The sequence below is a fragment of the Musa acuminata genome, chromosome BXJ3-3 (assembly GCF_036884655.1).
Source record: "Musa acuminata AAA Group cultivar baxijiao chromosome BXJ3-3, Cavendish_Baxijiao_AAA, whole genome shotgun sequence".
Lineage (NCBI taxonomy): Eukaryota > Viridiplantae > Streptophyta > Magnoliopsida > Zingiberales > Musaceae > Musa > Musa acuminata.
In genome coordinates this window covers 23446955-23517575 of record NC_088351.1, presented here as the reverse complement: position 1 = coordinate 23517575, position 70621 = coordinate 23446955, and the positions used below count along the sequence as shown (strand labels likewise).

Genomic DNA, 70621 nt, shown 5'->3' with positions numbered 1-70621 from the left:
ATACCAAACATTCATCATTTAGAGTATTCATGACATTAAATCAACATTTATAATACATCATTTTAGTAACAACTTATAGCATTTTAAATCATGATTTACATCATATGCAATACATCACATCATAATTAAAACGCTCAAGTATTGCATCCATCATTGCAAATTATATCCTACCATGCATGATCATAACTTTTCATTTGAATACATCAAAATAAATTAATGAATATTTCATGTATTCATATCATTACATAAGGAATATCAAGAAGAATTGGTAATGAGATTTACGAATCATATAGACAAATTATGAATATTAAGAGACATATTATGATTCTTTTTAGATAACTCAAATAGCAAAAAGAAAGAATCATAGTAAGTTATTTTGATTTATAAAAATAATTCTCAAGTTATAATTCCAAGAAATCACGATTCATTTCAATAAATTTCAATAAGAACACAAAGTAGGTGATCTTGATTTATAAATGATTTCAAGTTATAAATCATGAGAAATTAAGATCATGATTTCAATAAAACCCATTAAATTCAAATCATCAAAATCTCAACATTACTTTCAAGAAATTCAAAATGACATAGATAATTTTATTAATCTCTTAGTGAAAAAAATAAATTTTCAAGAAACATACTTTTCTCTTTTTAGTTGTTTTAATTCATATGATTTTATTTCATCTATGACAAACATGTAGCATGTTTTAAAATCGAAAGTGCAAGTTTTATTATGACAAAGATCAATAAGGCACTTTCATTACCGTGAAAATCAAAAATCGCAAGATTCATCATCCATAATTATAAAACCAATAAACACGATTTTTAAAATCTCATGCATAGAATAAAATCATGGTATCAAAACATCATTATATCATCAAGCATGATTTCATATTTTCAATCAAAATAATTTTGTTTGTTTATCATAAAATATGTATTTTTCATGATTATTTTCAGAACTACTAGCATGATCATAAATTTTGTATTTTCATCATATATATATATTTTTTAATAATGTAATTTTCAAGAAAATTAATTCTATACTAAAAAAGAAAATGCATTATGAAGAGCATCATGTAATTTCGAAATAAATTAAGGGGGTTTTGATTACCTCATCGTTGAATGTCGTTAAGGCGTAGTTTGCCACCTCGCCTTTCGTGATTTTCTCCTCGTCTTCGGAGGAGCTCGATTCATCCCACTTTATGTTCTTCTTCTTTGGCCTCTTCCTTCGTTCAAGTTTATTGTTTATTTTAGATTATTATTTAATAAACTTATTAAGATTTAGTGTTCGAAGTTCAAGTTCATCATTGTCCTCATCACTTGAGTCATCGCTCAAGTGGTATTCATTTGTCCGGAGTTCCAAATCCTTCCTGTTCTTTGGAAGGTGATTTTGTTCATCATGTTCATCATGTGCATTGTGCACCATTTCATATGTCATCAACGAACCAATTAGTTCTTCAAGTGGTAAGTTGTTTAGGTTTTTAGCTTCTTGTATTGCAGTTACTTCTGAATCCCACTTATTGGAAAGAGAACGCAAAATCTTGTTTACGAGTTCAAAATCCGAAAAACATTTTCCAAGAGCTCTTAAACTATTGACGACATCCGTGAAATGGGTGTACATGTCGCCTATAGTCTCGCTTGGTTGCATTCGAAAAAGCTCAAAATCATGCAATAAAATGTTAACTTTCGAGTCTTTGACTCTACTAGTTCCCTCGTGCGTGATTTCAAGTGTTCGCCAAATGTCAAAAGCTGTTTCGCACGTAGAAATCCGATTGAACTCATTTTTGTCCAAAGCGCAAAATAAGGCATTCATAGCCTTTGCGTTTAAAGAAAAATACTTCTTCTCCAAATCCGACCATTCGTTCATCGGTTTAGAGGGAAGTTGAAAACCGTTTTCAACGATATTCCATAAATCCAAATTCATAGAGATCAAGAAAACTCTCATTCAAGTTTTCCAATAAGTGTAGTCCGTCCCATTGAACATGGGTGGACGTGTAATAGAATGACCCTCTTGGTTTCCGACGTATGCCATCTCTCATGGGTTTTAATCTGTTTGAGAGTTAACCCCGCTCTGATACCAATTGTTAGGATCAAGAGCACTAAGAGGGGGGGGGGGGTGAATTAGTGCAGTGGAAATCTTTCAACGATAAAACACGTTCGAACGATAAAAACGATTTTGGTGTGAAAGCCGATTCTAAGATTACTTTAACTTAAGATCAAGCGAGATGACGTTAAAGTCAATCTATGAAGGCAGTTTGCAGTTATGATGAAAACCAGAATATAAGTGCATACTGAAATACGACGTTCGTACGAAGAAGCTGATTTACGTCTAAATGCTGATTCGTAAATCACTTGATTAGGCGAGATGCAGTTTAAGCAAGGATATAAAGGCAGTTTGCAGTTATGATTGAAATCAAAACGTAAGCGCAAACTGAAATATGATGATCGTACGAAAATCAGATTTACGTCTAAACGCTGATTCGGAAAGTGCAAAGCTTGAAACTCGATCGTATATGCGCAGAAAGCAGTAAACTTTAGAGGAGGTTTGCAGTAAAGATAATATGCTTAAAGTAAATGCAAACTGAGATTTAGAGTGATTCGGTCAATCTTGACCTACTCCACTTTTGGCTTCCTCCACCGACGAGATCACCGACGTCAACTAGAGGCCTTCCTTTAATAGGCGAAGGCCAACCACCCTTTTATAGTTTCACTCCTTTTGATGGGCTTAGGAGACAATCCTTACAGAATTTTCTCTCCTCTCTTTACAACTCAGAACTTGGAAGAAAGGAGGAAGAAGAACTTTTGGCCTTTACAACAATTTTGAACTCTAAAAATCACAGAACAAGATCAAGATTTCGGTGTGGGTTCTGTGCTCTTTCAGTGCTAAATGGGTGGGGTATTTATAGGCCCCAACCTAATTCAAATTTGGAGCTTAAAACTGTCAATTCCCGAAATTTCGGGATCAAGCGGTTGCACCGCCTGGCAGAGCTCGAAGACTGAGCCTCTGGGCGGTGCCACCTCTGTCAGGGGCGGTTGCACCTCCTGCCAGAGCTCGAAGACCAAGCACAGGCGGTGCCACCGCCTGACTGAGGTGGTTGCACCTCCTGCCAGAGCTCGAAGACCGAGCTCAAGCGGTGCCACCTCCTGTCAGGGGAGGTTGCACCGCCCAGTCTCGCTCGGAGACTGAGCCCAAGCGGTGCCACCCCCTGGCTGGGGCGGTTGCACCGCCCAGTCTCGCTCGGAGACTTAGCCCAAGCGGTGCCACCTCCTGGCTAGGGCGGTTGCACCTCCCTGTAGAAATCAGGGTCCGAATGGGTTGATCCATTCGGCCCAATTTGGGTTTTTCAGGGGCCCAATTGCCCTAAGATTAAGTTAATGGGATCACCTCCCATTTCCAACTTAATCATTGTGCTAACTACGATATTCCCTAAGACATTTACTACAACTTGCTCCGGTGCGTCAATCGCTTCTTCCGGCGAGCTTCCGGCGAACTTCCGTCGATCATTCGATGAACCCTCGGTGATGCTCCTGCGGACTTCCGGCAAACTCCTGGACTTGCGATGATCCACTTGGCGAGTTCCGACGAGCTTCTTTGGCAAGCTCATGGACTTCTCGGATTTGTTCCCGTAGAACCTCCGACGACTGTCAGAACTTCCGTTGAACTCTCGAACTCCCAACGTGATCATTGTCTTGACTCCGGCGCAACTCCTGCTGCATATCTTACTTTCATCGTAGTTAATCCTGCACACACAAAACTTCGATCGAGACAATTAATCCTAAGCAATAAACCAAGTTGTCCGGCATGTCATTGGTCCCTCGACGCTTCTTCTGATTCTTCGGCGCATCGTCCTTTCCTGCAGCCTATTACCCAATCGGTCAGTTGACTCCGCAACTCCGATATCCTTGGCACAATACCCGCTCTTCTTGGCCCGATGCCCGAGTCCACGGCCCGAAGCCTTCTGTCGATACGTCGACCGATCCACCGACCCGACGTCCAATCTTCTGACATGTTCCTCCGGCACAACATGATTTTCCTGCTTTAATTGTCTCATCCTGATCGAAGCATCCTACGTCACTCAAAATGCAGATTAAAACATAAACATATATCAAGTAGTTTCATCATCAAAATACGAGATTCGACAGGATCCAGCTGAAGTTCAACTCTATCGCGCACCCCCAAACCAATGGCCAAACCGAGGTAATGAACCGGATGATTTTCGAAGGCCTCAAGAGGAGGATCTCGAGCGCGCACAGAGCTTGGGTGGAGGAGCTTCCCAACGTCTTATGGGCAATGCAGACAACTCCCAAAACCGCCTCGAGGGAGTCTCCGTTCAGCCTCGCATTTGGGACCGAAGTGGTCCTTCCGCCCGAGATGGTGTTCCCGACCCTGCGCACCTCCAGTTACGAACAAAGGGCTTCCGAGGAGGGCCTCCGAGCAAAATTGGACCTCCTCGAAGAAAGGAGAGCCAAGGCACATCTGCGTACCTTGGCATACAAGAAGGCAACAGCCCAGGTATACAACCGCAAAGTCCGCCCGCGACCGATCAAATTGATGGACCTCGTCCTCCGAAGGGCAGAGGTAAGCGACCCCACCGGAGCAAGCTGATAGCTTGCGCATAATTGGGAAGGCCCATATCGGGTCTATGACGTGGTCCGAGAGGGGACCTACTGACTCGAAACCATGGAGGGAAGCCCCCTGCCAAGAACTTGGAATGCAGCAAACCTGAAGAAATTCTACTAGTGAGAAAAATAGGTCGGGGTGCGAAGAAGACATGTGAAGCACACGCACATGCGACCGGGAAAAAACCAAGGCAGAATTTCAAAATGAAAACACTTCTTGGAAAAAAAGGCATTACATGAGGAGGTCTGGTAGGACAGCCCCAAACCTGACCAGCAAAAAAAAAGAAATAAAAAAGAAAAAAGGGGGGATCCATCGTCTAAGGAGGGGAAGCACAGCCCCCCGGGGGGGGGGAGTCTTTGGCCCATCATCGAAGGGGATGCTCGCCGGCATGTCGACGTTCTGGTCCGTCGGATTGTCGGCAAAGGGATCCGACTCAAGCTCTAGGTCCGAGTACTTTGCCCGGAAGAGGGTGCAGGCCACCCGATACCCGTACTTGTACTGGCCCGTCCCGACCGCACCAGGCCACGTTCGAACCCGACGGACGCCTTATACTCGGCGATCGCCTCCTCAATCCTTTTGGGTAGCCCCAGTCGCTCCTCCTTCAGGACCTCCTCGACGCCCCAGGCAACGGACCTAACGGTCTCGACGTCATGGGAAAGGGTTAGTAGCACGTCATCCAATGATTGGATGTGTGACCGACTTTCTTCTAGCTCAGTCTTCAAACGAGCCACCTCCTCACCCAATGCCGAGGCACGCTCCTCGACCGCGGCAAGAGCCTCTAGCCCCCCCCGGGCCCTCAGTTCCTTGGCTATGGATGGGTGGAGCGCCCCCCGGAGGAACTCCTGGGCAGAAGTCCCGTCGCCCCAAATGCGACTGTCGGCCCTAAGGGTCAACCACCGGGTGGCATAGGGGGCTCCCGGCTCCCCGGCCAGAAGATCGGCCATACTTGGAGCCTAGTACTGCTCACCGTCGGCCCAGGAGTGGACGCAACACAGCTCCTCTTGGAAGGGTCGCCACCGGACGACCCGGCCGATCCCTTCCCCTTCATGCTCCCCGAGCCCTCACCCTAGGGGGCGGCCCCGAGCGATCCCAGGATAGTGCTCAAGCGAGTGGCGGGGCCCGCAGGTGTTTTCCGAGCCAAAGCCTTCGTCCTCTTCGGAGGGCGCCCCTCTGCTGGAGACGCCGACGCCCTCTTCAAAGTGCCCTCCTATGGGGGCTCCCTACCTCCGGAGCCCTCCCCTTCCCGAGACGGGGGCATGACAGCCTTGACACTGGCCGTCTTCTTCACCAAATGAAGATCCACCATCACTGCAAAAGAAGACTGGTCGGTCAGATAAGTCAGGACAAGTGAACAAGCCATCATAAGCGAATGGCCATACCCCCGGTGGCGGGGCTTATCTCTACTTCAACCATTCCCTCCTCGGTCATCTCCTTAATTGCCCGAGAGGAGGATAGGATAACCCTCAGTCGATCCACGATCGTAGTTTCCCCATCGGAGAGTGTCGGGGGGGCGTTATCGATGGTCCGAAAGGCCCACCCAGTGTTGAAGCCCCACTCTTCGCTGCAGCTAATAAAGAAGAAACGTCTCTTCCAACCCTTGTTGTTGGAAGGCACAGTACTGATCTTAAAACCGCTACGGGCGGTCAGGTAGTACCCGCCTGGCCCCTTGCCCAAGCAGAAGCAAGCTAGAAAGAGGGCCCGGGACGACTCGATCCTATCCCCCCGACACTCTCGGATGAAGGCCACTAGGTACCGCCACGAGTTCGGCGACACCTAGGACGAAGGATGGAAGCAGGAAGGATGACCAAGTTGCAAGAAGGGAGCCGAGGCGCGGGGCAGGGGATTGAAGGAAAATGTGATGATACCCACCCTGGGTAGGGTTTATGAAGGGCAGGTTATCCACAGTAGGGCGGCGGTTGGGGTTTCCCGAGGAGAGAAACAGTCCCCGCATTTAAGACCCGTCATGACCCCTCAGATCTGCCAGATTTGCCCGCCTCGGAGCCCGCACCATAAGCATCCCATGGCTCGAGGGTCGCCGCCGAAGGTCGTTCAAATAAAAAGTTTCCCGCCAGGCCGAAGTGACGCTTCGCTTGGCCCGCCACGTGGCACAACGGCATGAACCAACATCCAGGTAATAGTCGCTCAGCCCGCAGGTCAAGCTCTTGCCCGGGTCGCTCCAGATCGCTCTCGACAGGCGACCCGTCGGCACTAAGGCCCGAGCCCGAGTACAATCACTCGGCTCGCGATTCCAGCTCCTACCTGGGTCGCTCTAGATCGCTCTCGACAGGTGACCCGCCGGCACCGAAACCTGAGCATGAGAATAGTCGCTCGGCCCGCAGGTCAGGCTCTTGCCCGGGTCGCTCTAGATCGCTCTCGACAGGCGACCCACCGACACCGAAACCTGAGCACGAGCATAATCGCTCGGCCCGCAGGTCAGGCTCTTGCCCGGGTCGCTCTAATCGCTCTCGACAAGAGACCCATCGGCACCAAGGCCTGAGCCTGAGTACAATCACTCGGCTCGCGATTCCATCTCTTGCCTGGGTCGCTCAAGATCGCTCTCGACAGGCGACCCACCGACACCGAAACCTGAGCACAAGCATAGTCGCTCGGCTCGTAGGTTAGGCTCTTGCCCGGGTCGCTCCAGATCGCTCTCGATAGGCGACCCACCAGCACCAAGGCCCGAGCCTGAGTATAATCATTCGGCTCGCGATTCTAGCTCCTACCCGGGTTGCTCCAAATCGCTCTCGACAAACGACCCGCCAGCACCGAAACCTGAGCACGAGCATAATCACTCGGCCTGCAGGTCAGGCTCTTGCCCGGGTCGCTCCAGATTGCTCTCGACAAGCAACCCGCCAGCACCAAGGCCTGAGCTCGAGTACAATCACTCGGCTCGCGATTCCAGCTCTTGCCCGGGTCGCTCTAGATAGCTCTCGCCAAGCGACCCGCCGGCACCGAAACCTGAGCACGAGCATAGTCGCTCGACTCGCAGGTCAGGCTCTTGCCCGGGTAGCTCCAGATCGCTCTCAACAAGCGACCCGCCGGCACCGAAACCTGAGCACGAGCATAGTCGCTCGACCCGCAAGTCAGGCACTTGCCCGGGTCGCTCCAGATCGCTCTTGACAGGCGACCCGCCGGCACCGAAACCTGAGCACGAGCATAGTCGCTCAACCCGCAGGTCAGGCTCTTGCCCGGGTCGCTCCAGATCGATCTTGACAGGCGACCCGCCGGCACCGAAACCTGAGCACAAGGATAGTCGCTCGACCCGCAGGTCAGGCTCTTGCCCGGGTCGCTCCAGATCGCTCTCGACAGGCGACTCGCTGGCACCAAGGCCTGAGCCCGAGTATAATCACTCGACTCGCGATTCTAGGTCCTGCTCGGGTCACTGCAGATCACTCTCGACGGGCGACCCACCGGCACCAAAACCGGAGCACGAGCATAATCGCTCAGCCCACAGGTCTGGATTCATTGCCTCACAGCCGATCCGATGCCCGAGCCGTATCTCAAACAACCCAGCGCCCGAGTCACGCCTCGCGTTCAACCCGATGCCCCTCCCCGTCTGACGCACGAGTCGCTCCACGTTGACCCACGATTCGCAGCTCTAACCGGGTCACCTCGGTTCGCTCGTCGACTCGCAAAATCGGGGTCCATAACTCCGACCCGCGCCAAACCGATTATCCAACCGACCAGGATGACAGGCCCCGACTGCCCGGCCAGCAGAGTTAATCCTGCCCGAGGCACGGGGCGTTGCCCCCCTGATCGCCCCACGACGAGTCAATTCTGTTTTCCCCTCCTAAGAGATCAGCACCCCTCCAACTCAGGCATGCCTCCTGGCCCGTTAGGGACCCCACGGCACGCCTTGGCGAGAGGGGGGGCGGGGGGAGGAGAAGTGATACGGTATATTTTGGCAGCCTAAACACGTCACAGTCGACACAGCACGCCAAGTCAGAGCCCTACGCCACAAGTCCCGTCCCGAGAGCTCGTACCAAGAAGATATGCCACACGTCCCGTCCCGGGAGCTCGGGGCGATGCCGTCTGACACAGCTTTGCACGTCCCGTCCCGAGAGCTCGGGGTGGTACCGTCTGACACCGCTCTGCACGTCCCGAAATGATGATCAGTCAGAAGGGTCATCCCATCCCTCGGGGGTCGACGACGATGCCGAATCGACGCACCATCAACCCTCGCGCCATAGTATAAAACCCCTGGCCTGCCCCCAGCCAAGGGAGAGGCAGGAAACAAAAAGAGAAAAAGAAAAGCAATCCCTCTCGTTACTAACTTGCTCGTTGGATGGGCCACAATCGGGGACCACCCCGTGGAGACCTTTTTTACAAGAGGGCGATCACTTGTTGACAGTGAGGGACTTGGCACGGGAGCGCCAGCCGCCTGACAATGTGGAGTTGTTAATCGACCCCGATCTCGACCAACGCCAACAGCACTCCTTCCCGAGGGCCCGACCACCTCATCATCCAAATCACCCCGCAATAGACTCCTGACATCGACCCGCGGACCTAACCGTGCTGACTCACCCGCCACAAAATATTTGTTCGCTAACGCCACCAACCGACCATCCACGAGTTGACCTGTTGACCCTCTCGATGAGGGATTCGGAATGCGGCAAAGGGGACTTGGAGAGACGACACCAATTTGCTGCAGCAATAATCAGGCGATTATTTTAGTCCACAAGCACACACCACCCAGAAACAAAGTTGTCAAATCCGTCCCGTGCCTTCTGTAAAGGCATCCCTAACTAAGGAGGCAATTAAAAATAATAATAATAAATAAATAAATAAATAATAATAATAAATAAATATAATAAATATAATAAAATAAAAAAATAATAATAATTAAAAAGAGGAGCAATCGTGCCTTAAGAAACTGTAGAATCTGCCAAGTGATGTGTCAACCAGCTATTCTACATCATCGGAAACACGAAGCTTCCTTAGCCTCAGCCACGTGAACTCTCGGGTTAGGAGCCTAAAGTTAGTTAAACCGAGAGCTCAGCGACACAACTTACGGCTGTGGTACAGAACTTAGCCGTTCCCCAGGCAAACTTCGCTACTTCAGTACATCACATCACGTCCATGCAGGTCAGCAGAACCAATCCAAAAGCATCAACATAATAATAAATAATAAATAATAATAATAATAATAATAATAATAATAATAATAATAATAATAATAATAATAATAATAATAATAATAATCCCTAGGTGGATGGTCAAAACAGTTCGAGTCAACAATCCAAGGGAGTCGTCACTAATCAATTCAACGCAAGGGTCCTATCCGGCCCTCCCTAGCATGAAATCAGTGATCCTGACGGATCCTTCAGCTCCGAGACCTGCATTTCCAATGCCCATATTTGTGTGTTCAGCATCTCACATCCTAGTAATAATAAAAGTCATCAACTTAATAGCTTTCACGCCACCACTTTAATTACATCAACAAACAACAGAGAAGCCTCTAAAATGTGTGCCACGACTCTTGAATGGAGGAGGATCACTGAAGCAGCAGCTAAACAAGTGCTTGGAAGGAAGGATACTACTGCAGCCATCTGAAGAATCAACCTCTCTTATTGAATTCAATGAAGGTTGTCTTGATCAGTCATTTGTCGTTCTAGATTCCAAGCCTACAACAATAGCAAGAAGCCAACTGTATCGATTCTGTCCCACTATTGAGATTTGTTTAGGGAAATATCAATAGCCAAGCTAAGAGCGTGCGATCTACTCTTGCACAAAGGATCTTTGACACACATAGATATTGATCATCAGTAGTAGAAACATTACTAGCAGGGACCACACATTTCCTTACCTTTCCTTCATGGCTTGTTCCATATTGTTTCAAGCTCAGATCTTCACACAAATACCAAATATTGATGAATGTATAAAAAATCAATTAATCAAATAGATGCTGACTAAAAAAGCGAATGCAGCTCAAGCACTCGTACAATCACGTGAGTCAATGCATTGCACTCTTTCTAGAGCACAAATCCTGTACACTTCCACTTCAGGACTGCTAGCCTTTTAAAGCCAGCCTAGCCTGCATTGTTTCATGACGGACGGAACCCAAAACCAAAATTTATAAACAGTTTATTGTATAAATTAATTACTATTATTCAGATTGATAGAGTCTGCCCGAACATATTAAAGCTTTACATCAATTGATATATGTAGTTCAAAATTGTTTAAAAAGTCTCTCTCTCTCTCTCTCTCTCTCTCTCTCTCTCTTAATGCTGCTAACAGCAATACTAAAATTAAGTCCAGCAATTATACAACCTTGATGAGAGTAATATATTCCAATAGGTAACGCCTAGCTGGCCCACTAACAAGAAAGTAGAAAAATTTATGTACGGGTAACTTATTTTATTCTCTTGTTATACGAAGACCCGAGTCCGTCCATGTTTCAACCTAGAGAGAGGACATCGTAGTATCCTAAATCGGCGCTTGGGATAGTACATTATAGATCATCCATCCATCAGTTTATCGCATAAAAACACAGCTCCGCCGGCATTGCAGTAGATTAATAGTTGCCAGTAATTCTAGGAGCCGGACAAATCACACATGAAGAAACCCTAGGATCCACTAAAATGAATAGAAAAAAAAAAAGCTGCTTTTTGAATAACAAAGAATAAAAGAGTCTTACGTAAAAATAATGCTACTAAACAAAAACAAATGATAAAAAAAAAACAGCCAAGTTTGATTGAAAAGCGTTTCCAACTACCTTTGTTTTTGCCTGATGTTAAGTTTGGCGAGTGTTATAAGATTTGCATTTAAGGCATTTTTGTCCAACGACATGGAATTGAACCTCTGAGATCGCTCCACAGTCATTGCATAAGATGCGAACCTGCACAAGGATCAGTCGAGCAAAATTGTATCCCTAAAATAGTACAACACTTTTTAACAGTCAGAAATCCTCAGTATAACATCAAAGATTATATTACCATACTTCACCAGCGTAACAAAATTTTCCTGTAGCCATCTTATTACTAATTAACAAACCAAATTAAAAGTCGCTATTTGATGACAATAATGAGCACAAATGTATGATTTCAATGGCTGAAAAAGTATATTCACAGCCTATTGAAGTAAATTTTTCTACCATATGAAGGCCATTTCTGTCGGAAATGTCAGATTTGTAAAATCATCCCCCCTAAACTCATGTCAATAACAAATAAAAGTATAAATATTATGATATTTGGTAATAATAATAAATAGAGCTTACCTTTTTATTGTGGTACGATCCAGGCATTGGTGTGGCTGCTATCTCCATGTCCAAAATTTCCCACACTTCTGACATGTCACATACAGACTTGGAGCAAAGCGGGCAAGCAAACCTGTGAAAGTTTCTGGTTTTAGCCACCCTGGATTGGAATAAAAAAAACCCAAACACAGGAAATAAAGATGAAGCAGACGGTCAGCAGAGCTTACTGCAAGTGCTGTTGCATTTCCTTCAAGCAATTTACATGAATGGTGTGGCCACATGGCAGCACACTTATATCATTTGTGGATTCAAACAGATACTGTACAAGATAAATATTTTAACAGGGAACAATGCTAAATCTTGTGGAAGCTAAAAAAAGGTTTTTGCCCTGGCTAATCTAAACAAGGGAAAAATTAGACAGGAAACCAACCTCGAAACAAACAGGACAATCATGATGCATTGCTCCTTCCACACATGAATGGCTGTTCTTTAACACGATCGAGTAGCAGCAACCTTCAATTAAGAACACAAGAAAGCACATCATCAAGACAGGTGGAATCAATGAACAAAAAAGATCATAAATAAAGACCGACATCAGGTTAAAAAAAATAAACAATCATAACTGATAGGATATAGAACTGCAGGCAGAGTAAAAGAAAATTTCTAGACTCATTTCCTGAACTACACTAATTGGCATAATTGCATCAAGGGGTACCATAATGCCACATTATAGTGAAGAAATTGTCAGAAATGCAAATACCAGAAAGCTGAACTCTTGGAAGCTTCGAGGACTAGTGCCTCAAATGCTAAGATCAAAGTTGTGGATTGAAAACTTTTTAATGTGTAGGCAGAAAAATTAAAAAAAACCAAGAAATTACAACTAAAAACAACCTACAGAACACTCACAAGGAAAGGTTGGTGAAAGAAATTTTTTGTTAAAAAATATTGGAAAGACAATAAAAAAGAAGATACAGGAAAACAAAATGCCTAGAGTTAAGATCTGCCAGCTATACAATTGGCAACATGGACTAAACCGATAGTCAGGCAACACCAAGACAACACAACAACTACGACAGGATAGATAACTAAGGAGCAAAATGATCTGCATGGAATAGCTATCGAGTGGCATAGCTGAGATGAGCTGAACCAAACATCGAGTTGCTAGGCACAGCAGATCCCATAATGTAATAATAACTCAGCTCCTACCAGCGCCAGTTCCAAATTGTCAGACAGATAACAAACTGAGCTGTTCACTTCCATCGAATCTTGCTCATGTATTAACTGTTACTTGGGTTCTGCATCCTAACCTAGCCAAGACCAAGCTACTTGAGAATAGCACTAGTAGTCTGCAGCCAGATATCATGTGATTTCTCACAGAACCATAAGGTAAACAAGATTCAACAGTGTCTAATAGTCAGATCATAACATTACCACATGTGAAGCAATGAAAAAAGTTCTCTCGTCCACCAATTCTGCCAAATTAAGATATTCATCAGTCAAAGCCAAATAAATTATCTTTATTCAAAAAAAGGAAAAAAAAAGTCACGTATAAGGCTATAACAAACCTGCAGATTCCACATCCACTACAATGGTATTGTTGCTTTGAGACCTGAAAAAACAAATGAATAAGCAAAACTGGATACAAGAACAACAGGAAAAGTGATTCTAGCTTCATCAGAATGAAAATAACTCCAAACACAACAGGCTTACATACATCATCATCAAACAACTTGCAAGTCCCACAGAAGTATTTTCCCATACAAACACCACAATTTATGCAAATTTGCTGCACCTGTCATAAACAGAGAAAACCATGAAGAAAAGGTATTAGCACTGTCACAAACTGCAAGGGAAAATAGAGTACGGAACACCAGGATATAATGATGTTCGAACAGATTGCAAGTGAAAATGCAGTGTTTGGAAAATCAACATAGCAGCGATTAGCTAGCAAGCAAGCTCTGAAGATATTTCAAACAAACACAAGAGTACCATTATCCCAACACTCTGTCAACTAGTAACCAAAAAGAGATTTGTTGTTATATAAAATCATTGTCAACAATTGCAGGATAATGCCCATTAGTATAGAATTTCACATGCAGCACCCCGAAACTATGAACTTGCCTCTTGCTCAGTGCCACACAGCGAACATATGACCTGGAAAAGAAATTATAAGGAAAACAGAAAATCTTGTTCAGTATAAGAATAAGTTTACCAAATAATGTACAAATATAGGGAAAACTACCTGTTGAACTTCTTGACGTGGAAGTTCATGTCTATGCCTCCTCTCGACATCTATTGAGTTCTGCAAGAGCAAATTCATGATTAGAATCACTTTTAGCTTTAGCTGATGTGACTTAGACAGCATTATTTTCATAAATAAACAAGTAAAACCAATAAAATAATAATTATAAGTAAGATAACATTAAACCCTAACTTATAGATAACTGTCTAGCAGACACAATAATATACATGACAGACCATAAATAAAAAAATAAATTGTCATATCATATCGACCAGCCTACAGTATCTACAAGAAACTTCTTTCCATACATGAATAAACTTTTCTGAGAGAAACTTGTTTTTTATATGAAACATATTTTGCTGACAGCCTGATGATAACAAAAAAAGATTAAGCTGATTCTTACAAATCAAAAGCTTGTATTGGGAGATGCAGAAAAAGTTGTATAACATAAGAACACTTAGTCCAAAGCATTATCAAGCAAGATAAATTGCTACAAGAGAAATGAAAGAGTGTTCTCATTCAAGTCTGCATCCATCGCAGAACGGAAACATTAAAGACCAAAAAGCTCACATTTTGAAGCTAAAAAACACTAGCATACTGACCATGGCCTCATTGTGGCAATGCCGACAATAAAAAATCTTGCCACAGCATGGTGCCCTAATGTGACACCTTCGTCGATAATGTGGGCATCTGTAAAGGAGTCAAAGGGTGGTTGGTATAAGACAACACTGTGCAAACAATACCCAATTACCACAAGAACAGGCAACACTTTATCTAATGGCATGGCCAAACTAACAAGGTTAGCTAACATGTGACAGAAGAAAAGATCATACCCATACTGAAAAAGCCCTTTGGCCAGTCTTTCATCAGCAAGAAGGTCTGGAGTGTATGTCAAATCTTGTGGCTTACCACAGTTTCTATCAGACGATTCAGTGCAATTGATAGAATTCTCTGTTCCATCATCTTGGCTGATTTTTGGCTCCAAGATGGGAGATTCACAATGATCAGCCAAACCCTCCATCTAATAATGCTGATTTCTCGTTGCCAGTCAATTATGGCAAGCCAACTACAAGAGTTGATGCACCTGCAATCACAGTGATGTTTAGCGATGTTGTTCCTACCTACAACAAGCAGTTGGCAGCCCATCAAACCAGGAAAAGCGTGCAAGACTGTAGGTTTCTTCAACATAGCAGTGGACCAATTCATGTTATGAACAATAGAATCCAAGTATATGTTGAACAGCTTCTATCAGCATCACTTTAAAAATTGGAACAGTCAGAACAAGCAAGATTTAAAGCTCCATAAAGACATTGCTATGCTGCAATGAAGCTCTCTCGTATCTCCAGCACTGAAAAGTGACCCCTAATGATCGATCACTTTGCATTCGAAGCAGTTTGAAAACCAAATCGAACAAAAAGTACATCAGCAACAGATACACCCTCGGTGTCTGGTAAGAGCAATACAGGATAGCATCAAATGCAAAAGGAAGAGAAGCAAAAGATGATAATGGACATACAAAGGTTTAGAGATGCAGAATTTTGACTTCCCAACAATTGGGCAATGCCTGAGTAAGCCTTACCTTAGCTTGCTGCCAGCTTCATCTTCCACAGAAGATCTCTGATTCGCGAACATTAACATACATATAAATTTCACGTTTGTCCAACGATGGCTCACTCCTCCAGTTAGCAATTTTATTTACCACCAACATCAGGATGCAGTTCTTTCATGTCTTACCTGTGCTAGCTACCAATTTTGCCAAATCTGACCATGAAGATCTACCTAATCATTCCACCACCAGTTACAATGGATAAACCTGCATGCAACTTACTCATACTTGGTTCTTTCGACCAACCAAAAGAGATATACACGAGGTACACAACTAATCCATCGACATATGGCTGAAAGACGTGAACTCTACCAACAAAACAAAGAGATGAAAATATGGAAAATTTTACCAAAATGCTGGTGGTTAAGGATCAAGTCGAAATTGGCAACATCCAGTGTGAGATTACAAAATATTTTGTCTGTACACATAATAACCATGGTATTGGAACCTAATTTAAAGTCTCAAGCAAGCTCGACCCTATTTGCAGGTCTCTCCCTTCTACATCTATTGTCTTCACCGAGACATTTTTAAGTCGGCCAATAAGATTACATTTATAAGAAGTAAGTGTGCATAAGCACATTGTTCATCATCCCATTATTAAGCCGTAACATTAAAAATGAGTACAATAAAATATTTGAATTCATTGGATCACAACACAAGTAATCATGATTTTACAAAATCTAGTAAACCATCGGGCATGAGGAATCAGGTTATCCACACTTGCAGTATTCCCAAAGTCACACATTTAACAGCATCAATACGAAGACATCCTGAGAGACTAAACCTGATGTGTGAGTTTGACATGAAAGTTTTGTCAAAATAACAGTAATGATCTTGGCTCAATGGCAGACATTCTAAGTGTAATTTACATGACAACTGCATAGAAAGAAACATAAACACATTAAGAAATATGACATGTAAAATCAACTAGTTTGGGGCCTAAGACATATTCGATTTACTACCTTTCCTACCTATCCTAAAGAAACCATCCTGTCAAGGAAAGTCCCGTTAAATAAATTATTCATCTCACGTTCTCCACACTGCATAAGCTATGTTATACTGATAAAAGCATGCAAATCACCATTCAAAACGAGAAATCATGAACATCATCGTAAGTCCACTAAATTGTAGTTCTCCTAGGAACCTGCTGCCCCTTCTTCCCCTTTTCTCTTTTCCCCCTGTTGTTTTGACGAAAATAACCTGACACTTTAGACACAAGAGCTACCACCACACCTATAAATCTTAGACGATCTCAGCAAAATTCAAGGGATTAAGAACAGTCCGTGCGAAAAAGAAATTCAGCAAGCAAGAAGAGCATCACACTAGGAAGAAATGAAACCAAAGAGGTGCAGGAAAAACAATTTAACAACTATCCGATTTAAGAAAGGCTATGAATTATAACAAGCAGGGGAGAAATAACAGCTTCTTAATAGGACAAGCAAACGTATATCGAGATGAACATGAAGGAAACCCACAGGATATATCAACAGGTACTCGATCTCAGTTATGTACTACACGCAGCACGAACAGATCATTAACGCCTCAACAACGCTATTCTTGCAATTATAACAAAAACACAAGAGCAAAAAGAACAAATTAACACCGATGCATATCAAATCAACAACCAAGGATCACGAGTATCTCCGGATACGAACAACGCCAAAAACGGATGGCAGCAGATATTTACCTAAAGCTCCTAAACCAAAGGACCATTCAAAACGGAGGAAGCATAAGATCACCGAAGAGCAAGAAGACTCGAAAACAAAGAGAGGCAGTAAAACTGCAAGACCGGACGAACTTCTCTGACGATCGAAGGATTCGACTGGAGATAGCAAACGATCAAGATCAACTTTAGGTTTCCTTCCTCCGGGATTGCGAATGAAATCGTTGATGAATCGAAATTGACGGCGATTCGAGAGGCTTCGAGGGACGGAGATGTGAAAGGGCGGCACTCAATTCGCAGAGGGAGGGGAGGCATTCGGAAGAGAATCTACCGATGCTTAGTTACATAAATGCCCTCGATTACTTTTACAGGTTCCAACGAACTGTGAGGGTAATTCTGGGATTCAAGGCACCTATAAATCATTAAATGGGTCGGGCGATCAATGGAGCGTTGTATCTCTAGGTCGGTTTGATGCCGGCAACTTGACGGACGTGGAGGTCATCCGACAGATGGGAACGGGGGATATTTTTCTCGTGCCGGCCCCACGTGTGCCGGAGTACATTCACAAGTCGAGAATCGGTTAAGAATTGTCACGAGGTAAATTTGACGATAGAAATATACGGCATGAAACCTTGTAGCAATGTAAAAACAAAATCCAAAAGACCTTCTATGGAAAAAGCAATAGGCAATGCTCAAAGAACTTTTCACACGATGATGAGTGATTAATATGAAAAGAATCTAACTACGTTTGAGGGTGTTAATATAAATTTTGATAGGATTTGGATCCAATCAAAGTTGAGTTTTCAAGTTTATCGTAAATTTTGTGTCAAGAGCATATTTGATAAATATCCTTTATATTGTTTTAAGTTATTTAAATAATTGAAGAGTTTACGAAAGAAAAAAAAAATTATATACTCAAAATTGTTTGATATAATAATAATAATAATAATAATAATAATAATAATAATAATAATAATAATAAAATCTATTGCCAATTTTCAATTGGATTGGTTGTTAATGGGTAGTCAAGCCCTAATTTAACAATGTGCATCATGATCGAATATAGTTTCATCAATTTTAATCGATGCTTCAATTTTAATTACATCTATGCGTCCATCTTGAAGTATTTTGAGTCCTAACAATGACAAGTCTTAATCTTTAAATCATCATGTACTTTTTTTTTATATTAAACTATGCACAACTTAATTATTTTTAATTTAACTAGACATATTATTTTCCACTTAAGAATGGAAGACCTAGAGGACATTGAAAAAAAAAAAAAAACTATGTTGATGTGCTTTGACTTATGTTAATTTGGATAGGGTTTGTTAGGATTGAGTCGGCACTAAAGGGAGTTAAAATAGTATAACAGAAAAATTATGTCGATTTGAAAATCTTCATACAATTTGTAACGAAGTAAAGTTGAATGTAATAAAGAGATTAAGCAGTAAGGAATGAACACATCGGAATTTATAGTGGTTCAATCATTGTGACCTACATCCACTTCCGATTCCTCCTTCGTTGAGGTCACCGACATCCATTAATGATCTTCCTTCAATAGACGAAAACCAATCACCTCTTTACAATACTTTTTTCTTTTCACAGGTTTAGGAGATAACCCTTACAAGCCTCACACATCTTCTTGGATGATTACAAGCTAAAGAGAGAGAGGAGAAGGACTCTTCTCACTTTTACAACACTTTTAACACTTGAACACTTAGAGTTTTTTTTCACACTTTGATTGCACTTTGTTACCCTTTTATGCAGAAAAGAATGAGGTATTTATAGGCTCCAATGACTTTAAAATTGGAGTAAAAAGTCTCATTCCAGATTTTCAGGGTACTGGCGGTACCACTGCCTAACACTCTGACGCTAGATGGTATTACCACCCAGTCTGACGATACCACCACCTGACAAAGTCTCGGATACTGAGCTCTAGCAATACCACCGCCTGACAAGACGATACTATCGCTTGATAAATAATAACTACCAGTGGTACCACCGCCCAGACCACTTAGGAGACCGTTCCCTGGGAGGTTCCATTGCCCCAATCTAGCGGTGCCATCGCCAAACAAGGTCCAACAACTTGGTTGGGCCTTAAATTCGACTCAAACTAGTCCAATTGCAGGCCCAATTGGTCTCTAAGAGAGTTAGTGAGATTACCTCCCAAATCTAATCCTAATTACATGCTAACTACGATTCTTAAGGCATATACTAAGCAAATCAAGTCCGGTTAGTTTAGGTTTCTTCTGACGAGCTTCTAGCGATCTTTCGGCGAACTTCCGACGATCTCTCGACAATGTTCCAACGGACTTCCAGCAAGCTTCTAGACTTCACGACGATCTTCTTAGTGAGTTCTGACGAGCTTATTTGGTAATTAAATCTCGATCTCGATCTCGACGCTTCATTTTGCTTTATGCCTTGATAACAATCATAGTTAATCCTACACACTTTTCTCAATATATAGATTTGATCAAATAATTTATCAATTGATTTCATAATTAAAATCCGAGATTCAATAATCTCCCTCTTTTTGATGATAACAATCAATTGATGACGAAGTTAACCTTAACTCCCCCTATCTATATGTTATACTTGAGAAAAAACACTCTTAAATCCAAGGCCTTTGAATTCAAGCATCAAACCGATAAGTTATATTCATTTAAACTTATCAACATGCACATCATGATATTTATCATGATTTATCAATTCAACATACGATACCACGTATTTATCAATAAAAATATTGTCAATGCATGATATTCATTTTTAAGTCTAATGATGATAAACAATCATCATTTTCGAATATGAAATTTAGCAAGATGACAATTCATCATTCTGAGGTATGATATCAATTGTAAATAGTATGATAAATTTGATACCTCATCAGAATCATAGACATTTATCATAAAATCAAGCATGATTTTAAGAATAAACAATTTCAAGTATCCATGCCTCAGTACGATAGAAATCAATCATACATTTTGATATTTTTCATATATTTAACAAAACTAGTCATATTTCAAGCATTCGCAATATATTCAAGCATTTATAATATAATTCGTTTTTCACATTGCCATCAATTTGCCACATTTCTCCCTTTTTGTCATCAACAAAAAGGAAATCATTCAACAAGGCAAGCGTTAAAAAAAAAAAACTATTCAAGTAAGTTCAACACCAATTTATCCAAGTTAGCAAAAGTGAGAAGTCAAGCAAAAACTTTGTATGATAACTACTTTTGGATAAGCTAACATTTTTACTTTGGATGCACAAAAGCTTTTTGGTTCTACTTGAGATGTGCTAGTTTCTTTCTTCCTTTGTCATAAAAATAAGAAGAAGAGGAAGAAGGGTAAAGAAGGAATTTATCAAGAACCAAATTCATGAAAGGATTTGAACCAAGTCAAATGAAAATAAATGAGTTTCATTGAATCAAGCTTCTAGTTCAACAAGGAGAAGAGATTCATGAAAAGGATCAAGATATCCATACGAAATCAAATCCCCTTTCTTGTAAGTGATCATCACATACTAAAAATTCATAAAAAAATATTCTTTCATGAGAAGAGCAAGGAAGAATTCATGGGAAAGAAATCCACGAATAAAATTCATGAGAGATGTATTTGTCAATGAAATTCATGAGTGAAGGGACTAAGTGTATCAAAAATCATTAAGTGATAGAGCAAAGGTATGAAATAAATTTGATACCAAACAAATTGATATTTCAAATTTCATGAAAGCTTTATTTACGAAATGAAATAATTTCATGAAAGCTTTATGTACAAAAAAAATCAAGGAAGTTTGGAAAAGATATGCAACAAATTCATGCATTCAAACAATTTAACATCCCAAACTTTACAAATAATCATCACATGAGAAATAAGACATCAAGTTGTAAATACCAAAAGTGGAATCTTTTGTAAATATCATGAGAAAAGAAAAGGTGATCTCGATTTAAAAAGAAAACTCAAATTACGAAAAACCGATAAGTTCGAAAAATGTATCAAGAATTTATGTATTTAAAAGATTTATCAGGCCTAATTCTTAGAGTGTTGCATACATTATACCATCATCAAGAAGTGCATCATTAAAAAACACATTACGTTGAGAGGTACATCATTATCATGAGTATTATATACATAATCAAAGTGCATCATATCATGATTCAAATCATCATCATACCTTTCTTCCCCTTTGTCATCAACAAAAAAGGAGAAAAGTATAATTAGTATATTTTTGAAACATGCAATTTCTGCTTCACTTTAGAACATGCAAACTTAGCAAGTTCTAGAGATATGAAAATTAGTAAAAATATTATTATTATTATTATTTTTTGAGATGTACAAGATAACATGTTTTTTCATCTTCTTGAATTGTATAAGTTAGCAAACTTTCCTTCTCTTGATATTTTCAAGATAACACTTCTTACTTCTCTTTTGAGTTGAGTAAGCTAGCAAGTTTTGCTCCCCATTTGTCATTATAAAAAAAAAAGGATGGTTACAATAGTGCAAAACTTTTCTCATTACATTATTTTTCAAATCATCACATGAAATATATCAAGAAAAATTAACTTGGTGATGATATATATAATTCATGAAAATAAATTTTAAGCTGTGAATATCAAAAGACAAATTATGATTTTTTAGATAGTGAAAAGAAGAATCATATTAGACATTCTTGATTCATAAGAGTCTCAACTTATTATTATCTAAGAATCAAGATCATGAAGTAGATAAAACATTTCTATCATAAATAGCAAAACGAGGGATAGGAGAACAAATAAAAGATCTCAATTTATGCATAAGAATTCTTAAGTCATCAAGATCATGATTTATAAAAATCTTAATAATTCAAAAATCATGATTCATAAAAAAAAATCTCCTCTTTAGTAAACAACAAGAAGAAAAGAGAAATTGGTTCATGTATAAGAAATATTGAGTTATGGAATCATGATTCATGTGATAAAAAAATTGTCGATTCATATATTTGAGTAAATAATTTTTTAAACTATCATTACTTTAACTCATTATACATAATTTTAAAATATAAAACCATAAGTATGATACAAATATTTATTTTCAAAACATTCATCATTATTTTCAACTCACTCAATTTGTCAAATTATCAAAATCACTTTCAAGGGATTCTAAATGACATAAATAGATTTATCAATTTCTTATTAAAAACTTGATAAGATTTTAGGGATAGAGATATTTTCAAGAATAATGCATTCTCCCTTATTTATGAGTTTTTATTTATGTGATATATTTTATACAAACATACCTTTTTCTTTTATGCCAAATAAAAACATGCATTTTAAAACCAAAACCAAGATTTTATAACCATCATCAAGATCAATTGTGTAACACATAATTTCAAAACATAAGATTTCAAATATAAAGCATCTTCATTTAAAATCATTTTATAACCAATAGTTCTAATTCTAATGATATTTCTTTTATTGTTTTGGCTAGAGAACTTTATGAGTTATTTTGGGTCTAGGTCATAAGCCTTGAGTATCCACTATCAAAATATTATTTTTTCTCTTAGCTTGTGATGGTAAATATTTCTACAAAAGAGAGTGATTTTTAGGTAACCACATGACCATAGGTGCTGTTGATTCTCGGATTTTAATGATGAAATCAATTGATGAGTTAATTGATCTAATCCATATTATTGAGTTAAGTGTGCAGGATTAACTACGATAGCTTGAAGACATAAAGCAAGTTTACCGGAGTCAAGTTTGATGGGTGTTCGAGAGTCCGTCGAGAGTCCAAAGATTCATCGGAAGTGCTGGCGGAACCAACCGAGAAGAAATCGAGGACTTGCCGAAGTTTTCGGAAGTCCGTCGGAGAGATCGTCGAAGGTTCGCGGAGATCACCGAGAAGGTTCGGCTACTTGCCAAAGACTCGCTAAACTCGCTACAAGACCGGGAGCCTGCTAGGAGTCCACCGAAAGAAATCCGATGGTATATCGGAAGTCTGCAGAAGTTAGTCGAAAAGCTCGCCGGAAGGAAACTCGACATTGCCGGTTAAAAACTTACTTAGGACTATATCTTAATTTCATAGTTTATATATAATTAGGGTTAGGATTAAGGGTTAATCCTATAACCCGATTAGGGGCCAATTGGGCCCAAGTTTGGACTAATTTGGGCCAAGTTTGGAACCCAACCAGTGAGTTGAAATAGTCTAGGCGGTGGCACCGCCAGCAAATTGCAGGATTGGGCGGTGGCACCGCCCAACACCCGAGAGGTCCGACGGTGGCACCGTCAGACTAGGCGGTGGCACCGCCAGTACACTGTCAGTGTCAGACACTAACAAGCGGTGGCACCGCCAGCACCGGGAAACCCAAAAGCAATTCAAATTTGGAGCCCAAATTTGAATCCTCTTGGGGCCTATAAATACCTCTCAATTCTTAGCAGAGAGAACAACTTTTGAGAAGCAAGAGATTGAGATAAAAGCCTTAGCAAAGTCTTTAGCAAGTTTTATTTTCAATAGCTTGAGTGTTTACCTCCCTTTTTCTCTTTGAAAATTTGTAAGAGTGTGAACCACTTATAAAAAGTTGTAAGAGGGGTATTTATCCTTCCACATCAAAGTGATTTGCTAGTGGAAGTTGGGAGCCTTATTGAAGAAATCTTCGCAAGTGGATGTAGGTCATTTTGACCGAACCACTTTAAATTGGTGTATTCCTTAAATGTGTGAGTATTTACTTTTCTGAAACCGTTATTTACATAGCAGTAAGCTTTTGGTTTTCATCTTCTCACTTTACTCGAGATACTTTCTCCAAGTCATTGATGAATTGAAATCTCTACACATTTACAAAATCATTTTCAAATTTACAAGTTTTAATCTGCTGCACTAACTCAATCCCCCACCCCACTCCCCCCACCCCGCCCCCTCTTAGTGCCGCTCCGATCCTAACAATTGGTATCAGAGCTAGGCTCACTCTTATATTTAGTTTAATACCCAAGAGAGATGGCTTACTCCGGCATACATGAGGGTCATTCCATTACACGTCCGCCTATGTTTAATGGGTCGGATTATACGTATTGGAAAACTCGAATGAGGATCTTTCTCATTTTCATGGATTTCGAGCTTTAGAATATTGTCGAAAATAGATTTCAAAAATCTTCTCTTTTGATGAGTGAATGGGATGAATCAGAGAAGAAGGTTTTTGTTTTAAACGCAAAGGGTACGAATGCCTTGTTTTGTGCACTTTGTTAGGATCAAGAGCACTAAGAGGGGGGGGAGGGGGGGGGGGGGGGTGAATTAGTGCAGCGGAAAACCTTCTACGATTAAAATCAAAAACTGCTTTCGTTCGATAGAAGTGATTTTGGTAAGAAAGCCAATTCATAAATCACTTCAACTTTTGACTAGGAGAGATGCAGCAAAGATATGAACGCAGTTTGCAGTTATGATGAAAATCAGAATATAAGCGCAAACTAAAATACGACGTTCGTACGATAAAAGCGATTTCGGTATAAAAGATGATTCGTAAACCACTTTAACTTGAGATAAGGCGAGATGCAGTTAAAGCAAAGATATAAAGGCAGTTTGCAGTTATAATGGAAATCAGAATGTAAGCGCAAACTGAAATACGATGTTCGTACGATAAAAATGATTTGCGTCTTAAACCCCGATTCGGAAAGCACTGAACTTTGAAACACATTCGTAAAAACACAGAAAGCAGTAAGCTATTGAGGAGGTTTGTAGTAAAGATAAGATGCTCAAAGTAAATGCAAACTGAGATTTAGAGTGGTTCGGTCAATCTTGACCTACTCCACTTTTGGCTTCCTCCACCGACGAGGTCACCGACGTCAACTAGAGGCATTCCTTCAATAGGCGAAGGCCAACTACCCTTTTACAGTTTCACTCCTTTTGACGGGCTTAGGAGACAACCATTACAGAATTTTCTCTCCTCTCTTTACAACTCAGAACTTGGAAGAACAGAGGGAGAAGAACATTTGGCCTTTACAACAATTTTGAGCTCTAAGAATCATAGAAAAAGATCAAGATTTCGGTGTAAGTTGATACCCTTTTAGTGCTGAATGGGTGGGGTATTTATAGGCTCTAACCCAGTTCAAATTTGGAGCTCAAAACTATCAATTCCCGGAATTCCGGGATCAAGCGGTTGCACCTCCTGACTGGAGCGGTTGCACCGCCTGGCAGAGCTCGAAGATTGAGCCTCTGGGCGGTGCTACCTCCTGTCAGGGGCGGTTGCACCTCCTAACAGAGCTCGAAGACTGAGCTCAGGCGGTTGCACCTCCTGACTGAGGTGGTTGCACCGCTCGGCAGAGCTCGAAGACCGAGCTCAAGCGGTGCCACCTCCTGTCAGGGGAGGTTGCACCGCCTAGTCTCGCTCGGAGACTGAGCCCCAAGCGATGCCACCGCCTGGCTGGAGCGGTTGCACCTCCTAGTCTCGCTCGGAGACTAAGCCCAGGCGGTGCAACCTCCTGCCTTAGGCGGTTCAACCGCCTGGCAGAAATCAGGGTCCGAATAGGTTGATCCATTCGGCCCAATTTGGGTTTTTCAGGGGTCCAATTGCCCCAAGATTAAGTTAATGGGATCACCTCCCATTTCCAACTTAATCAATGTGCTAACCATGATTTTTCCTAAGACATTTACTGCAACTTGCTCCGGTGCGTCAATCGCTTCTTTCGGCGAGCTTCCGGCGAACTTCCGTCGATCATCCGATGAACCCTCGGTGATGCTCCTGCGGACTTCCGGCAAACTCCTAGACTTGCGATGATTCACTTGGTGAGTTCCGATGAGCTTCTTTGGCAAGCTTATGGACTTCTCGGATTTGTTCCCGCAGAACTTCCGATGATTGTTCGAACTTCCGTCGAACTCTCGAACTCCCAAAGTGATCATTGTCTTGACTCCGGCGCAACTCCTGCTGCATGTCTTTCTTCCATCATAGTTAATCCTGCACACTTAAAATAAAACTTCGATCGAGACAATTAATCCTAAGCAATTAACCAAGTTGTCCGGCATGTCATTGGTCTCTCGATGCTTCGTCCGATTCTTCGGCGCATCGTCCTCTCCTGCAGCCTATTGCCCAATCAGTCAGTTGACTTCGTAACTTCGATATCCTTGGCACAATACCCGCTCTTTTTGGCCCGATGCCTGAGTCCATGGCCCGAAGCCTTCTGTCGATACGTCGACCGATCCACCGGCCCGACGTCCAATCTTTTGACATGTTCCTTCGGCACAACATGATTTTCCTGCTTTAATTGTCTCATCCTGATCGAAGCATCCTACGTCACTCAAAACGCATATTAAATCATAAACATATATCAAGTGGTTTCATCATCAAAATACGAGATTCAACAATCTCCCCCTTTTTGATGATGACAACTACTTGATGACGGAGTTAACCTTAACTCCCGGAGTTTAAACAAACTCCCCCTATCAATATGCCATATTGATAGAATCTTGAATTCAAACTGAATTCAAGTCATTGCAATATTCATCATGAATACTTGCAACACGTCATCATGAACTTATGCATAACATGTCATGTCATCAACATACTTCTCCCCCTTTGTCATCAACAAAAAGGAGAAGTACCACAATCAAGTGTTTGTGATATTGGTTCAACTCATTGCATGAAAAACATAATATCAAGTTTTATCATGCAAGTTTGCTATTATCAAATGGTATGATATCAACATGTAAGATTGCAATGTAAGCTTTTGATATCGTAATGCAAACATTTCAAGTGTTTATCAATTGTAGCATTTCATCACTTGGCAAGATATCAATAAGTAAAGTTGCGATGCTAGTTCTTGATATATTATTATAATGCAACCATGGCATAGAGCAAATATGGCAATCATAGCATCAATTCATATATTTCTCTCCCTTTGTTGTCAACAAAAAGGAGAACGATATAAACAAATTTTAAATATAAGTGCGATGCCATAAGCAGGTTCATGTCATTTTTCAACAAAGAGTGATAAGATACCAAATATTCAAACATCTCAAGGAAAACATGACATGGAGATAGCTTTGAAAACTTCTTTCATTTTATTTGTTATTTTCTTTTTACATGAAGGAGGAAAGCTATTTCTGAGCTTACTCGAATGAAGTTAAAATTGATAAGATATTAAAGCATGTTTCATTTTGTCACGCCCCTCAAAATATCCATGATTTTTAAAATTTTCGTCACAGACCAATCCAGGATCCAAACTAACGTTTGAGGACACTGAAAACATTCTATTCATATTCACATTCATAAAACCTGTGCAGTTTATAATCATATATCACATCACTCGATAATTCACATTTATGGCAACCCAAGCCAACTTGACAAACATGAACAACACTTATAAATCCACAAGCTAAATAAATTATACAATCAGAACTCCAACTATTCACCACAAGTTCATATCATCATAAAGTAGGCTTAACATTTCGAAATTCCAAATAAGAGAGATCTCCTAACACTTTGACACAGTATATCCATTTCGGTTCATCGACAACATTTCATTACATACAAGACATACTTATACAACAATATCGTAATAACCAACCAGACTTGCCCATTATTCTGAATAGCTATCCACTGCCTCAGCCCAAATCAAACATCTCGAAGAGTGACAAGCTGACCTGAAAGATTTATATAACAACGGAGTGAGCCAAAAACGGCTCAGCAAGTGACAAAGCATATTCAGAACAAAAGGAACGGTTTCAAACGAGTAAGGTATCATAATGCAAGGCAGAATACAAGAATTCTCAAGGATACCATCTCAATAGATACCAAATCATACGTATCATGTCTTTCAAAAACATATTTGATCCATAACGAATGGGGCATAGAGTAATTAGAACATATCAATGGCAGATAGGACATTTCAGAACATATCTGTTCATAACAAATGGAGCACAGAGTAATTGGAACATATCAATGGCAGATAGGACATTTCAGAACATATCAGTTCATAGCAAATGGAGCACAGAGTAATTGGAACATATCAATGACAGATAGGACATTTCAGAACATATCAGTTCATAGCAAATGGAGCACAGAGTAATTGGAGCATATCAATGGCATATGAAATGTTCCGGAGCATATCAACGGCATATGGAACATTTCGAAGCATATCATCAGTGAATGAAGCATTTCAGAGCATATCAAACTCATATGTCGTACAGAATCTCAAACGTCGTCCTTGACGTTGCAATCATATCATAACTATCCAGAGCACGAACAGAAATAACTCACCAAAAACTCTGGATGTCATTCAAACATATAGAGGGTGTAGTGGGATCTCAGTCAGCAATATCCCACAAAGCAGGACCCCACAAAGCGGGCAAATAAGCGCATACCAGAATATCCCACAAAGCGGGACCCCACAAAGCGGGCAAATCGCGCATACCAGAATATCCCACAAAGCGGGACCCCACAAAGCGGGCAAATCAGCGCATACCCTTTACCATTTCTGGCAAAGGTCCAGACAATCCCACACACCAGAGTACAAAAGGACAGTTTCAACAATAAGTAGCATATATCGGAAGCACACGCGGAACAACAAACGTACATGTGCCTTTACGAGTCAATCCGAAGTAAGCAATAATCTTTCACAAGTATATTCAGATTTGAAGGGAATTGAAAGCAAGGGCACATATGGAATCCAAGCAATCACAAATAACTCAATTCAATAAGAAGATTTGATGAATTCAATGTCCAAAGGAAATGAAACTGGAATAGGCACATATCGAAAGCAAATGCGGAACAATAGGATATACATGTGCCTATATGAGTCAATACGATATAGCATAAACGTTACACAACAGTTTTCAAGAATGCAATAATTTTAAGGACAAGAGCATACAAGAATTCAAAGTAGTAATATAAAGCTCAATTGAATAAGAAGGCTAAAGGATATCAATTTCCAAAGGAATGAAACCAGAATATGAGAAATCGACCAAAGCTCGATTTCTGGCAGAATACAGAAGGCACATTGAACAAATGATTCAAACTATCAATCGTGCTCCAATTTACTCAGAAATAATCATTGGATAATACTTTCAGATAAGACAGGCTTCATATGAATTGAACTGTCCAACAGAGAGAGTTACAAATAATTTGGTAAGCAAGAGTCATAGAACAAAATCTCTGTTGGCAGAATTCATAATGTCAGATTCAACAGATAACTGGGCAGGTGTTTGGATTTCAGATCTTTCAATCCATATATCAAAGAAAGGTCTACGAGTCTAGTTTCCAATGAAATCAGTTTTGAACAAATCAGAGTTACCACAAAGTCTTATAGGCAGTTCGGTATCAAAAGATCAGAATCTCAAAAGTTGCACAGATTCGAATCGTTACATGTAAACAGGAGATATAACAAATGCAAGGCTAGTACAATTCAAAGTTCCTCATAATCAAAGCAAATGTAGAGATAAAAATGACAGTGGGGAAAGATCAGGATACTTGCAATAAGACATATAAGAGCAATTATAGGAAAAACGATCAGGAAACTTGCAATAAGGCATATCAGAGCAATTATAGGAGAAACGAACAGGGAACTTGCAATAGAAAGGATTGAAACAAGCGGGAAACTTGCAATAAGAAATATCAAAGCAATTATAGGAGAAACGATCAGGGAACTTGCAATATAAAGGATTGAAACAAGCGGGAAACTTGCAATAAGAAATATCAAAGCAATTATAGGAGAAACGATCAGGGAACTTGCCTTTCAAAGATTTCGATCCGAAGATCCAAAGAAGGTGCCAGCCCAAATCCTTCTACTTTTTCTCCGTGTCCTCTCTCTGTTTCATTTTGTGCTCCCGTTTTCTTCCTTTCTTCGCAACTACATCACGTGTCGAACATCGACGCACAGTCACCTGCTCTCTCTTACTCTCATTCCTTCTTTTTTCTTTCCCAAACGCAGCTGCCACAGCCGCCGCCGCTGCCGCTGCCACAATCGCAGCCACGACCGCAACTGCGGTCACAACCGCAGCCCCCTTCAACTGCACTATTTCCTTCTTCCCTTCTCTCGTTCCTACTCTTTCTCTTTCCCAAAAGCAGCTACTGCAGCCACCACCGCTGCCGCAGCTACCGCAGCTACCGCAGCCAACGTTGCAGCCGCAGCCGGAGTCGCAGCCACGGCCGCAGCCACCACACTCGCAGCCTCTTCTTCCTCCCCTGCTCATCTTCCTCTCCTTCTTCTCTTCCAACTGCAGCTGCCATCGCCGCAGCCGTAGCCCCTTCTCTTCTTCCTCTCCTTCCCTTCTTCCTTTCTCTTCTTCTTCCTTTCCTTCTCTTCTTTCCCAGCTACATGCTGCAGTCGCAGCCTCAGCCACGGCCACAGCCTTTTCTTCCTCCCCTGCTCATCTTCCTCTCCTTCTTCTCTTCCAACTGCAGCTGCCATCGCCGCAGCCGCAGCCCCTTCTCTTCTTCCTCTCCTTCCCTTCTTCCTTTCTCTTCTTCTTCCTTTCCTTCTCTTCTTTCCCAGCTGCATGCTGCAGTCGCAGCCTCAGCCACGGCCACAGCCTTTTCTTCCTCCCCTGCTCATCTTCCTCTCCTTCTTCTCTTCCAACTGCAGCTGCCATCGCCGCAGCCGCAGCCCCTACTCTTCTTCCTCTCCTCCCCTTCTTCCTTTCTCTTCTTCTTTCCCTGCCACAGCTGCAGCTGCCACAACCGCAGCCGCAGCTACTTTCTTCCCTTCTCCTCTTCCTTTTCCTTCCTTTCTTCTTCTTCTCTTCTTCTCCTTCCTCCCCTTCTTCTCCCCGACGTCACCCACACCCTCTCCTCTGTTTCCTCTGCAGGAAACAGAGGTATCACAACCTCTTCCCCTGCTTCCTCTTCCTCTTCTCTTCCTCTTCTTCTTCTTCTCCTCTTCGAACGCCCCACACCTCTCCTCTGTTTCCACCTGCAGGAAACAGAGGTGCTGCAGCCCTAGCTGCTGCCACCTCTCGCTCCTCTCCCTCTTCCCTCTCTTTTCCCTCTTCTTCTCCTCTTCCCTTTTCCTCCCCAACCCCACACACCTCCTCGCTGCAGCCTTGCCGCAGCTATCCTCTTCTCTTCTTCTTCTTCTTCTTCTTCTTCTCTTCTCCCTCTTCTTCCTCTCTTCTTCTCCCCACGCCCCACAGCTTCTCGCTGCAGCCCTCGCTGCAGCCACCTCCTCTTCTTCTTCTTCTCCTTCTTCTTCTTCTCTACTCCCTCTTCTTCCTCCTCTCTTCTTTTCCCTCTTCTTCTTCTTCTTCTTCTCTTCTCCCTCTTCTTCCTCTCTTCTTCTACCACTCTCCTTCTTCTCCTCACGCCCCACCGCTCTCTCTGTTTCTGGAAGAAACAGAGTGCGTGGGAGGCGGTGGGATAATACCGAATTTTCGGTTTTCCCTTTTTTTTTCTTTTTTTTTGCAACTTAGCAGTTTAGTCCTTGTAATTTCTATATTTACATATAGGTCCTCCAATTTACATATAAATCTTTATTAATAATTTTTAAAAGCGAGGGATATTACACATTTTTACAAGTATCAAGATATGTATGTGAATCAAATCTTTGTACGTAAAAATGACTTCCTTTTTCAAGAAGAAATTTATAAGCAGGAATCATTTCATCAAATCCATTTCTCAAAACAAAATATTGTTCACATAATAAGTGTATGAGAGATGTATTTGCTAGTTGATTCCATATGTCAAAAATCAATGATATGAATTAAACTTGATATGACATATGCTTATTAAGTCTGGAAGAGGATAATTCGAAAATCCAATTGTTAAGAGAATCCGAAAATGAAATTAACACTTTCATGCATTCGGACAAGACTGTGCTATTGATTTTCAAATACAATCATGAGGACAAAACATGCTTATTATCATGAAAATTTTTGTATCCAAAGCACATAATTTCCAACCTATTATTAGGGCATGTAATTGTGTAAAATCATCATGGCAATCGAGTGATTTGATCATTCAATCAAGAAAGTCCAAAAATTAATTTTAACAAGTTCATTCATTCGAACATATTTTTATCATAGTTTTTCAAATACAATCATGAAGATAAGACATGCTCATCATCATGGTAGTACGATAGCAAGTTTACAATATACAAGCTAGCAAAAAATTTTCAACATTTTAAGACACGCAAGCTAGCAATTTTCTCTTTGAGATATGCACATTAGCAACTCTTTCTCCCCCTATGTCATTGGCAAAAAGAAGGGAAGACCCTTTACATTAATTTCTAAATCATGACAAAGGTAGGTTTCAATCTTATTTGTGCATCATTATATTTTCAAATTCAAACATGCACAATTTCAAAAACCTTATATTTCATTCATGCATGATACTGAATAAATCAATCAATATTATGAGCATATTATACATGATACTTAAATTTTTAACTATTTATCAACATTTTGATCATGATACTAAACATTCATCATTTAGAGTATTCATGACATTAAATCAACATTTATAATACATCATTTTAGTAACAACTCATAGCATTTTAAATCATGATTTACATCATATGCAATACATCACATCATAATTAAAAAGCTTAAGTATTGCATCCATCATTGCAAATCATAAATGCTTCATATCATGATGGTATCAATTTTGTCAAATTATATCCTACCATGCATGATTATAACTTTTCATTTGTATACATCAAAATAAATTAATGAATATTTCATGTATTCATATTATCACATAAGGAATATCAAGAAGAAAATAATTGGGTGATGAGATAAACCTTTCATGAATACAAAGAATTGCATAAAAATCATATCATGAATACAAGGAATACAGGTCACAATCATTCAAGAGAAAAATCATCATTCATTTTCAATTCATTCAATTTGACAAATCATGATCATGATTTTGATAAAACTCATTTCAAATTTAAATCATCAAAATCATTTTTATGGCTCACAATATTTATAACATAAATAGATTCATGATTTCATTGATAATATATTTTTCTCTCTTTTCTAAGTGTTTCATCTTAAGTGATCGATTTCATGTTAGCATGCCTTTTCATTTATGTCAGATCAAAACATGTATCAATTTTTAAAGCCACTGTTATTATCATGAAAATCGATAATCCATAATTATCAAGAATCATCATACATAATTTCAAAAATATATACTCATTAATCATAACTTCAAATTAAACATGATTTAATATACTCAAAATCGAGAAATAACAATGGACATCAACATGATACACATTATTACTTCTTAACCATGATTTCACATTTTCAATCAAAATCATTTTGTTTGTCTATCATAAAATATGCAATATTATCATTTTTGAAATTACTAGCATGATCATAATATATATTTTTTTAAACATTAATTCTAAACTAAAAAAGAAAATACATCATGAAAGCATCAAGTAATTTCAAAATAAATTAGGGGGATTTCGATTACCTCATCATTGAAAGTGGTTAAGACGTAGTTTGCCACCTCGTCTTTCTTGATTTTCTCCTCATCTTTAGAGGAGCTCGATTCATCCCACTTTGTGTTCTTCTTCTTTGGCCTCTTCCTTCGTTCAAGTTTATTGTTTATTTTATATTTTTGTTTAATAAACTTATTAAGATTTAGTGTTCGAAGTTCAAGTTCATCATTGTCCTCATCACTTGAGTCATCGCTCAAGTGGTATTCATTTGTCCAGAGTTCCAAATCCTTCCTGTTCTTTGGAAGGTGATTTTGTTCATTATGTTCATCATGTGCATTGTGCACCATTTCATATATCATCAATGAACCAATTAGTTCTTCAAGTGGTAAGTTGTTTAGGTTTTTAGCTTCTTGTATTGTAGTTACTTTTGAATCCCACTTCTTAGAAAGAGAACGCAAAATCTAGTTTACGAGTTTAAAATCCGAAAAATATTTTCCAAGAGCTCTTAAACTATTGACGACATCCGTGAAACGGGTGTACATATCGCCTATAGTCTCGCTTGGTTGCATTCGAAAAAGCTCAAAATCATGTAATAAAATGTTAACTTTCGAGTCTTTGACTCTACTAGTTCCCTCGTGCGTGATTTCAAGTGTTCGCCAAATGTCAAAAGTCGTTTCGCACGTAGAAATCTGATTGAACTCATTTTTGTCCAAAGCGCAAAATAAGGCATTCATAGCCTTTGCGTTTAAAGAAAAATACTTCTTCTCCAAATCCGACCATTCGTTCACCGGTTTAGAGGGAAGTTGAAAACCGTTTTCAATGATATTCCATAAATCCAAATTCATAGAAATCAAGAAAACTCTCATTCGAGTTTTCCAATAAGTGTAGTCCAATCCGTTAAACAACGGTGGACGAAAGACTGATAAGCCCTCTTGAAAGCCATGAAGAGCCATTTCTCTCGGGTGTAAATCCAAAATGAGAAATACCGAGCTCTGATACCAATTGTTAGGATCAAGAGCACTAGGGGGGGGGGGGGGATGAATTAGTGCAGCGAAAAACCTTATGCGATTAAAATCGAAAACTGCTTTCGTTCGATAGAAGTGATTTTGGTAAAAAAGCAGATTTCTAAATCACTTCAACTTTTGACTAGGAGAGATGCAGCAAAGGTATGAACGCAGTTTGTAGTTATGATGGAAATCAAAATATAAGCGCAAACTGAAATACGACGTTCGTACGATAAAAGTGATTTCGGTATAAAAGCTGATTCGTAAACCACTTTAACTTGAGATAAGGCGAGATGAAGTTAAAGCAAAGATATAAAGGCAGTTTGCAGTTATAATGGAAATTAGAATGTAAGCGCAAACTGAAATACGATGTTCGTATGATAAAACTGATTTGCGTCTTAAACCCCGATTCGGAAAGCATTGAACTTTGAAACACGTTCGTAAAAACATATAAGGCAGTAAGCTATTGAGGAGGTTTGCAATAAAGATAAGATGCTCAAAGTAAATGCAAACTGAGATTTAGAGTGGTTCGGTCAATCTTGACCTACTCCACTTTTGGCTTCCTCCACCGACGAGGTCACCGACGTCAACTAGAGGCCTTCCTTCAATAGGCGAAGGCCAACCACCCTTTTACAGTTTCACTCCTTTTGATGGGCTTAGGAGACAACCCTTACAGAATTTTCTCTCATCTCTTTACAACTCAGAACTTGGAAGAACAGAGGGAGAAGAACTTTTGGCCTTTACAACAATTTTAAGCTCTAAGAATCATAGAAAAAGATTAAGATTTCGGTGTAAGTTGATACCCTTTTAGTGCTGAATGGGTGGGGTATTTATAGGCTCCAACCCAGTTCAAATTTGGAGCTCAAAACTGTCAATTCTTGGAATTCCGGGATCAAGCGGTTGCACCTCCTGACTGGAGTGGTTGCACCACCTAGCAGAGCTCGAAGATTGAGCCTCTGGGCGGTGCTACCTCCTATCAGGGGCGGTTGCACCTCCTGACAGAGCTCGAAGACCAAGCTCAGGTGGTTGCACCTCCTAACTAAGGCGGTTGCACCGCCCGGCAGAGCTCGAAGACCGAGCTCAGGCGGTGCCACCTCCTATCAGGGGAGGTTGCACCGCCTAGTCTTGCTCGGAGACTGAGCCCCAGGCGGTGCTACCGCTTGGCTGGAGCGGTTGCACCTCCCAGTCTCGCTCGGAGACTGAGCCCAGGCGGTGCAACCTCCTGCCTTGGGCGGTTCAATCGCCTGGCAGAAATCAGGGTCCGAATGGGTTGATCCATTCGGCCCAATTTGGGTTTTTCAGGGGTCCAATTGCCCCAAGATTAAGTTAATGGGATCACCTCCCATTTCCAACTTAATCAATGTGCTAACTACGATTTTTCCTAAGACATTTACTGCAACTTGCTCCGGTGCGTCAATCGCTTCTTCCGGCGAACTTCCGTCGATCATCCGATGAACCCTCGGTGATGCTCCTGTGGACTTCCAACAAACTCCTGGACTTGCGACGATTCACTTGGCGAGTTCCGACGAGCTTCTTTGGCAAGCTTATGGTTCGGATTTGTTCCCGTAGAACTTCCGACGACTGTCCGAACTTTCGTCGAACTCTCGAACTCCCAACGTGATCATTGTTTTGACTCCGGCGCAACTCCTACTACATGCCTTTCTTCCATCGTAGTTAATCCTGCACACTTAAAACAAAACTTCGATCGAGACAATTAATCGTAAGCAATTAACCAAGTTGTCCGGCATGTCATTGGTCCCTCGACGCTTCATTCGATTCTTCGGCGCATCGTCCTCTCCTGTAGCCTATTGCCCAATCGGCCAGTTGACTCCGCAACTCTGATATCCTTGGCACAACACCCGCTCTTTTTGGCCCGATGCCCGAGTCCACGGCCCGAAGCCTTCTGTCGATACGCCGACCGATCCACCGGCCCGACGTCCAATCTTCTGACATGTTACTTCGGCACAACATGATTTTCCTACTTTAATTGTCTCATCCTGATCGAAGCATCCTACGTCACTCAAAACGTAGATTAAATCATAAGCATATATGAAGTGGTTTCATCATCAAAATACGAGATTCAACACACTTGACAAAAATGAATTTAATCATGTTTCGATTTGTGATTCGGGTTTTGATATTTGGAGAACTCTTGAGTTCACTCATATAGGCACTAGCCGAGTAAAAGAGTCTAAAATCAACATTCTTGTGCATTCTTACGAACTTTTCTAGATGAAACCAAGTGAGTCCATCGGAGACATGTACACCCATTTCACAGATGTCATCAATGGACTCAAAGCTCTTGGTAAAGGTTTTTCTAACTTTGAACTAGTAACTAAAATTTTAAGATCCCTTTCAAAGAATTGAGAACTAAAAGTTACGGCCATTCAAAAGGCCAAGGAACTTAAAAAATTTCCTCTCGAAGAACTTATTGGGTATCTTATGACCTACGAAATGACGTGCCATGCTCATGAAGAGCTCGAGAACCCCCTTCCAAAGAACAGGAAGGATATGACACTTAGAATATAAGAAGACCACTTGAAAGGAACATCAAGTAATGAGGACAGTGACGATGACATTGCACTTTTAACTCAAAAATTTATAAAATTTATAAGAAAGAACAAATTTAAAAATAATACCAAAATTAACTTGAACATAAAAATGACCAAGTAATATGCTACAAATGCAAGAAGCCGGGGCACTTCAAAAATGAATGCCTCCAAGCCAAGAAGAAGCAATCGAAGAAGAAGAAAGCCTTAAAAGCAACTTGGGATGACTCAAGTGATTCCGAGAATGAAGAAGCTAGCAACAAATCGAAGGAAAACTTCGCGCTAATTGCTTTAGGAGGAGAGGTATGTGATTTAATTAATAAAGATTTATCTTTCGATGAACTTTCTATCACTTTTTATGAATTATTTGATGAATGTAGAACTATTAGTAAGAAGTTCAATCTATTAAAGAAATAGCATGCCTTACTACAAAATAAGCTTGATAGTCTTCAAACTCCTCTATGTTCTAAGTGTGAACACTTATAAGCAATAAAAAATGAGAATTTGCTACTTAAAGAGACCTTAAACAAGTTTAAGGTCGGTAGCAAAGGCTTGGACATGATCCTTTCAAATAAGGGTCACGTCGCAAATAGAAGTGGAATTGGTTTTGTGAGAGAATCTCACCAAAATCCTACCACTTTCATTAAAGGACCCACATTACATATTTCACCTCATTTGAAATGCAACTTTTGTTGTAAATCTAGACATGTTGTTTACAAATGTTCATTTAAGAAAATTAGTCCACATAAGTTGATATGGGTTCCTAAAGGAACTATAAATAATTCACTGATGAATGACAAAATTAGTAGATCAATTTTTGATGCACCCAAAATCAAATGGGTACCTAAAAACCATCTTTCTTTGTAGACAAACTCACAAGCTTGGAGCAAGAGATAGTATCATAATAGTGGATGCTCAAGGCACTTGACCGGAGATCCATCTCATTTCTCTATGCTCACTAGCAAAGAAGAAGGGTATGTCATCTTCGGAGACAATAACAAAGGTAAAATCATTAGCAAGGGAACCATAGGTAACAAATCAAGTTTTTCAATTTATGATGTGTTGCTAGTTGATGGATTGAAACATAATCTCTTAAGCATTAGTCAATTATGCGATAAAGGTTACATCGTTAAATTTGAATCTAATGTATGCATTATTGAAAAACCAAACAAAAACATATCAATGATTGCCTTAAAACAAAATAATGTCTACACCATCAACCTTGATGGAGTTAATAATAAAATGTGCTTTTCCGCTTTAAATGATGATACTTGGCTTTGGCATAGGAGATTAGGCCATGCAAGTATGAAACTAATATCTAAGATTTCATCTAGAGAGTTAGTACAAGGGATTCCCAATATGAAGTTTGTTAAGGACAAAGTGTGTGATGTTTGTCAACTAGGAAAACAAATAAAAACTAATTTCAAACCAAAAAAATCAAATTAGAACCACTAGATCATTGCAATTGATCTATTTGAACTTATTTAGACTAATTGATACAATGAGTCTAATAGGAAGCAAATATGCCTTCGTAATTGTAGATGACTATAGTAGATACACTTGGACTTATTTCTTGTCTCACAAAAGTGATTGTTTCAAATGTTTCTCTAAATTTTGTAAACTTACTCAAAATGAAAAAGGCTTCATGATTTTATCAATTCGGAGTGATCACGGTGGCGAATTTCAAAACCGTGACTTGCAAAGTTTTTGTGAATCCAATAGATATAATCACAACTTCTCCACTCTGAGAAATCCTCAACAAAATGGGGTAATTGAAAGAAAAAATAAAAATTTACAAGAAATGGCAAGAACCATGTTAAATGAACATAGTTTACCTAAGTATTTTTGGGCCGAAACCGTTAATACGGCTTGCTATGTCATGAATATGGTTCTAATAAGACCATCTCTATCAATAACTCCCTACGAATCATGGAATAACAAAAAACCAAATGTTTCTTATTTTAAAGTTTTCGGTTGCAAATGCTTTATTTTGAATGAAAAGGATGCCTTAGGAAAATTTGATGCTAAATCCGATGAAGGCATCTTTTTTGGTTACTCTTCCGTTTCTAAGGCCTTTCGTGTTTTTATCAAAAGAACCTTAGTTATAGAAGAGTCTATTCATGTAGTTTTTAATGAAATTTCTAAGTTAAAGAAAAATGATTTTGATAATAATCTTGGTTTTGATCATTTGAATTTAAATAGACTCCCTCCTCAAAATAGCAACTTGGATGCATCTTCTTCCAAAATTTCCTTACCCAAAGAATGGAAGTATATAGATACTCGTCCAAATGAGCTAATTATAGGAGATACATCAAAAGGGGTTCAAACTCGTTCTTCCTTCAAGAATTGTTGTGCTAACGCTGCCTTCCTTTCTCATATTAAACCTAAATGCATTGATGAAGCCTTGAAAGATAATTCATGGGTTTTTGCAATGTAAGAGGAATTGAACCAATTTGAGAGGAATGAGGTATGGAAGCTTGTTCCTAGACCTAGTGACCATTTAGTCATTGGTGTTAGGATCGAGAGCACTAAGAGGGGGGGGGTGAATTAGTGCAGCGGAAATCTTATAGCGATTAAAAACCAAAAGCTGCGTTTGTTCAAAAACTATTATGATGCAAAAGCAAATTCTCAGTTTGTATCTAAGTGCAGTTTGCGTCTAAGCGCAGATTGCGTCTAAGCGCAGTTTTGCGTCTAAGCGCAGTTTACGTCTAAACTCAGATTTACGTCTAAACGCAGTTTTACGTCTAAACGCAGATTTACGTCTAAACGCAGATTTACGTCTAAACGCAGATTTATGTCTAAACGCAATTTTACGTCTAAACGCAGATTTACGTCTAAACTCAGATTTACGTCTTAAACTCAGATTTACGTCTAAACGCAGATTTACGTCTAAACGCAGTTTTACGTCTAGACGCAGATTTACGTCTAAACTTTGAAACTTGTTTGTATACTCGCAGAAGGCAGTATGCAGTTGAAATCAAGACGTAAACGTGAACTGAAATCTGATGATTGAGCGAGGAAAGCCGATTTACGTCTGAATGCAGTTTTACGTCTAAATGCTGAAACTCGTTCGTAAAATCGTAGAGGAAAGTTTGCAGTTATCAAAATGTAAGTGTAAACTGCAAAGAAGCTCGTTCGTAAAAGCACGGAAGACAGTTCTGCAGAATCAAACGTAAACGTAAACAGTAATGTATGAAAATACGAATTTACGTCTGAATGCAGATTCGGAAGAACAGCACTTAGAACTTGTTCGTGAAAGCGCAGAGAGCAGTAGTGATGAAGGAGGTTTGCAGTAATGATAAAGTGCTCGAAAATAAACGCAAACCAGAGATTTAGAGTGGTTCGGTCAGCCTTGACCTACTCCACTTTTGGCTTCCTCCACCGACGAGGTTGCCGATGTCAACTAGGGGCCTTCCTTCAATAGGCGAAGGCCAAACTGCCCTTTTACAATTTCTCTCCTTTTGACAGGCTCAGGAGACAACCTTTACAGACCTTTCTCTCCTCGCTTTACAATTGAAAACTTGAAGAACAGAAGGAGGAGACTTAAGGGCTTTACAACACTTTTGAGCTTCTTAGAATCACAGAAAAGATCAAGATTTCGGTGTAGGTCTGTATCTTTTTAGTGCTGAATGGGTGGGGTATTTATAGGCCCCAACCCAATTCAAAATTCGAGCTCAAAACGATCAAATCAATCAAATCCCAGAATTCTGGGATCAGGCGGTTGCACCTCTTGACTGGAGAGGTGGCACCGCCTGGCAGAGCTCGAAGACTGAGCTCAGGCGATTGCTCCTCTCTGCTAGAGCTCGAAGACTGAGCTCGATGGTTGCATCACCTGGCAGAGCTCGAAGACTGAGCTCGGTGGTTGCATCACCTGGTAGAGCTCGAAACTGAGCTCAGGCTGATGCACCTCTCTGCCAGAGCTCGAAGACTGAGCTTGGTGGTTGCATCACCTGGCAGAGCTCGAGACTGAGCTCAGGCTGATGCACCTCTCTGACAGAGCTCGAAGACTGAGCTCGGTGGTTGCATCGCCTGGCAGAGCTCGAAACTTGAGCTCTGGCGGTGCTACCTCTTGGCTGGGGCGGTTGCACCTCCCAGCCTCGCACCCCTGGCGGTTGCACCTCCTGGCTGGGGCGGTTGCACCGCCCAACCTCACAGCCCTGGCGGTTGCACCTCCTGGCTGGGGCGGTTGCACCTCCCAACCTCACAGCCCAGGCGGTTGCACCGCCTGGTGCAATCAGGGTCCGAATGGTTCACTCCATTCGGCCCAATTTGAATCTTTTCAGGGGCCCAATTGCCCCAAGATTAAGCTAATGGGTTCACCTCCCATTTTCATGCTTAATCATCATGCTAACTACGATTAACTCTAAGACAACTTCTGCAGCTTTGCTCCGATGCGTCAATCGCTTCTTCCGGCGAGTTTCCGGCCAACTTCCGTCGATCATCCGATAAACCCTCGGTGATCCTTCTGCGGACATCCGGCATACTCCTGGACTTTGCGACGATCCACTTGGCGAGTTCCGACGAGCTTCGCTTGGCAAGCTTCTGGACTTCTCGGATCTGTTCTCGCTGAACCTCCGACGACCGTCCAAACTTCCGTCGAACTCTCGAACTCCCAACGTGATCATGATCTTGACTCCGACGCAACTCCTGCTGCTTGTCTAACTTTCATCGTAGTTAATCCTGCACAACAAAACAAAACTTCGATCGAGACAATTAATCCTAAGCAATTAACCAAGTTGTCCGACATGTCATTGGTCTCTCGACGCTTCGTCCGATTCTTCGGCGCATCGTCCTCTTCTGCAGCCTATTGCCCAATCGGCCAGTCGACTCCGCAACTCCGATATCCTTGGCACAATACCCGCTCTTCTTGGCCCGATGCCCGAGTTCACGGCCCGAAGCCTTCTGTCGATACGTCGACCGATCCACCGGCCCGACGTCCAATCTTCTGACATGTTCCTTCGGCACAACATGATTATCCTGCTTTAATTGTCTCATCCTGATCGAAGCATCCTGCGTCACTCAAAACACAGATTAAATCATAGACATATATCAAGTAGTTTCATCATCAAAATACGAGATTCAATAATCTCCCCCTTTTTGATGATGACAACCACTTGATGACGGAGTTAAACTTAACTCCCGGAGTTTAAACAAACTCCCCCTATCAATATGCCATATTGATAGAAACTTGAATTCAAACTGAATTCAAGTCATTGCAATATTCATCATGAATACTTGCAACACGTCAACATGAACATATGCATAAACTTTATGCATCACATGTCATGTCATCAACATACTTCTCCCCCTTTGTCATCAACAAAAAGGAGAAGTACTACAATCAAGTGTGTGTGATATTGGTTCAACTCTTTGCATGAAAATCATAATATCAAGTTTTATCATCATGCAATCTTGGAGCTAGAAGATTTAGCAGGTGTTATATCATGCTTAGGACATTCATGCTATCAAGTTTTAGATATTCAAGTTTTATAACATATAAGATAGCACTTTTGGTAATGTTTAAGATAGCAAGTTCTATATCATGCAAGCTAGCAAACTAGAGATGTTCAAGAATGCAACTCTTGCTTCTTGATATATGCAAATTTGTCAAGTTTTGCTAGATGTGCAAGTTAGCATTTTTGCCTCTTGAGATAGGCAAGATAGCACATTTGCTTCTTTTGAGATAGCAGCTTTTCGCTTCTCTTTAGACTACGAGCTAGCAATTTTTACGATGTACAAGTTTCACAATATACAAGCTAGCAAGAAACTTCGAAAGCAAATGCAAGATAACTTTCTTGTGTAGGCTCATGATTATTGCTTCCTATTGTAATGTGCAAGTTGCAAGTCTTGCTTCTTGAGATATTCAAGATGGTGATGTTCAAGAAGACAACTTTTGCTTCTTGAGATAAGCAAGTTAGCAATCTTTGCTACTTACGATAGGCAAGCTGGCAATCAAGTTTTTGCATCTTCTTGACTTGTGCAAACTAGCTATCTCCCCCTTTGTCATTGTCAACAAGGGAAAAACCCTTTACATCAATTTCTAAATCATGACAAAGGTAAGTAATCATTCTTATTTGTGCATCATTATAGTTTCAATGCACAAATTCATTAACATTACATTTCAAAAAATTTATGCATGATACTGAAAAATCAATCATCATCATGAGCATATCAAACATGATATTCAAGCATTCATGATATATCATTTTGGCAGCATGATCATAGATATTCAAACGATGGTATCTAGAATTCATTACTTCCTATTATGCATGATCATTAACTCCTCATTTGTATTTCATGCATTATTTCATTTCATCTCATAAGGAATATCAAGAAGAGTTATTGGATGATGAGATAAATATTTTATGAATACACAGAATATCATAAGTGTTTCATATATTCATATTATCACATGAAGCATATTATCATTTTTAAGATTCATAACATGAATAACGTTATTACTATTTCATCAAAATCAGTTTCGAGATTCACATAATATCATGAAATCATTAATCTCGATAAAATGGGAAAAACATTTTCTTTTTAAGTGATTCTTTTAACACATCATAAAAAAGAAAAACTCATTCATAATTCAAGTGATTTACAAGATATCATAAATGAATTTATCACTTGTATTTCACCAAAATCGAGAACTCTAGAGTTAGAAAATGATTGAAGCATTTAATCTGATTGAAGAATGATTCATATTTAAAGTGTAGCATTTGTCAAATATGAAACCATCAAGTATAACTTTAATATTTTCATTGCAACATTAAGCAAGGTTTCATTGAACATAATTTTGAATGATTCTTATAAATGCCTAAAACTTCTTTAGTTTTAATTTATGATTGACTTTATAATAGCATGCTCAAATCTTTATTTTTATGTCAAAACCATACATTATATTTAATACACAAAGACAATGAAAAATATCAAGCCTTCCAGACAAAAGCCATGTATCGTCATTGAAAAGCAATATGAAAATCATCAAAATATACATTCTTGCTTCTCAAGCACATAAATAAGATTAATCTCACTAGGTGTAAAATCATTAGATTTCTATCTTGTATTAACATAAGACATGCAATTTTCATTATCATTTTCAAGATTACAAGCATGATCATATTTTTGCATTTTCATTATTAAATTATTAAAAATATAATTTTCAAGAAAATTTAAAGAAAAAGAAAAATGCATCATGAAAAGCATCATGTAATTTCGAAGTAAATTAGGAGGATTTCGATTACCTCATCATTGTAGGCTGTTAAGGCGTAGTTTGCCGCCTTGCTTTTGTTGACTTTCTCTTCTTCGGAGGAGCTCGATTCATCCCAATTTTTGTTCTTCTTCTTGCGTTTAAAGCAAGTAGTTCCATTCTTTTTGCTTTTTAATTTTCGTTTCATTTTAAGTTCACCATCACTTGAGCTTATGCTCGAGTGGTCTTCAAATGTTCTATGTCCCAAATCCTTCCTGTTCTTTGGAAGGTTGGTTTATTCATCATTGTCCTCATCACTTGAGTCATCGCTCAAGTGGCATTCATTTGTCCAGAGTTCCAAATCCTTCCTGTTCTTTGGAAGGTGGTTCTCAAGTTCTTCACGTGCATTGCACGTCATTTCATGTGTGATCAATGAACCAATTAGTTCTTCAAGTGGAAAATGGTTCAAGTTTTTTGATTCTTGAATAGCAGTTACTTTTGAATCCCAAGTTTTAGAAAGTGAGCGCAAAACTTTGTTAACGAGTTCAAAATCCGAAAAGCTTTTACCAAGTGATTTTAAACCATTGACGACATCCGTAAAACGGGTGTACATGTCAACAACGGTTTCGCTTGGTTTCATATGAAAAAGCTCGAAATCAAGCAGTAGAATATTAACTTTCGAGTCTTTGACTCTACTAGTTCCCTCGTGCATGATTTCAAGAGTGCGCCAAATATCGAAAGCCGTTTCACACGTAGAAATCCGATTGAACTCATTTTTGTCCAATGCGCAAAATAAGGCATTCATAGCCTTTGCGTTTAAAGAAAAATTCTTCTTCTCCAAAACCGACCATTCGTTCATCGGTTTGGAGGGAAGTTGAAAACCGTTTTCAATGATATTCCATAAATCCAGATTTAGAGAAATTAAGAAAACTCTCATTCGAGTTTTCCAATAAGTGTAGTCCAATCCGTTAAAGAACAGTGGACGAAAGACCGAACAGCCCTCTTGAAAAGTCATTTCTCTCGGGTGTAAATCCGAAATGAGAAATACCCCGCTCTGATACCAATTGTTAGGATCGAGAGCACTAAGAGGGGGGGGGGTGAATTAGTGCAGCGGAAATCTTACAGCGATTAAAAACCAAAAGCTGCGTTCGTTCAAAAACTATTATGATGCAAAAGCAAATTCTCAGTTTGTATCTAAGTGCAGTTTGCGTCTAAGCGCAGATTGCGTCTAAGCGCAGTTTTGCGTCTAAGCGCAATTTACGTCTAAACTCAGATTTACGTCTAAACGCAGTTTTACGTCTAAACGCAGATTTACGTCTAAACGCAGATTTACGTCTAAACGCAGATTTACGTCTAAACGCAGTTTTACGTCTAAACGCAGATTTACGTCTAAACTCAGATTTACGTCTTAAACTCAGATTTACGTCTAAACGCAGATTTACGTCTAAACGCAGTTTTACGTCTAGACGCAGATTTACGTCTAAACTTTGAAACTTGTTTGTATACTCGCAGAAGGCAGTATGCAGTTGAAATCAAGACGTAAACGTGAATTGAAATCTGATGATTGAGCGAGGAAAGCCGATTTACGTCTGAATGCAGTTTTACGTCTAAATGCTGAAACTCGTTCGTAAAATCGTAGAGGAAAGTTTGCAGTTATCAAAATATAAGTGTAAACTACAAAGAAGCTCGTTCGTAAAAGCACGGAAGACAGTTCTGCAGAATCAAACGTAAACGTAAACAGTAATGTATGAAAATACGAATTTACGTCTGAATGCAGATTCGGAAGAACAGCACTTAGAACTTGTTCGTGAAAGCGCAGAGAGCAGTAGTGATGAAGGAGGTTTGCAGTAATGATAAAGTGCTCGAAAATAAACGCAAACCAGAGATTTAGAGTGGTTCGGTCAGCCTTGACCTACTCCACTTTTGGCTTCCTCCACCGACGAGGTTGCCGATGTCAACTAGGGGCCTTCCTTCAATAGGCGAAGGCCAAACTGCCCTTTTACAATTTCTCTCCTTTTGACAGGCTCAGGAGACAACCTTTACAGACCTTTCTCTCCTCACTTTACAATTGAAAACTTGAAGAACAGAAGGAGGAGACTTAAGGGCTTTACAACACTTTTGAGCTTCTTAGAATCACAGAAAAGATCAAGATTTCGGTGTAGGTCTGTATCTTTTCAGTGCTGAATGGGTGGGGTATTTATAGGCCCCAACCCAATTCAAAATTCGAGCTCAAAACGATCAAATCGATCAAATCCCAGAATTCTGGGATCAGGCGGTTGCACCTCTTGACTGGAGAGGTGGCACCGCCTGGCAGAGCTCGAAGACTGAGCTCAGGCGATTGCTCCTCTCTGCCAGAGCTCGAAGACTGAGCTCGATGGTTGCATCACTTGGCAGAGCTCGAAGACTGAGCTCGGTGGTTGCATCACCTGGCAGAGCTCGAAACTGAGCTCAGGCTGATGCACCTCTCTGCCAGAGCTCGAAGACTGAGCTTGGTGGTTGCATCACCTGGCAGAGCTCGAGACTGAGCTCAGGCTGATGCACCTCTCTGCCAGAGCTCGAAGACTGAGCTCGGTGGTTGCATCGCCTGGCAGAGCTCGAAACTTGAGCTCTGGCGGTGCTACCTCTTGGCTGGGGCGGTTGCACCTCCCAGCCTCGCACCCCTGGCGGTTGCACCTCCTGGCTGGGGCGGTTGCACCGCCCAACCTCACAGCCCTGGCGGTTGCACCTCCTGGCTGGGGCGGTTGCACCTCCCAACCTCACAGCCCAAGCGGTTGCACCTCCTGGCTGGGGCGGTTGCACCGCCTGGTGCAATCAGGGTCCGAATGGTTCACTCCATTCGGCCCAATTTGAATCTTTTCAGGGGCCCAATTGCCCCAAGATTAAGCTAATGGGTTCACCTCCCATTTTCATGCTTAATCATCATGCTAACTACGATTAACTCTAAGACAACTTCTGCAGCTTTGCTCCGATGCGTCAATCGCTTCTTCCGGCGAGTTTCCGGCCAACTTCCGTCGATCATCCGATAAACCCTCGGTGATCCTTCTGCGGACATCCGGCATACTCCTGGACTTTGCGACGATCCACTTGGCGAGTTCCGACGAGCTTCGCTTGGCAAGCTTCTGGACTTCTCGGATCTGTTCTCGCTGAACCTCCGACGACCGTCCGAACTTCCGTCGAACTCTCGAACTCCCAACGTGATCATGATCTTGACTCCGGCGCAACTCCTGCTGCTTGTCTAACTTTCATCGTAGTTAATCCTGCACAACAAAACAAAACTTCGATCGAGACAATTAATCCTAAGCAATTAACCAAGTTGTCCGACATGTCATTGGTCTCTCGACGCTTCGTCCGATTCTTCGGCGCATCGTCCTCTTCTGCAGCCTATTGCCCAATCGGCCAGTCGACTCCGCAACTCTGATATCCTTGGCACAATACCCGCTCTTCTTGGCCCGATGCCCGAGTTCACGGCCCGAAGCCTTCTGTCGATACGTCGACCGATCCACCGGCCCGACGTCCAATCTTCTGACATGTTCCTTCGGCACAACATGATTATCCTGCTTTAATTGTCTCATCCTGATCGAAGCATCCTGCGTCACTCAAAACACAGATTAAATCATAAACATATATCAAGTAGTTTCATCATCAAAATACGAGATTCAACAATTGGTACTAAATGGGTCTTTAGAAAGAAGCAAGATGAATGCGATATCGTGGTTAGAAACAAGGCTAGACTAGTAGCCAAATGTTTCAACCAAGAAGAAGGTATTAACTACGAAGAGACCTTCGCTCCTGTGACAAGATTAGAAGCCATTACGATGCTCCTTGCCTATGCTAGTAGTAATAATTTTCTATTTCAAATGGATGTCAAAAGTGCTTTCTTGAATGGTTTTATTTATGAAGAAGTGTATATTGAACAACCTCCCGGATTTGAAAATTCTCTTCTTCCTAATCATGTATTTAGATTGACTAAGGCTCTCTATGGCTTAAAACAAGTTCCTAGAGCTTGATATGAAAGGCTTAGTTCCTTTCTTATTTTAAATAATTTTACAAAAGGTAAGGTTGATACTACATTGTTTATCAAATATTTTAAAAATATTTTTTTATTGTTCAAATTTATGTTGACGATATTATTTTTGGTTCTTCGGATAAATCACTATGTGAATGATTTGCTAAGTGTATGAGTCATGAATTTGAAATTGTTGAATCTCGTATTTTGATGATGAAACTACTTGATATATGTTTATGATTTAATCTGCGTTTTGAGTGACGCAGGATGCTTCGATCAGGATGAGACAATTAAAGCAGGAAAATCATGTTGTGCTGAAGGAACATGTCAGAAGATTGGACGTCGGGCCGGTGGATCGGTCGACGTATCGACAGAAGGCTTCGGGCCGTGGACTCGGGCATCGGGCCAAGAAGAGCGGGTATTGTGCCAAGGATATCAGAGTTGCGGAAGTCGACTGGCCGATTGGGCAATAGGCTGCAGAAGAGGACGATGCGCCGAAGAATCGGACGAAGCGTCGAGGGACCAATGACATGTCGGACAACTTGGTTAATTGCTTAGGATTAATTGTCTCGATCGAAGTTTTGTTTTGTTGTGCAGGATTAACTACGATGAAAGTTAGACAAGCAGCAGGAGTTGCGCCGGAGTCAAGTTCATGATCACGTTGGGAGTTCGAGAGTTCGACGGAAGTACGGACGGTCGTCGGAGGTTCAGCGAGAACAGATCCGAGAAGTCCAGAAGCTTGCCAAGCGAAGCTCGTCGGAACTCGCCAAGTGGATCGTCGCAAAGTCCAGGAGTATGCCGGATGTCCGCAGAAGGATCACCGAGGGTTTATCGGATGATCGACGGAAGTTGGCCGGAAACTCGCCGGAAGAAGCGATTGACGCATCGGAGCAAAGCTGCAGAAGTTGTCTTAGAGTTAATCGTAGTTAGCATGATGATTAAGCATGAAAATGGGAGGTGATCCCATTAGCTTAATCTTGGGGCAATTGGGCCCCTGAAAAGATTCAAATTGGGCCGAATGGAGTGAACCATTCGGACCCTGATTGCACCAGGCGGTGCAACCGCCCCAGCCAGGAGGTGCAACCGCCTGGGCTGTGAGGTTGGGAGGTGCAACCGCCCCAGCCAGGAGGTGCAACCGCCAGGGCTGCGAGGCTGGGAGGTGCAACCGCCCCAGCCAAGAGGTGCAACCGCCCAGAGCTCAGTCTTCGAGCTAGACTGGGCGGTGCAACCTCCTCTGTCAAGAGGTAGCACCGCCAGAGCTCAAGTTTCGAGCTCTGCCAGGCGATGCAACCACCGAGCTCAGTCTTCGAGCTCTGGCAGAGAGGTGCATCAGCCTGAGCTCAGTCTCGAGCTCTGCTAGGTGATGCAACCACCAAGCTCAGTCTTCGAGCTCTGGCAGAGAGGTGCATCAGCCTGAGCTCAGTTTCGAGCTCTGCCAGGTGATGCAACCACCGAGCTCAGTTTCGAGCTCTGCCAGGTGATGCAACCACCGAGCTCAGTCTTCGAGCTCTGCCAGGTGATGCAACCATCGAGCTCAGTCTTCGAGCTCTGGCAGAGAGGAGCAATCGCCTGAGCTCAGTCTTCGAGCTCTGCCAGGCGGTGCCACCTCTCCAGTCAAGAGGTGCAACCGCCTGATCCCAGAATTCTGGGATTTGATCGATTTGATCGTTTTGAGCTCGAAATTTGAATTGGGTTGCGGCCTATAAATACCCCACCCATTCAGCACTGAATTGAGCAAGAACTGACCCGAAATCTTGATCTTTTCAGTGGTTCTTAGAGCTCAAAACTGCTAGTCTTCCTCCTCCTTCTGTTCTTCAAGTTTGAGTTGGAAAGTGAGGAGAGAAAACATCTGAAAGGGTTGTCTCCTAAGCCCGTCAAAAGGAGTGAATCTGTAAGAGGGTAGTTGGCCTTCGCCTATTGAAGGAAGGCCCCTAGTTGACGTCGGCAACCTCGTCGGTGGAGGAAGCCAAAAGTGGAGTAGGTCAAGGCTGACCGAACCACTCTAAATCTCTGGTTTGCGTTTATTTTCGAGCACTTTATCATTACTGCAAACCTCCTTCATTACTACTGCTCTCTGCGCTTTCACGAACAAGTTCTAAGTGCTGTTCTTCCGAATCTGCATTCAGACGTAAATTCGTATTTTCATACATTACAGTTTACGTTTACGTTTGATTCTGCAGAACTGTCTTCCGTGCTTTTACGAACGAGCTTCTTTGCAGTTTACACTTACATTTTGATCCTATTGATAACTGCAAACTTTCCTCTACGATTTTACGAACGAGTTTCAGCATTTAGACGTTAAACTGCATTCAGACGTAAATCGGCTTTCCTCGCTCAATCATCAGATCTCAGTTCACGTTTACGTCTTGATTTCAACTGCATACTGCCTTCTGCGAGTATACAAACAAGTTTCAAAGTTTAGACATAAATCTGCGTCTAGACGTAAAACTGCGTTTAGACGTAAATCTGCATTTAGACGTAAATCTGAGTTTAAGACGTAAATCTGAGTTTAGACGTAAATCTGCGTTTAGACGTAAAACTGCGTTTAGACGTAAATCTGCGTTTAGACGTAAATCTGCGTTTAGACGTAAATCTGCGTTTAGACGTAAAACTGCGTTTAGACGTAAATCTGAGTTTAGACGTAAACTGCGCTTAGACGCAAAACTGCGCTTAGACGCAATCTGCGCTTAGACGCAAACTGCACTTAGATACAAACTGAGAATTTGCTTTTGCATCATAATAGTTTTTGAACGAACGCAGCTTTTGGTTTTTAATCGCTGTAAGATTTCCGCTGCACTAATTCACCCCCCCCCTCTTAGTGCTCTCGATCCTAACAATTGGTATCAGAGCGGGGTATTTCTCATTTCGGATTTACACCCGAGAGAAATGGCTCTTCAAGAAGGCTTTTCGGTCTTTCGTCCACCGTTCTTTAACGGATTGGACTATACTTATTGGAAAACTCGAATGAGAGTTTTCTTGATTTCTCTAAATCTGGATTTATGGAATATCGTTGAAAACAGCTTTCAACTTCCCTCTAAACCGACGAACGAATGGTCGGATTTGGAGAAGAAGTATTTCTCTTTAAACGCAAAGGCTATGAATGCCTTATTTTGCGCTTTGGACAAAAATGAGTTCAATCGGATTTCTACGTGCGAAACAGCTTTTGACATTTGGCGAACACTTGAAATCACGCACGAGGGAACTAGTAGTGTCAAAGACTCAAAAGTTAACTTTTTATTGCATGATTTCGAGCTTTTTCGAATGCAACCAAGCGAGACTATAGGCGACATGTACACCCGTTTCACGAATGTCGTCAATAGTTTAAGAGCTCTTGGAAAATGTTTTTCGGACTTTGAACTCGTAAACAAGATTTTGCGTTCTCTTTCTAAGAAGTGGGATTCAAAAGTAACTGCAATACAAGAAGCTAAAAACCTAAACAACTTACCACTTGAAGAACTAATTGGGTCATTGATGACATATGAAATGGTGTACAATGCACATGATGAACATGTTGAACTCTGGACAAATGAATGCCACTTGAGCGATGACTCAAGTGATGAGGACAATGATGAACAAAACAACCTTCCAAAGAACAGGAGGGATTTGGGACATAGAACATTTGAAGACCACTCGAGCCTAAGCTCAAGTGATGGTGAACTTAAACTACAGATGAAACGAAAATTAAAAAGCAAAAAGAATCAAACTACTTGCTTTAAACGCAAAAAGAAGAACAAAAATTGGGATGAATCGAGCTCATCCGAAGAAGAGAAAGTCAACAAAAGCAAGGCGGCAAACTACGCCTTAACAGCCTACAATGATGAGGTAATCGAAATCCCCCTAATTTACTTCGAAATTACATGATGCTTTTCATGATGCATTTTTCTTTTTCTTTAAATTTTCTTGAAAATTATATTTTTAATAATTTAATAATGAAAATGCAAAAATATGATCATGCTTGTAATCTTGAAAATGATAATGAAAATTGCATGTCTTATGTTAATGCAAGATAGAAATCTAATGATTTTACACCTAGTGAGATTAATCTTATTTATGTGCTTGAGAAGCAAGAATGTATATTTTGATGATTTTCATATTGCTTTTCAATGACGATACATGGCTTTTGTCTGGAAGGCTTGATATTTTTCATTATCTTTGTTTATTAAATATAATGTATGGTTTTGACATAAAAATAAAGATTTGAGCATGCTATTATAAAGTCAATCATAAATTAAAACTAAAGAAGTTTTAGGCATTTATAAGAATCATTCAAAATTATGTTCAATGAAACCTTGCTTAATGTTGCAATGAAAATATTAAAGTTATACTTGATGATTTCAGATTTGACAAATGCTACACTTTAAATATGAATCATTCTTCAATCAGATTAAATGCTTCAATCATTTTCTATCTCTAAGAGTTCTCGATTTTGGTGAAATACAAGTGATAAATTCATTTATGATATCTTGTAAATCACTTGAATTATGAATGAGTTTTTCTTTTTTATGATGTGTTAAAAGAATCACTTAAAAAGAAAATGTTTTTCCCATTTTATCGAGATTAATGATTTCATGATATTATGTGAATCTCGAAACTGATTTTGATGAAATAGTAATAACGTTATTCATGTTATGAATCTTAAAAATGATAATATGCTTCATGTGATAATATGAATACATGAAACACTTATGATATTCTGTGTATTCATAAAATATTTATCTCATCATCCAATAACTCTTCTTGATATTCCTTATGAGATGAAATGAAATAATGCATGAAATACAAATGAGGAGTTAATGATCATGCATAATAGGATGTAATGAATTCTAGATACCATCGTTTGAATATCTATGATCATGCTGCCAAAATGATATATCATGAATGCTTGAATATCATGTTTGATATGCTCATGATGATGATTGATTTTTCAGTATCATGCATAAATTTTTTGAAATGTAATGTTAATGAATTTGTGCATTGAAACTATAATGATGCACAAATAAGAATGATTACTTACCTTTGTCATGATTTAGAAATTGATGTAAAGGGTTTTTCCCTTGTTGACAATGACAAAGGGGGAGATAGCTAGCTTGTACAAGTCAAGAAGATGCAAAAACTTGATTGCTAGCTTGCCTATCGTAAGTAGCAAAGATTGCTAACTTGCTTATTTCAAGAAGCAAAAGTTGTCTTCTTGAACATCACCATCTTGAATATCTCAAGAAGCAAGACTTGCAACTTGCACATTACAATAGGAAGCAATAATCATGAGCCTACACAAGAAAGTTATCTTGCATTTGCTTTCGAAGTTTTTTGCTAGCTTGTATATTGTGAAACTTGTACATCGTAAAAATTGCTAGCTTGTTGGTCTAAAGAGAAGCAAAAAGTTGCTATCTCAAAAGAAGCAAATATGCTATCTTGCCTGTCTCAAGAGGCAAAAATGCTAACTTGCGCATCTAGCAAAGTGAGCAAAATTTTCAAGAAGCAAGAGTTGCCTTCTTGAACATCTCTAATTTGCTAGCTTGCATGATATAGAACTTGCTATCTTGAACATTACCAAAAGTGCTATCTTGTATGTTATAAAACTTGAATATCTAAAACTTGATAGCATGAATGTTCTAAGCATGATATAACACTTGCTAAATCTTCTAGCTCCAAGATTGCATGATGATAAAACTTAATACTATGTTTTTCATGCAATGAGTTGAATCAATATCACAAACACTTGATTGTAGTACTTCTCCTTTTTGTTGATGACAAAGGGGGAGAAGTATGTTGATGACATGACATGTGATGCATAAGTTTATGCATAAGTTCATGTTGACGTGTTGCAAGTATTCATGATGAATATTGCAATAACTTGAATTCAGGTTGAATTCAAGGTTCTATCAATATAGCATAATTGATAGGGGGAGTTTGTTTAAACTCCGGGAGTTAAGTTTAACTCCGTCATCAAGTGGTTGTCATCATCAAAAAGGGGGAGATTGTTGAATCTCGTATTTTGATGATGAAACTACTTGATATATGTTTATGATTTAATCTGCGTTTTGAGTGACGCAGGATGCTTCGATCAGGATGAGACAATTAAAGCAGGAAAATCATGTTGTGCCGAAGGAACATGTCAGAAGATTGGACGTCGGGCCGGTGGATCGGTCGACGTATCGACAGAAGGCTTCGGGCCGTGGACTCGGGCATCGGGCCAAGAAGAGCGGGTATTGTGCCAAGGATATCGGAGTTGCGGAAGTCGACTGGCCGATTGGGCAATAGGCTGCAGAAGAGGACGATGCGCCGAAGAATCGGACGAAGCGTCGAGGGACCAATGACATGTCGGACAACTTGGTTAATTACTTAGGATTAATTGTCTCGATCGAAGTTTTGTTTTGTTGTGCAGGATTAACTACGATGAAAGTTAGACAAGCAGCAGGAGTTGCGCCGGAGTCAAGTTCATGATCACGTTGGGAGTTCGAGAGTTCGACGGAAGTACGGACGGTCGTCGGAGGTTCAGCGAGAACAGATCCGAGAAGTCCAGAAGCTTGCCAAGCGAAGCTCGTCGGAACTCGCCAAGTGGATCGTCGCAAAGTCCAGGAGTATGCCGGATGTCCGCAGAAGGATCACCGAGGGTTTATCGGATGATCGACGGAAGTTGGCCGGAAACTCGCCGGAAGAAGCGATTGACGCATCGGAGCAAAGCTACAGAAGTTGTCTTAGAGTTAATCGTAGTTAGCATGATGATTAAGCATGAAAATGGGAGGTGATCCCATTAGCTTAATCTTGGGGCAATTGGGCCCCTGAAAAGATTCAAATTGGGCCGAATGGAGTGAACCATTCGGACCCTGATTGCACCAGGCGGTGCAACCGCCCCAGCCAGGAGGTGCAACCGCCTGGGCTGTGAGGTTGGGAGGTGCAACCGCCCCAGCCAGGAGGTGCAACCGCTAGGGCTGCGAGGCTGGGAGGTGCAACCGCCCCAGCCAAGAGGTGCAACCGCCCAGAGCTCAGTCTTCGAGCTAGACTGGGCGGTGCAACCTCCTCTGTCAAGAGGTAGCACCGCTAGAGCTCAAGTTTCGAGCTCTGCCAGGCGATGCAACCACCGAGCTCAGTCTTCGAGCTCTGGCAGAGAGGTGCATCAGCCTGAGCTCAGTCTCGAGCTCTGCCAGGTGATGCAACCACCAAGCTCAGTCTTCGAGCTCTGGCAGAGAGGTGCATCAGCCTGAGCTCAGTTTCGAGCTCTGCCAGGTGATGCAACCACCGAGCTCAGTTTCGAGCTCTGCCAGGTGATGCAACCACCGAGCTCAGTCTTCGAGCTCTGCTAGGTGATGCAACCATCGAGCTCAGTCTTCGAGCTCTGGCAGAGAGGAGCAATCGCCTGAGCTCAATCTTCGAGCTCTGCCAGGCGGTGCCACCTCTCCAGTCAAGAGGTGCAACCGCCTGATCCCAGAATTCTGGGATTTGATCGATTTGATCGTTTTGAGCTCGAAATTTGAATTGGGTTGGGGCCTATAAATACCCCACCCATTCAGTACTGAATTGAGCAAGAACTGACCCGAAATCTTGATCTTTTCAGTGGTTCTTAGAGCTCAAAACTGCTAGTCTTCCTCCTCCTTCTGTTCTTCAAGTTTGAGTTGTAAAGTGAGGAGAGAAAACATCTGAAAGGGTTGTCTCCTAAGCCCGTCAAAAGGAGTGAATCTGTAAGAGGGTAGTTGGCCTTCGCCTATTGAAGGAAGGCCCCTAGTTGACGTCGGCAACCTCGTCGGTGGAGGAAGCCAAAAGTGGAGTAGGTCAAGGCTGACCGAACCACTCTAAATCTCTGGTTTGCGTTTATTTTCGAGCACTTTATCATTACTGCAAACCTCCTTCATTACTACTGCTCTCTGCGCTTTCACGAACAAGTTCTAAGTGCTGTTCTTCCGAATCTGCATTCAGACGTAAATTCGTATTTTCATACATTACAGTTTACGTTTACGTTTGATTCTGCAGAACTGTCTTCCGTGCTTTTACGAACGAGCTTCTTTGCAGTTTACACTTACATTTTGATCCTATTGATAACTGCAAACTTTCCTCTACGATTTTACGAACGAGTTTCAGCATTTAGACGTTAAACTGCATTCAGACGTAAATCGGCTTTCCTCGCTCAATCATCAGATCTCAGTTCACGTTTACGTCTTGATTTCAACTGCATACTGCCTTCTGCGAGTATACAAACAAGTTTCAAAGTTTAGACGTAAATCTGCGTCTAGACGTAAAACTGCGTTTAGACGTAAATCTGCATTTAGACGTAAATCTGAGTTTAAGACATAAATCTGAGTTTAGACGTAAATCTGCGTTTAGACGTAAATCTGAGTTTAGACGTAAACTGCGCTTAGACGCAAAACTGCGCTTAGACGCAATCTGCGCTTAGACGCAAACTGCACTTAGATACAAACTGAGAATTTGCTTTTGCATCATAATAGTTTTTGAACGAACGCAGCTTTTGGTTTTTAATCGCTGTAAGATTTTCGCTGCACTAATTCACCCCCCCCCTCTTAGTGCTCTCGATCCTAACAGAAATGAGTCTAATGGGTGAATTAACCTTCTTTTTAGGATTACAAATTAAATAACTTAGTAATGATATATTTTTTAATCAATCTAAATATACATTAGAATTGTTAAAACGACTTAACATGGATGGTTCAAAAGTTATAAACACTCCTATGATTACTTCCATTAAGTTAGACATGGATGAAAGTGGTGAAAGCTTTGATAAAAAAATATATAGGGGAATGATTGGTAGTTTACTTTACCTCACCGCAACTAGACCGGATATTATGTTTAGTATAGGACTTTGTACTAGGTTTTAAGCTAATCCTAAATTGTCTCATCTTAAAAGTGTTAAAAGAATCCTTAGATATCTTAAAGGAACTCCTAATTTAGGTTGTAAACCTCTATGCAACCTTGACATGCGTTTGACATTATCCTAGTATATGATGTTGGATGTTTCTTTTTGAAATTTTATCAATATTTTGATGGCTCCTTCATGTTATTTTGGATGATTTGATGTCTTCCTTGAATGATCAATATTAATGCCAAGTTGAAGCTTTGTCAATTTTGCCATCTCCTTTTCAAGATTTTTTTCTTATGAGATGAATTTATGAATGACTTTAATGATCATGAGTTTTATGCTTAAAATCTCATCTCTTTTTTGTTGATGACAAAGGGAGAGAAGAATGTGCAAAAGATTGATGACTTGTGCAAAATATGAATTGCAAAAGCTAATATGTTGTGTAATGCAAATGTCTTATATGCATCGATAGCATGACTTATATGAATTGCAAAAGCTTGTGTAATGTAAATGTTTTATATGCATCGATAGCATGACTTATATGAGTTGCAAATGCTTGTGTAATGCAAATGTCTTATATGCATCGCAAATGTGATAGCATGACTTATATGAATTGTAAAAGCTTGTGTAATGCAAATGTCTTATATGCATTGCAAAAATGTCTTATATGCATCGTAAATTTTTTTGAGAATATCGCAATATGAAAGGTTTTAGATTGGTTGTCGTTTCATCTCATGATCATATGAAATCATGCCTTACATTTATATCATGAGATTTATGTTGAAAGTTCATATCTCTTGTCGAAATGATAATTGTCTTTTATCATTCAACTTAAAAATAATTTTCATAGCTTGAAATTATGAGAAATACAAAGTTTCGTATTTGCTCATGCTTATAGAAAATAATGATAAGTTCAACGGATAGAACTTATCGATTTGGGCTTGAATTCAAAGAAATTGAATTCAAGAGTTTTTAACTTCTCATTATATGGCATGTAGATAGGGGGAGTTATGTTTAACTCCGTCATCAATTGATTGTCATCATAAAAAAGGGGAAGATTGTTGAATCTCAGATTTTGATGATGAAATCAATTGATGGGTTAATTAATCTAATCCATATTATTGAGTTAAGTGTGCAGAATTAACTACGATAGCTTGAAGATATAAAGCAAGTTTACTGAAGTCAAGTTTGATGGGTGTTCGAGAGTCCATCGAGAGTCCGAAGATTCGTCAGAAGTGCTGTAGGAACCAACTGAGAAGAAATCGAGGACTTGCCGAAGTTTTCAGAAGTCTGCTGGAGAGATTGTCGGAGGTTTGCGGAGATCACTGAGAAGGTTCGGCTACTTGCCAAAGACTCGTTGAACTCGCTACAAGACCGAGAGCCTGCTGGGAGTCTGCCGGAAGAAATCCGTGGGTGTATCGGAAGTCCGCCGAAAGTTCGTCGAAAAGCTCGCCGGAAGGAAACTCGACGTTGCTGGTTAAAAACCTGCTTAGGACTATAACTTAATTTCGTAGTTTGCATATAATTAGGGTTAGGATTAAGGGTTAATCCTATATCTCGGTTAGGGGCCAATTGGGCCCAAGTTCGGACTAGTTTGGGCTAAGTTTGGAGCTCAACCAGTGAGCTAAAATAGTCTAGGCAGTGGCACCGCCAGACTGGGCGGTGGCACCGCCTATAACCCGAGAGTTCCGGCGGTGGCATTGCTAGGAAACTATAGGATTTGGCGGTGGCACTGCCCAGCACCCGAGAGGTCCGACGGTGGCACCGTCGGACTGGGCGGTGGCACCGCTTGTCAGTGTCTAACACTGCCAGTATAGTGTCAGTGTCAGACACTAACAAGCGGTGGCACTGCCACTGACAGGTGGTGGCATCGACAGCACTGGGAAACCCAAAAGTAATTCAAATTTGGAGCCCAAATTTGAATCCTCTTGGGGCCTATAAATACCTCTCAATTCTCAGTAGAGAGAACAACTTTTGAGAAGCAAGAGATTGAGATAAAAGCCTTAGCAAAGTCTTTAGCAAGTTTTGTTTTCAATAGCTTGAGTGTTCACCTCCCTCTTTCTCTTTGAAAATTTGTAAGAGTGTGAACTACTTGTAAAATATTGTAAGAGAGGTATTTGTCCTTTCCCTTCAAAGTGATTTGCTAGTGGAAGTTGAGAGCCTTATTGAAGAAGGCTTCGTAAGTGGATGTAGGTCATTTTGACCGAACCATTTTAAATTGGTGTGTTCCTTGAATGTGTGAGTATTTACTTTTCTAAAACCGTTATTTACATAGTAGCAAGCTTTCGATTTTTATCTTCTCACTTTACTCGAACTACTTTCTCAAGTCATTGACGAATTGATATCTCTACGCATTTACGAAATCATTTTCAAATTTATAAGTAGTAATCTGTTGCACTAATTCACCCCCTCTTAGTGTCACTCCGATCCTAACAATTGGTATCAGAGCTAGGCTCACTCTCATATTTCATTTAATACCCAATAGAGATGGCTTACTTCGACATGCATGAGGGTCATTCTATTACACGACCGCCTATGTTTAATGGGTCGGATTACACGTATTAGAAAACTCGAATGAGGATCTTTCTCATTTCCATAGATTTCGAGCTTTAGAATATTGTCGAAAATAGATTTCAAAAATCTTCTCTTCCGATGAGCGAATGGGATGAATCGGAGAAGAAGGTTTTTGTTTTAAACGCAAAGGGTACGAATGCCTTGTTTTGTGCACTTGACAAAAATGAATTTAATCACGTTTCGATTTGTGATTCGGCTTTTGATATTTGGAGAACTCTTGAGGTCACTCATGAAGGCACTAGCCGAGTGAAAGAGTCTAAAATCAACATTCTTGTGCATTCTTATGAACTTTTCCGGATGAAACCAAGTGAGTCCATCGAAGACATGTACACCCATTTCACGAATGTCATCAATGGACTCAAAGCTCTTGGTAAAGGTTTTTCTAACTTTGAACTAGTAACTAAAATTTTAAGATCCCTTTCAAAAAATTGGGAACTAAAAGTTACGACCATTCAAAAGGCCAAGGACCTTAAAACATTTCCTCTCGTAGAACTTATTGGGTCTCTTATGACCTACGAAATGATGTGTCATGCTCATGAAGAGCTCGAGAACCCCCTTCCAAAGAACAGGAAGGATATGACACTTAGAACATAAGAAGACCACTTGAAAGAAACATCAAGTGATGAGAACAGTGACGATGACATTGCACTTTTAACTCAAAAATTTTAAAAATTTATAAGAAAGAACAAATTTGAAAATAACACCAAAAACAAACTTGAACATAAAACGGACTAAGTAATATGCTACAAATGCAAGAAGCTGAGGCACTTCAAAAATGAATGCCCCCAAGCCAAGAAGAAGCAACCGAAGAAGAAGAAAGCCTTAAAAGCAACTTGGGACGACTCAAGTGATTCCGAGAATGAAGAAGCTAGCAACAAATCGAAGGCAAACTTCGCGCTAACGGCTTTAGGAGGAGAGGTATGTAATTTAATTAATGAAGATTTATCTTTCGATGAACTTTCTATCGCTTTTCACGAATTATGTGATGAGTGTAGAACTATTAGTAAGAAGTTCAATCTATTAAAGAAAGAGCATGCCTTACTACAAAAGAAGCTTGATAGTCTTCAAACTCCTCCATGTTCTAAGTGTGAACACTTAGAAGCCATAAAATATGAGAATTTGCTACTTAAAGAGACCTTAAACAAGTTTAAGGTCGGTAGAAAAGGCTTGGACATGATCCTTGCAAACAAGGGTCACGCCGCAAATAGAAGTAGAATTGGTTTTTTGAGAGGATCTCACCAAAATCCCATCACCTTCATTAAAGGACCCACATTACATGTTTCACCTCATTTGAAATGTAACTTTTGTTATAAATCCGGACATGTTGTTTATAAATGTTCATTTAAGAAAATTAGTCCACATAAGTTGATATGGGTTCCTAAAGGAACTATAAATAATTTAATGATGAATGACAAAATTAGTAGATTAATTTTTGAGGCACCCAAAATCAAATGAGTACCTAAAAACCATCTTCTTTTGTACACAAACTCACAAGCTAGGAGCAAGAGATAGTATCTTGATAGTGGATGCTCAAGGCATATGACTGGAGATCCATCTCATTTTTCTATGCTCACTAGCAAATAAGAAGGGTATGTCACCTTCGGAGACAACAACAAAGGTAAAATAATTGGCAAGGGAACCATAGGTAACAAATCAAGTTTTTCAATTGATAATGTGTTGCTAGTTGATGGATTGAAACATAATCTCTTAAGCATTAGTCAATTATGCGATAAAGGTTACATCGTTAGATTTCAATCTAATGTGTGCATTATTGAAAAACCAAACAATAACATATCAATGATTGCCTTAAAATAAAATAATGTCTACACCATCAACCTTGATGGACTTAATAATGAAATGTGCTTTTCTACTTTAAATGATGATGCTTGGCTTTGGCATAGGAGATTAGGCCATGCAAGTATGAAACTAATATCTAAGATTTCATCTAGAGAGTTAGTACGTGGAATTCCCATGAAGTTTGTTTAGGATAAAGTGTGTGATGCTTGTCAACTAGAAAAACAAATAAAAACTAGTTTTAAACCAAAAATCAAATTAGCACCACTAGACCATTGCAATTGATCCATTTGGACTTATTTAGACTAATTGATACAACGAGTCTAGGAGGAAGCAAATATGTCTTCGTAATTATAGATGACTATAGTAGATATACTTGGACCTATTTCTTGGCACACAAAAGTGATTGTTTCAAATGTTTCTTTAAATTTTGTGAACTTACTCAAAACAAAAAAGGCTTCATGATTTCATCAATTCAGAGTGATTACGGTGGCGAATTTCAAAACCGTGACTTCCAAAGTTTTTGTGAATCCAATGGATATAATCACAACTTCTCCACTCCGAGAAATCCTCAACAAAATGAGGTAGTTGAAAGAAAAAATAAAAATTTACAAGAAATTGTAAGAACCATGTTAAATGAACATAGTCTACCTACGTATTTTTGGGTCGAAGCTGTTAATGCGGCTTGCTATGTCATGAATAAGGTTCTAATAAGACCATCTCTATCAAAAACTCCATATGAATTATGGAATAACAAAAAACCAAATGTTTCTTATTTTAATATTTTCATTTGCAAATGCTCTATTTTGAATGAAAAGGATGTCTTAGGAAAATTTGATGCTAAATCCGATAAAGGCATCTTTCTTGGTTACTCTTCCGTTTCTAAGACCTTTCGTGTTTTTAACAAAAGAGCCTTAATTATAGAAGAGTCAATTCATGTAGTTTTTAATGAAATTTCTGAGTTAAAGAAAATTAATTTTGATGATGATCTTGGTTTTGATAATTTGAATTTAAATGGACCCCCTCTTCAAAATAGCAACTTGGATGTATCTTCTTCCGAAATTTCCTTACCCAAGGAATGAAAGTATGTAGATGCTCATCCAAAGGAGCTAATTATAGGAGATACATCCCTCTCAAATACCTCTAAGTATTTACACTTAGTGCATTGAGGCAAAGAAGGATTATAATGCTGAAATTTTTTAAAATCAATATTTAAAAGGGCATGCTCCTTTTTCAAAGAATTATACTTTTTATTCAATGTTCTACATTTATCAAACAATTCATAAAAAGCACTTAAAAAACTCATTGAAAGATAAATTTGCATCTTATGAATTACTTACCTCATCTCTGATAGCTATTAGTGTATAGTTGATGATCTCCTTTTTGCTTTGTCCTTCGCCTTTGGAATCGCTTGAGTTATCTCACATCGCTTTGAGCGCCTTCTTCTTCTTTGATTGCTTCTTCTTTACTTAGGGACATTCGCTTTTGAAATGTCCCGGCTTCTTGTATTCGTAGCATATAACTTATTCTTTTTTAGGTTCAATTTTATTTTTAGTATCATTTTTAGATTTATTTCTTTTTATGAATCTTTTAAACTTTCTTGTCAAGAGTGTCAAGTCATCATCATAGTCCTCATCACTTTAATTTTCTTTCAAGTGGTCTTCGTGAGTTCTTAGTACCATATCCTTCATGTTCTTTGGAAGGTTGTTCTCAAGCTCTTCATAAGCATTGCAAGTCATTTCGTAGGTCATCAAAAATCTAATAAGTTCTTCGAGTAGAAAGTTGTTCAAGTCATTGACTTCTTGAATTGCCATTACTTTAGGATCCCAACTCTTTGGGAGGGATCTTAATATTTTGTTAACAAGTTCGAAATTAGAAAAACTTTTACTAAGTTCTTTTAGACCATCGACGACATCCGTAAACCGGGTATACATGTCTCTAATGGTCTCACTTAGTTTCATCCGAAACAACTCATAAGTATGGACTAAAAGATTAATTTGGGACTCCTTTACCCTACTAGGGCCCTCATAAGTGATTTCGAGTGTATGCCAAATATCGAAAACTGTTTCACAAATAGACACTCGATTGAACTCATTTTTATCTAAAGCGTAACACAAGGTATTCATAACCTTGACATTTAAAGCGAAAGTCTTCTTCTCCAACTCATTCCAATCGTTCATTGGAAGAGAAGACTTTTGAAAATCATTTTCCACGATGTTTCATAACTCAAAATTCATAAAAATTAGAAAAATCCTTATTCTAGTCTTCTAATAGGTGTAATCCATCCCATTGAATATTGGTGGACGTGTAATTGAGTGACCCTCTTGGTTTCTGGCAAATGTCATCTATTTCAAACCAAAATTAGAGTGACCTTGCTCTGATACCAATTGTTAGGATTGAGAGGTGTTTTAGATAAGGCTTTTGATATCAAAATTTTGGCATAAAAGGAAAAGAAAGGGTAGCAACTATTGCGACCCCTTGGATTGGCTAAAGGCTACTTGCAACTTTGGCCAAGAGCTCCAATTTACTACTCTTGACCTGGCCAAAAGCAGCAAGAATGAGAACAACATGGCTTCCCTTAACCTGCTGTATGGCAGCCCCCGCAGTTAGGTTTCTTGGTTGCAAGAGGCACCCTTGGCGGCTAGGGTTTCTTGGCCGCAAGGGTTGCCCAAGCGACCAGGAGTTCTAGCCACATGGGACATCTACAACCATAGTTTCCTAGCTGTAAGGGACTCCTTGGTGGCTAGGGTTTCCTAGGTTGCACACATAGATCTTGATGTGAGTAATCAAGCTCACTGGCTTGGGCTTAATCACATTAGGATGTGATCCATGATCATCTGGTGTGATTGCTCATATGATGTATGATTGATTATACACCTAATAGATATTTTTATATATTCACATGCGAATATATGTGTGACACGTTACATTAGAGACCAAAACAAAATCCCCTCTTGATAATATTAAATTGGTAAATGTGAGGCAATTAGATTAACCCATGTGGCCTTCCATTGTTATATGTATAGACCGATTTCTGACATAGGTTGAGTTGGTCGAGTCCCTCGAGGCTCACCTATGTCACGATTCACTATCTTGCCTATGACATAGAGATATTATCGATGACCTGAGGACATGATATACTTGGTCGAGTCCCTCGAGAGTATATCATCGAATTAGACTCATCTTATAATGAAGGTGTTGACTTAACCAAACATCATGGTTGGTCTAGTCCCTCGAGGCCATGATGGTTCGGAGGTCAAACATGACGAGAATCATAAGGAGTTGTGATTGGCAAGAAATGTCTACCTTTTGAGCTTAGTGTGATTGGTCGAGTCCCTCGAGGTTATACTAAGATGTTGATTGGATCTTGATCCCCACTATAAGTCTACCGGAGACTTTCGTTTCACGTGCTGAGGGTGTCGTATGACTCACCAGAAAAATAGTGGGAGTAGATTAAGATAGAAGTCCATATCTTATTTGTTTATTTTTCTACGAAATCTGCATGTTATTTATTTCTACTACATATTTATTTTTAGAAAATATCGCTTTCAAATCCCTTACGTGATATACTTGATATCAACTGCCTCACTAGTCCGAATTATATGGATTGGCTTCGTAACCTGAGAATTGTTCTCATAGTAGAGAAAATCGCGTACATCCTTGATATAGTGATACCTACGCCTGAGAAAGGGGTAATCAAGGATGAGATCACTTGCTATGTGAAGTATATATATGACTCCACTCTTGCTCAATGTTACATGTTGGGTTCAATGACTCCTGAGTTACAGAGACAATATGAAAAGATGGATGTCAGACCTATTCTCCTACATGTCCGTAAACTGTTTGATGAACAAGGAAGCACTTAGCGATATGAGATATCCAAGAGCCTTTTCTATGCTAGGATGACTAAGGGGACAAGGGTTTAGAACCATATCCTAAAGATGATTGAGTAAATAGAGAAACTCACAAGTCTAGGAATGGTCATAGAGGATAACTGGTAAGACCCTAAGATTTTATCGTAGAAGAAAGAGGAGAAAAGGGGATGATCACTTCGAGGGGATCGGTCTCCTTGATCACTTCGAAGGGATCTGCCTTCTAGGGTTTGTCAAAAGATTGAATAATATTTTATTTCCTGCTAAAAAGAAATAGTTACATCTCTATTTATAGAGTTCCACATAGAGTTCACTAAGACTTAGACTCTTATTAATAAATAAATATTAAATAAACCTTTATCCAATTCTTACTGAACTAAATAAACTCAACAAAACATTCTTTAAAAGCTTAGAAAATAAAGATATCCTAACAATTCCTCCCCCTTCAAATCAACCTTGTCCTCAAGGCTAAGCAACATCAAACTTGGGGAGTTTCTCTTTCAGCACTTTAGTCACAGGATATTGTTAGAACTTTAGCTAGGAGAGTCCTAATTGAGTTTCATTGAAATGGGCATTCATGTAAAACCTACCTAACTAACCCTTATTAAAGAGGTGAAGAGGTCGGTTAAGGTTTGTTGAATCTCAAATTTTGATGATGAAACTAATTGATTGTTTTTAGATGTTTAAATGCATTTTGAGTGATGCAGGTCTACTCGATCAGGATTAGACAGTTGACGCAGGAGAAATTGACGTTGCGCCGTAGGAGATCACGTCAGGATATTGGACAGCAGAAGGCTTCGGACGTCGGGCATCAAGCCAAGGAGAGTGGAATTGCGCCAAGGATATCAGGGTTGCAGAGGTCAACCGCCGATTGGGCAACAAGCCGCAAGAGAGGACGATGCGCTGAAGAATCGGACGAAGCGCCAACCAATGACGTGCCGGGCAACAGAATGTCAATTCACATTGTAATAATTGTCTAGATCGGAGTAGAGTTTTGGCTTGTGTGTTTAGGATTAACTACAATAATGATGAAGACATAAAGCGAAACAAAGTGTCGGAGTCAAGCGCGAAGGATTCGTTGCGAGTTCGAGAGTTCGACGGAAGTTCGAAGGTTCATCAGGAATGCTACCGGAATTAGCCGAGAATGAGTAGGGAGCTTGCCGAAGGGTTTTTCGGAAGCTCGCCGGAAGGTTCGTTGGAAGTTTGCGGAGCTCATCAAGAAAGATCGGAGATTGCCGAAGAAGCTCGTTGGAACTCGTCAAGATCAAATCGTGAAGTCTAGGAGCTTGCCGGGAGTCCGCAGAATGGTTTCCGAGAGTTTATCGGAAAACCGTCGGAAGTTCGCCGGAAGCTCGCCGGAAAAAGTCTTGACTTACGGACTTTGTAATATCTTAGAAAATATCTTTAAATTTGTAGTTAGCACGTTAATTAGGGTTAGGATTAGGTGTTAATCTTATAACCCAAGTAGGGGCCAATTGGGCCCGAGTTCGGATTGGTTTGGGCCAAGTTTGGAGCCCAACCAGTGAGCTAAATTGGCCTAGGCGGTGGCACCGCCCAGCACCCGAGAGCTAGGCGGTGACACCTCCTGGGGTGGGCGGTTGCACCGCCCAGCACCCGAGCGCTGGGCGGTGGCACCGCTTGGTTGGGCGGTGGCACCGCTTGGTTGGGCGGTGGCACCGCCAGCATCGGGAACATAAGAGAATTCAAATGTTTGGAGCCCAAATTTGAAACCTCTTGAGGCCTATAAATACCCCTCAAGTCTCAGTTGAGTATACAACTCTTTGAGCAGTAAGTGCTTGAGAGAAAAGTCTTAGAAGAGTCTTTGCCTTTCTTGTTTTCAATTTGCTAGTGTTCACCTCCTTCTTTCTTACTGAAAATCTGTAAGAGAGTGAATCGCTTGTAAAAGTTGTAAGAGGGGTATTTACCCTTCCCTTTCAAGAGATTTACTAGTGGAAGGTGGGAGCCTCATCGAAGAGGGGCCTCGCAAGTGGATGTAGGTCACTTGACCGAACCACTTTAAAAACGGCGTAATCTCTGGTTTGCATTTCATTACTGCTATTTACATTACTGCAAACCCTCTTACTTGCTTTATTTCCTCATTACATTTACTGCACAACTTTACGAATATGCTTTCAAGTTAAGCACTTCCGATTCCGATTTTTATCGTACGAAAGATTTGTCGAAACCAACGTTTTAAACCGCTATACTAATTAACCCCCCCCCCCCCCCCCCCCCCCTCTTAGTGCCTCTCCGATCCTAACAAGGATTAGGTGTTAATCCTATAACCCAAGTAGGGGCCAATTGGGCCCGAGTTCGGACAGGTTTGGGCCAAGTTTGGAGCCCAACCAGTGAGCTGAAATAGTGTAGGCGGTGGCACCACCCAGAACCTGAGGATCGGGCGGTGATACAACTAGACTGGGCGGTAGCACCGCCCAACACCCGAGAGGTCGAGTAGTGGCAGTCGGTGGCGGTGGCACCGCCAGCCTAGGAAACCCAAGAGAATTCAAAATTTGGAGCCCAAATATGAATCCTCTTGGGGCATATAAATACCCCTCAATTCTCAGTAGAGAATACAACATTTGAGGAGTAAAAAATTGAGATAAAGTCTTAGCAAAGTCTTTAGCAAGTCTTGTTTTTCAATTACTTAAGTGTTCACCTCCTTCTTTCTGGTTGAAAACTTGTAAGAGTGTGAACCACTTGTAAAAGGTTGTAAGAGGGGTATTTGTCCTTCCCCTTCAAAGTGATTTGCTAGTGGAACTTGGGAGCCTCTTCGAAGAAGGCTTCGCAAGTGGATGTAGGTCATTTTGACCAAACCACTTTAAATTAGCGTGTTCCTTGAATGTGTGAGTTCTTACTTTCCTGAAATTATTTTTTACACTACTGCAAGCTTTTGATTTTCATCTACTCAAGTTACTATCGAAACGAAATCTCCTCGTATTTACGAATTCATTTTTAAACTTACAAGTTTTAATCCGCTGCACTAATTCACCTCCCCCCCCCCCCTCTTAGTGCCGCTCCGATCCTAACAATTGGTATCAAAGCCTGGTATTTCTCATTTCGGATTTACACCTGAGAGAAATGGCTCTTCATGGCTTTCAAGAGGGCTTTTCGATTGTTCGTCCACCGTTGTTTAACGGATTGAACTACACTTATTGGAAAACTCGAATGAGAGTTTTCTTGATTTCTATGAATTTGGATTTATGGAATATTGTTAAAAATGGTTTTCAACTTCCCTCTAAACCATTGAATGAATGGTCGGATTTGGAGAAGAAGTATTTTTCTTTGAACGCAAAGGCTATGAATACCTTATTTTGCGCTTTGGACAAAAATGAGTTCAATCGGATTTCTGCATGCGAAACGGCTTTTGATATTTGGCGAACACTTAAAATCACATACGAGGGAACTAGTAGAGTCAAAGACTCGAAAGTTAACATTTTATTTTATGTTTTTGAGCTTTGTCGAATGCAACCAAGCGAGACTATATGCGACATGTACACCCGTTTCACGGATGTCATCAATAATCTAAGAGTTCTTGGTAAATATTTTTTGAATTTTGATCTCATAAGCAAGATCTTAAGATCCCTTCCAAAAAGTTGGGATCCTAAAATAACCGCAATACAAAAGATAAAAAATTTAAATGATTTTCCATTAGAAGAATTAATCGGGTCATTAATGACCTATGAAATGACACTTTTGAAATATCTTGAACCCGATGAACACTTAAACCACCTTCCAAAGAACAAGATGGATTTGGAACTCCGGACAAATGAATACCACTTGAGCAATGACTCAAGTGATGAGGACAATCATGAATTTGAACTTCGAACACTAAATCTTAATAAGTTTATTAAACAAAAATCTAAAATAAATAATGAACCTGAACGAAGGAAGAGGCCAAAGAAGAGGAAGGCAACCAAGGATGAATCAAAAACTTCCAAAGGTGAAACGACGAATTGGGCTTTGACGAGCTTCGACTACAAGGTAAGTAACTTAACTCTCTTGAATTATTTTGAAATTACTTGAAGTTTTTCATGAGTACTTAATTTAGATAGTAGGAATACGAAATAAAAAATTATTTTTCAAAAATTATATCATGTTTTTCTTTTTAGCATCTTTGAAAAATTAAAAATTTGATCATGAAAAGTATATTGCTAAGGTTTCATGCATGTTATGTTTTGAAATGTTGAATGATGTATGCAACATTAGGGATGATAATTATATGATATGTGATAATGCTTAGGATTAATCCATGCATGTGTATCTTGATGATTTTATGCCATGCATGAGTTTTTGAAGTAAATGTTGATTTGAAACTCTCATTTTAGATTAACATGTTTTTGGTCTAATCGTTTTTATGACGAATTAAGATGACATTTTCATGACATATTAAGATGACATAGTGCATGTACATCTATGTATGAATTTCTTGATAGTCTTTTGATGATAGATGTGATATCATGATGTGTTTGGTCTTGACGGCTTCATGACGAAACTTATGTTTCGATTTTAAATGATGATACATATTTTCACAAAAGACTTGAATACCCTCACATGAAATCAATTGTATGAAATGGAAATGAATTTTCTATCCTATTGAGATTAATGAATTTATTTTACCAATCTTGTGAATCTCATGAAAATAAACATGATGAATATTTTGAAAATAAATGAGTGTATCATGCATTTGGTCTTAATGATTTCTCTTGAACACACTTTTTGAAATCATACTTGATGATGAATATAAAGATATTAAAAGGATGTTATCATGGAATCATGCTTGATGATTTGTTTTACGAAATTTACCTTTTCGTCTTAAATGTTGACACGTGTTTTATTAAAGGTAAAGGCATGCTTATAAGAAGCAAATCATATGAATAGAAATTTATAAAAACAAAATGCGATCCTCTATCTTATCGACTTTTCAATAAATCTATGCTTATCATATATGAATTTATTGAATGTGACTTTGAGGATGATTTTGGATTTCACAAATGCTTGATTCATACTTATGACATGAGACACATTTTAAATATGAATCATGTTCAATGCTTCAATCATGTTATATCTCCCTTAATTTATTTTGTTCTCCTAAATTTATTTCCTAAAGAGGAGAATCTTCCGAATGAATGAAATGATACAAATGAATCACTTATCG

The 70621-nt window shown here is 40.2% G+C and overlaps 1 protein-coding gene across 3 annotated transcripts; it reads right to left on the bottom strand.

Annotated features, from left to right (window-relative positions):
• Positions 1-9880: 9880 nt before the first annotated feature.
• On the bottom strand, positions 9881-17628 carry LOC135586517 (probable E3 ubiquitin-protein ligase RZFP34). Of its 3 annotated transcripts, none has more exons than XM_065143685.1 (13): positions 15635-17628; positions 14889-15502; positions 14658-14745; positions 14056-14115; positions 13935-13967; positions 13528-13605; positions 13379-13422; positions 13245-13285; positions 12244-12326; positions 12041-12132; positions 11835-11946; positions 11334-11456; positions 9881-10242 (listed from the first exon to the last, which is right to left on the bottom strand). In XM_065143685.1, exons 2-12 carry the CDS (start codon positions 15074-15076, stop codon positions 11352-11354), a joined length of 924 nt encoding a protein of 307 aa, XP_064999757.1. In that variant the 5' UTR covers positions 15077-15502; positions 15635-17628; the 3' UTR covers positions 9881-10242; positions 11334-11351. The 3 variants fall into 3 exon arrangements, with proteins under 3 accessions (XP_064999757.1, XP_064999758.1, XP_064999759.1); XM_065143686.1 differs by having other exon boundaries at positions 14889-16445; positions 17349-17628; XM_065143687.1 differs by having other exon boundaries at positions 14889-16445; positions 17460-17628.
• Between the last annotated feature and the right edge of the window lie 52993 nt (positions 17629-70621).

What these genes read in the sequence shown, in the direction of transcription:
- LOC135586517 (XM_065143685.1), bottom strand. Translation starts at nt 15,076, where the DNA reads ATGGAGGGTTTGGCTGATCATTGTGAATCTCCCATCTTGGAGCCAAAA. An exon ending in TGTGTGGCACTGAGCAAGAG is followed by an intron (nt 13,606 to 13,934) that starts GCAAGTTCATAG and finishes TGTTTATGACAG; the next exon opens with GTGCAGCAAATTTGCATAAA. An exon ending in TTTTCATTGCTTCACATGTG is followed by an intron (nt 12,327 to 13,244) that starts GTAATGTTATGA and finishes TCTTAATTGAAG; the next exon opens with GTTGCTGCTACTCGATCGTG.